General features: G+C 48.1%; 1 protein-coding gene, 1 long non-coding RNA gene, 7 other non-coding genes and 1 pseudogene across 9 annotated transcripts; 8 read left to right on the forward strand and 2 right to left on the reverse strand.

Annotated features, from left to right (window-relative positions):
• Window positions 1–14: 14 nt before the first annotated feature.
• LOC148778262 (uncharacterized) lies at window positions 15–5,758 on the forward strand. Its single transcript, XM_088832969.1, has 3 exons — window positions 15–1,410; window positions 1,938–2,136; window positions 2,367–5,758. The coding sequence occupies exons 1-3, from the start codon at window positions 1,378–1,380 to the stop codon at window positions 2,828–2,830; spliced, it is 696 nt and encodes a 231-aa protein (XP_088689095.1). The 5' UTR covers window positions 15–1,377; the 3' UTR covers window positions 2,831–5,758.
• On the reverse strand, window positions 3,344–3,415 carry TRNAQ-CUG (transfer RNA glutamine (anticodon CUG)). The gene has a single exon. It is a non-coding gene; the product is annotated as a tRNA-Gln (tRNA).
• On the forward strand, window positions 4,596–6,725 carry LOC148778263 (uncharacterized; annotated as a pseudogene).
• A 101-nt stretch (window positions 6,726–6,826) lies between these two features.
• Window positions 6,827–6,900, forward strand: TRNAN-GUU (transfer RNA asparagine (anticodon GUU)). Its single transcript has one exon. It is a non-coding gene; the product is annotated as a tRNA-Asn (tRNA).
• A 609-nt stretch (window positions 6,901–7,509) lies between these two features.
• On the forward strand, window positions 7,510–7,582 carry TRNAV-CAC (transfer RNA valine (anticodon CAC)). Its single transcript has one exon. It is a non-coding gene; the product is annotated as a tRNA-Val (tRNA).
• A 939-nt stretch (window positions 7,583–8,521) lies between these two features.
• TRNAE-UUC (transfer RNA glutamic acid (anticodon UUC)) lies at window positions 8,522–8,593 on the forward strand. The gene has a single exon. It is a non-coding gene; the product is annotated as a tRNA-Glu (tRNA).
• Window positions 8,594–9,590: 997 nt separating this feature from the next.
• On the forward strand, window positions 9,591–9,664 carry TRNAN-GUU (transfer RNA asparagine (anticodon GUU)). Its single transcript has one exon. It is a non-coding gene; the product is annotated as a tRNA-Asn (tRNA).
• A 9,961-nt stretch (window positions 9,665–19,625) lies between these two features.
• On the forward strand, window positions 19,626–19,789 carry LOC129537461 (U1 spliceosomal RNA). The gene has a single exon (XR_008682027.1). It is a non-coding gene; the product is annotated as a U1 spliceosomal RNA (small nuclear RNA).
• Window positions 19,634–26,327, forward strand: LOC148778265 (uncharacterized). Its single transcript, XR_016036589.1, has 3 exons — window positions 19,634–20,096; window positions 20,205–21,500; window positions 25,389–26,327. It is a non-coding gene; the product is annotated as an uncharacterized LOC148778265 (long non-coding RNA).
• A 3,880-nt stretch (window positions 26,328–30,207) lies between these two features.
• LOC129537463 (U1 spliceosomal RNA) lies at window positions 30,208–30,371 on the reverse strand. Its single transcript, XR_008682029.2, has one exon. It is a non-coding gene; the product is annotated as a U1 spliceosomal RNA (small nuclear RNA).
• Window positions 30,372–69,908: the final 39,537 nt, after the last annotated feature.

Raw genomic sequence — 69,908 nt, forward strand, 5'->3', positions numbered from 1 at the left:
AACAGTAGATAAAAGGGCCTAGGGATAGAGATTCGCTGGCCGTGACCAGCTCGACTCCTAAGAGGAGAATGTCAAGTGTTGCGAGAAAACGGTGAGCTCGAGTTCTATCAAGCTAACCGGAGTTAGTGATTGGAGTTGTTGGTGCTCCCCCGTGACAGTCATCTTAAGTTTCGGGCACGACTGCGGGACTGAATTTGAGAGCTCTGCTCCCGAGTGCAGTCGGCGCTTGAGCAAGAGTACTGACGGTCGCCCTTTCACGCGCTGAGAAGCGCGCGCCTGTTTGCGGCTTGTAGCAACGGGAGCTCGCCAGGAGTAGCGTGGGTGCGGATTTCTGACGTACCTTCACTGCCGAGTTCGTGGCAGGCTCGCTCTCTCCAGCTCTTGGTAAGAAGTTTGTGTGCGAGGGCAAGGAAGTCGAATGAGAAGTCAGGAGGCGTCACGTGACGAGCTTCTCGTCTGCCTGTCTTGTGAGAGGCTGCAACTAGCCATTTCCCCACCAGTGTCCTGCTTTCAGAGGCTTCATTTCCTGCTGGAGACACTGCTGAGATACCATCCCACTCACCCTTTCCCACCCCGAGCGGCCTCTTCGTATTTCCGGATCCAGTTCTCTCTTCACCCCCGCCTTCTCTTGTTACCTCCCCAGTCAGAAAACAGTACCTCTGCTTCAGCCTCCAAGGTGCCCCTGACATGCTTCGGTAGTCTGGCAAACTAGGAAACCTCCTTAACATCCCTTCTCCTTAAATGGCAGTAGAAATCGTACCTAACCTGTTTTTTTTGTTTGTTTGTTTGTTTTCCTTTCGGTCAAAGGTAGTTTTCCTTTCCTTACTATCTGAAAACATTGAACTACAAGTTTAGAAGAAAACCCCGGGCCGAGTGGTCGGCAGTTTCGTGGGCTATTTGCCAACCCCTTTCTCAGGATGTGTTGTGCTCGCTTCTGATTCACAGAGTCCTGCTGGAAAATAGACACCAGTGGGCCAAACAGAAAAGGCAGGACCGTGGCGGGAAGGACTGTCCTCCTCCTCGTGGCTGCCTCGGGAACGGCACTCGTAGGTCCTCCCAGCCCCAAGAAGCCTCTGAGATCGGAGGAGGTGCTGGGAGTGGGCGTGGGACTAGGGTGATGCTTAACGGTAGGTCCAAAGAAAACTAACCAAAAAGCACACCCGATGCGGATCGAGGATCTAGATCATTGAAAGTGAAAGTAGGCCATCCTACTCTGTCTCCCCAACAGAGGGAGATTTCCTTGCTCAAATATGAAATATCTGCACCAAGACCAAGGTTAGTTTTTAGTGGCTTACTGGTGAGAAAACCGGGTTTGGGAGTTTTTAACAGATTTCCTCGCCCTCAAGGTTGTCCACGCTGTTAGGCTCTGGACCCCTGATGGAGGAGTTTCTGCCCCAAAAAAGCCGATCAGTAAGTAATACCGTGACCAGGACCGGCTTGGATATTGGTTTCCAGGCCTGTCAGACACACCGAGGTTATTAGGAAGACACTGGGGGTGGGTCTGGTGTTGGAGAAGACTCTTGAGAGTCCCTTATACTGCAAGGAGATCCAACCAGTCCACTCTAAAGGAGATCAATCCTGGGTGTTCATTGGAGGGACTGATGCTAAAGCTGAAACTACAATACTTTGGCCACCTCATGCGGCGAGTTGACTCACTGGAAAAGACTCTGATGCTGGGAAAGGTTGGGGGCGGGAGGAGAAGGGGACGACGGAGAATGAGATGGCTGGATGGCATCACCGACTCTGTGGACATGAGTTTGAGTGAACTCCGGGAGTTGGTGATGGACAGGGAGGCCTGGCGTGCTGTGATTCGTGGGGTCGCGGAGAGTCGGACACGACTGAGCGACTGACCTGACCTGACCTGAACTGAACTGAACCAACTGTTTGGCTAGTTATCTCCTTATCTCTAAATCAATATTGACGCTCCGATTTTCCAGTTTCGCACCCCAGGCCTTGCAGACAGGCCTGCAAAGGGGAAAAGTGGAGTGTTTGCATTTCCCTGCCCGCCAGTCATCCCCAAGGCAGCCGCCAGGACTTCCACTCGCCTGCAGACTCTCGCAGCCCACCTCACCCCTTGGCTCGGAACCCGCGAAGGAAACTTGGCCAGGACAAATGCCAGGGCAGCAGCTTTGCGATGTAGGGTGAACCGGGTTCCAGGACACGTCAGTAAAGGGTGGGAACTGCTCCAGAGTGCAGTTGGTCTGGTTGGTCGCCCCAACTCAGCGACCGTCCCCGCCGCGGTACCCGCCCCGCTCCTCTGCCTTCCAGTCCCTTGCTCCCTCCTGGCTCATCCTGTTCTCTCCTGCCCTTGCCCTTCCTCGGCTCTTTTCGCCGGCCTCACACCTTTCTTTTCCCGTCCTCCACAGACAGCTGCGTCATCCAGTCCTTTGTAACCGCTGAAAGTTCCAAAACACAAGCGTCAGAGAGACGCTCCTTAGCACCGCGAAGGGAGCACTTTAGCTTTTCAAGGCCATCACGGCCCTCATCCATATGTTTCTCCCGAGCAGTAGAGGACACAAGTGGGGTGTCCACCCCACGCTCACGTCGTGGGTGTCTTCTCGGTGGAGCAGAGTCTCGGCAGGACGAAGGGGGCCCGGCCGGGGCTGCGGACTCCGAGCGGCGCGTCTCCCCTTCGGCCCCGGAGCAGCCCGGCCGGGCGGCCGGGGGTCAGGGCCCCGGGGTCTCCTCCGACGCCGGGATCCGCGCGCAGCGCTCCTCTTTCGGGCTGAGCTTGGGACCAAAGGACGCGATTTCCAGGAGTGAAGGTTCCAATCTTGGCCGAACAGCGGCTTTGCGTGCCCAGCGGAGACTTAGGAGCGCGAAACTCTGAATCAAATCATAATAAACTGGGACAAGATCAATTAATATTCGGAATAAGAGGGAAGCTGAATAAAACACAGTTCATCCCAGTCAGGTCTGGAAGCTTCCACACGAAAGCTGCCATCCTGGCTGATCAGCGACATCGCAGCCCCTCCCCGCCACCATTTACGCACCGGGACAACCGTGCAGTTACAAGGCGTGCGGTGCGAAGCCCCCTCGCGGGGCAGGACTCGGTGGGCGCAGCCTCTGCCTTTTACCCCGGAGCCCCAGGGGACCCGACGAGGGGGCGGCACAGGCTGGGCCGCTGCGCCCCTGGCCGGGGGGTGAAGGGCACGGGAGGTGCCGGCCCTCCGACGGCCAGGGATGGGCAGAGCCTCCCGGGCCCAGCGAGGACGCCCCCGCTCCCGGTGGGTCCCACACCTGCCCGCAGGATCCGAGTGAGCCACTCCGCTGGGGGTCGCAGGAGCCGGAAAGCAGGTCCCATGCGGGGAGTAAAACGTGTCCTCCTTGTCATTAAACAGAAAGGTCCCACCGAGATTTGAACTCGGATCGCTGGATTCAGAGTCCAGAGTGCTCACCATTACACCATGGAACCCCTTTGAAAGCCAGCTTCTTTCCATCGCCAGAGAAGGGCACCTGCTTCTTTAGGCTCCACACGTCCCACCCATAATCTCAGGGCAGTTCTTCTGAGGACCCGACAAGATCTGAATACGGATGACCCGCTTTGGTGTGCATCCCTCTTTGGTTTCTCTCTGCTCCTCTCCTTTGACTGACATCTCTCAGTTCACTGGCACCTCAGAAAATGAAGTGAACTTTCCACTCTGGGTTTCCGGGCAGGGAAGGGCCCCTTAAGTCACCATCATCGACCGCATAGTCTGCCTCGGTTTGCCAGACTGTCCCATGTTGAGAGGTAAAATTTCTGCAAATAAGCACTCTTCACCCTTTCCCCAGAGCCCAGAGAGGGCAGATGATCATCAGGGCAGGAGGTGGGATCTCCTGGGTCCCTTGGCTTTCTTGTAGCACCGATTACACTCCAAAGCCACCACCTTTATGTGTCACACCTCTTATGTGTAACATATAAAGTGTGTGGAGTGGAAATGGAGGCAGGAGAACTCTCCTTTTCTTCTCCATACAGTTCTGATTCGGGGGGTAAGTTTTTCTCCCCAGATACGTCAGGTTTACAGTATAAGGAAAGATGAACATTTACACAAAACCCTCAGACAAACCAGGCCGAAAGCACCCGGGGTGGCTCAAAATCAGCCACATGTCGTGGAGCCCACCAGGCAGGGCTCTGACACCTGGGCAGTCACAGACTCTTGTCAGAGCTTGGTCATGTCAGTTTCATTCCAATTTCTTAACATAGCCAGAAATTGCACGGTTTAAAAAAGAAGAATGTACACATATTTAGAAAGTATGTATCCAAGTTGCCATACAGTATTTATGTACACAAAATACCACCACACTAAATATTTACATGTATAATAAGTATAAATCCACATGATGTCTCAAAGTAATCATCTTTACTTCTTCATTCTATCCCAAAGCCATTTCTTCCCTCATCCAGTACACAGAACAGAAAGCAAATAAATAAATAAATAACCCCAGCATCTGAAGAAGAGAGCTGCAGCCCAAAGAAAGGAGTCGGAAAGGTGGCCGGTGTAGCCTGGAGACACGTATTTTGTTCCCAGAGACTGGACAGAGGTTGACACAGGAGGAAGGAGACAAAGGGGAGGCTCCTCTTAGGAGGAGGAAGTTCACAGCTCCAGGATGAAAAGATGAAAATCAAGAAGCTTAGGGGCCACAAACAACAGAAAGTGCTCCTCCAGGAGCCCCTGAAGGTCGGTCAAAGTTTATTAGTGCAAGGACCGGTAATGGTCTCTGGCTGATATAGGAAGAGAAGAAACGCCCGGGAAGTATGTTGACAGATCACGGAAAGGCCGAGAAACTTAGAGAACCAGGCTCTCACAAGGGGCAGGGAGAAAAATCAGATGAGGCTAGAACTGCGATGGCTGGAGAGGCAGTCTTTGAGGGACGAAAGCCTGGGTGTTGGATCTGAGAGCTGAGGAGCTGCTGGGGATGTATGCGGTGGGAGTCGCCTGTGCTGGGGGCCCGCGAACAGCACTACCCTGGGGCCGCAACTCCTCCTCCTCCCGCTCCTCCACTGCCGCTTCCCTCTCGCCGGTCCTCCCACTCTCTCCGCCTCCCTCTGCACGGCTCCACCTCGCTCTCATCTCCGCTTCTTCCTCGCTCTCTTTCTCCTCATCCCCCCTTTGCAGCCCCTTCCCCTCCCAGTCCACCCTGTCTTTCCGGACCTCCTTCTTCTGTCGCTAGCGCTCCTCCACCACCTCCGGTTTCCACAGTTAGGAGGAAGATGCGGGAATATTTCCCACCACCCCAGGAAGCAGGAATACCTTGCTCTCTGAGGCTCTCTGGGAGACCGAGTAAGGAGGCCCTCAAGTTGTTCTCGGCGAGGGGACACAAGAGCGACCGCCACGAGTTCCCTGCCCTCCTGGAGCTCCCTTGAAACCAAAAGAAGGCAGCGGGAGGACCCCAGCGGTCCCAGAGGCCTCTCCAAAGGCTGCGCAAAGGCTCCTTTTCCCCACCGCTCTGTGCGCTTCCCATTTCCTCCAACCTGCCCATGGGTCCCCGTCTAGCAAGCAGAGAACTGGCGATGAAGGGGGTGGTCTGGCCTCAGCGGAGCAAACCGCAAGAGCAATCAGTTTACAGACATTTCCAGAGGCAGAAAGCTACTTTCAGGTGACGTAAATAAGGATAGTGGTTGTCAAAAGATTCAGAGGATTATGATAATAGTATTTATGAGTTTGCTGCCTATAGCATTATTGATCCAGCAGTTTCTAAACCGAGGCACATCTGACAACAGCAGAATGGAGAAGAATGCTCTTATTGCTCCCATTTTGCACAAGAAAGTAGGGAGATACCCAGAGCTCTCCGTATTTGTCCAAGGCCACACAGGGCAGAACCATTTTCACAACCCGGAGCTTGTGCTCCCGAGCACGGATTCGTTGGGTCTTTCTTCTCAGATGTGGCTGTGTCAACATTTCTCAGCTGGAGGGATGGGAAGAAGAGCAAGAAGAGAGAAGGCGCGAGAAGGCGCAGGGACCGCTGGAAGCACAGATTGCTTGATTCGCCCCTCCCTGGCCTTCCCCTCTCACCTTTCCCCTCCCCGCCTTGCCTCGCCGCCTGCTTTCCTGCCGGCGCCGGCTCTTTCCCTCCTTCCCCACTCTGTTACCGGACTGGGACAACGCTCCTCTCTCGGGATCCCTGCCCAGGACCCTGGCAGGTCTCAATGCCTTCCTCCCAAACCCACCTTGCCCGCTTGGCTTTCACTTCCCGCCCTTCCCCGCTCCCACGGGGACCCCACAAAACGCAGCCTACCCAGCTGGGCACAGCCGGAGCACCCGAGACCTTGCCGTGGCCCGCCTCACGGGATGCTGCGAAATCTAACCACCGGCATAAAGGCCTTTAAAAAGAACTTTTCGCTCTTCGAAAACTTTGGCGTACTTCCTTCCATTCTCGGGGGTCTTAATGGGAGGAAGGGCTAAAGACGACAATGTACTCATCCAAGTCCTAGAGCGTCCCGGTGAGTGCCAGACCCTGTCCTGGGCGTGCGGACACAGGGCGCCCATCCCCGCGACCTCTGTCCTGGTGGAAGTCGCCGGGGGGGGGCGGGGGGACACAGGAAACCTAAGCACAACCTCGGCCCCGGAGGCCTTGGCCAGGGTGGGCAAAGTCTCATTCATTGAGTGTAGGCGAGGATACGGGAAGAGCCATCATGGGAGCCCACTGGGTGTTCAGCTGTCCTTGGATCTCATTCGGTTCAGGCCCGGAGGGTCCGAGCCCTGGATCCCGGTATCTCTGAGGGCGCTGGCATCTGTGGCGGGTAGGGGGCAAGGACGTGGCACCGTATTCCCCGGGGGCAGGGGACTTACCCCGGGAATGAGTAAGTGTCTACTCCATACAGAGTCCAGAAAAGGCCCGCAGTGCTGTCTCTGTGGCGCAATCGGTTAGCGCGTTCGGCTGTTAACCGAAAGGTTGGTGGTTCGAGCCCACCCAGGGACGGTGGGGTGAGATTTTAGAGAACACCAAAGAAAGAGAGACTCCCTTTTGCCAAGAGGACACCGGAGAAGTGCTGCGGCGAGCCGGCTTGCGGAGAAAGGGCACAGGAGTCAGGGGCAAAGGAGCAGCGTGGAGGGCGGGTCCCGGGTGGACGGGAAGCGGCGGTCATTCCGGAGAGCCCAGAGCGCGGACCGCCGGCGCCGAGAAAAGGGCCCCCGAGGCGCGGGTCCGCGGCCCGGGAGGGGCGGCGTCCACACCGCTGGGCTGCGGGGTCTCCTGGGCCTCGGGCGCACCGCGCCCCCGCCCGCCGCGGCTTCCTGCGGGGGCTGGGGAGTCGGCGGGGGGGCGATCCCTGCGATCGGGTGCGGAGCTGAGGGTCTGATGACTCTGCGTTGGGTGCGGGACCCCGAAGGCAGCCTGTGGGGGCCCGAGGGTCCTCACCAGGGGAGAGGAGGAACCCTAAAGCAGGGCCCGCGGGAGCCGCCGTCTCCGTGCCCGAGAGAGCTTGAGGCTTCAAGGTTCCTGTTTGAATATTAGAAATTGGTGGCGTAGGTACTGATGGCGGGACCTCGGCTTTTCATGGATGCAGTGTTAGGCAGGCCCAGCCGTCCTGTTTCCGTAGTGTAGCGGTTATCACGTTCGCCTCACACGCGAAAGGTCCCCGGTTCGAAACCGGGCGGAAACAGAGCGCTTATTTTCTTCCCTGCACTCCAACCCCTCCCCCCGTCCCCCCGCCGTGATTGGCATTCTGATTAGCAAAACCAAAAGGTTCCAAAGACTCGGGGGTGAAGCAGAGGACGCAGGTGTAGGAGGAGTTGGTGACCACCTGCAAGTCTACTCAGCACTAGGAAGCAGCCCTCCTTTCTTTCTCTGCTCCGAGTCCCTGTGAGTCCAGGCCCGGTTCATCCCGGGGGCGGGGGACGTGGTGGGGGGGTAGGTCAAGACTGACTTCGAGTCACCTTTACGTCCGGAAACCCCCTCGGCTCCCTGTCGGGCGCCTGGGTCTCTTCCAGGTGCTCACAGATTGTCTCTGAAAACCATGGAGTTCATTCCCGAGACGCTCACTTGCTTTCCCCCACCTCGGAACACCTGAGGAGCAGTTTCATCTCCCTGGTAGAAGAAAAGAGACCGCAACCAGGTCTCACCGTGGGCTCCAGCCAAAGACACGGATGTGAAGAATTTAAGGCTCCACGAACTGAGCCGGTCGCGGAGGGAAAGGAACCGGTACCCGTGCGGCCGTCAGGAGAGGCCCCGAGGCCAGGTCAGAGATCTGGAGGCAGACGGATCCGCTCATCGCCCGCTGAAAGCCAAGTCGGCGCCTGACTGGAGGGAAAACCGAGGTTCACAAAGAGAGCGTGACCTGGCCTCGGCAGCACACAGCGCTGGAGCTGGACCATGAGGGACCCAACCCGATAGTTTGTGACCTGGTCTCCGAACGAGCAGCGTCGCCCAGGAACGGGGATTTGAAGGGCGATGAGCAGCGGGTCAAGGGCTGGGAGCCTTGCACAGCTGCAGACAGCCATGGGGGCGCTGGGACATTTCCTTTCCTGTTCTCTGCATCTCTGGTTTCATCTTTCCACTGTCAGTTTTCACCTGGACAGCCACCTCGGTGTTTCCCTACGGTTCCCTGGTGGTCTAGTGGCTAGGATTCGGCGCTTTCACCGCCGCGGCCCGGGTTCGATTCCCGGTCAGGGAAAGAAGACTCTTTTCTTCTCCATTCCTCGGAGTCTGCCTGCCCAGATCAGAATTGTCTTCTGTTTCAAGGTCCAATGCACGAGAGCGTCTGCACGGAGTCCCGAATGCCACTGAGTCCCGGCCTCAGGGTCTTTGACATCGGGCAGCCCGGAGGAGACTCCCCGGATGCAGTGAACAGCCTGGGCTGCCCAGCTCTCCTCTCCACTCTTTTCTCCCTGCTTGTTAGAAACCCAGAGTCTTCCTTATAGAGTTTTCATCCAAAGAGAATCAGGGACTCGAGTTCCAAAGAGTCATTCAAAAACCAAACCCCAACCCCCCCAAAAGGTACATCCAAGTTACAAGAATAGTAACATCGTGTATTCTGTACTCAACTGCACAGTTCACATTTTCCCACGCTTGCTTTCTCACTCTCTCCATGGAAACCTGAAATCCATTCTCTTTAGGATGCAGAGAAGCTTCAGGGGGAGTTCGGTTCGGTTCTCCAGGAAGTGCAGGCCAGGCACGCTCTGCGCTTGTAGGAATCCCCGACTCCCCACCCCCAGGACCGTCTGCTATCCGGACTCCTCCGGGTCGTCTTGGTGGACAGTGGGGTCTTGGGTCAGCCTGAGCGCTAGAACCGCCTACCTCGGGAAGACCCATGGGGAAGTGCAGCTGCCCCCTTGGCTCGTGCCCGGCTCTCTGTGCCCAGAACTCAGAGGGGAAGCCTTCTTTCCTGCCGTGGGAGGATGAGTGGACCAGGCGGGAAATGCACCAAAGGGAGGGGGAGTATTCTCAAGAGCTTTTCGGACCTGTCTGCTGGGGTGGCTGTCCTAGGCTAATGGTGTTTTGTGTCGTCTTCTCCTGGCCTTGACCCAGTCTCAGGTCCAGTGTGATTCCCCGTTCTCATCTTCCCGCTTTTCCGAGGCTTCGCAACTGGCACCGTTTCTCTGCGGAGCGGGAGACGCGTCCTGGGAATTCTTGTCTCCAGCACAAGGAGTCGAGGGGCCCGGTGCGTTGCTGTCTCTGTGGCGCAATCGGTTAGCGCGGTCGGCTGTTAACCGGAAGGTTGGTGGTTCGAGCCCACCCAGGGACGGGCGGTGGCGGTTTTATGAACCCACTCGAGCTTTTCCTTGAATGCTGACGACCATTCAAGCGGTTCCACGCCGATTATTACCTGGACATTCCACTCGTCCTAGTCACCTCCGGACTGCCACTCACCTTTCCAGCCCTATACTCTCTGCAAGTGCAAGTGTGTTCCTATTCACTCATACTTGCCTAACTCAGGACCTCCTGAGCGAGATCAAGGAATCCCCTTTCCGGTGGGGTCAAGTCTTTATTCTGCCAAGTACATAGACTTAGACAAGTAAGTGCTTCCTTATGTGCCCCAGGTTTTTCGCCTGTAGAAGGAGGCCAGCACTTAGCAATTGTTCTGTCAATAACGTTATCAGTGAACCCACCATCATCATTAGCCTCTGCGTTATTTTTCAGAAAGGCATGTCCTACACGGTTCATGTATTGTTTGGTTTCCTGCTTTTGTGATGACTGATATGCTGCAACCATCATTAGTGTACTCAGGCTTCTGACCACCTGTGCAACTTCCCTGGTAGCTGGGACGGTAAAGCGCCTGCCTACAATGCGGAAGAGCTGGGTTCGATCCCTGGGTCGGGAAGACCCCCTGGCGAAGGAAATGGCAACCCACTCCAGTATTCATGCCTAGAAAATCCCATGGACCGAGGAGCCCGGTGGGCTACAGTCCATGGACTCGCAAAGAGTCGGACACGACTGAGCGACTTCTCTTCTTTATTTCCACAGTGTAGAAACCTGGAAGTGCAATTCCTACCTCTAGTGTTTATATGCTTCTTAAGTTGGTAAATCCTGCAAATGTGCCTTCCACAGAAGTGGGACACTGAATCGTATTTCAAATTAGTTTCCAGTCGTTCAGTGTCCCTTTCTTCAATTACTTTGGCAACACAACGATCTTTCTATACATCTCTCTATGATTCTCTTAACTCACAAAGGGAGCAGTGGCCTCCTGACCCAACTAAGGGGAGAGACAATAGAGGGACGCCGTGGCATTACACAGAGATACGCTATTGCTCATGGTGGAGAGTTAGTCACTGAACACTTTTAAAGTCCTCCAGTAACTGTCCATTGTTTTGTCTGGTGACCTGGTCAACCGGCTCCAGAGAAGACGGCCGCGATGACCTCTTTCTGCCGAGCAACTTATCCAAAGAGAAAAATCTCACTGATCCCAGAGGCTTTTTCCTTCTCCCCTTTCTTCTTTTATTTACAAACTTTGGTTACACTTTTAACTTGAGGGGGAAAAAAAATTCTGATGCCTGTCCCTCCTCCTCTAAAGCGGGGTGTTCCCATGAAATACCCCGTTTACTTTATTCCTTGGCAGTCTTTTGGTTTGGTTATTTTTTGGAAGAGTCGGGCACGACTGTGCGACTGAACTGAACTGATAAAAATTAGCCCATCCAAGACATGTCGTGAGAGCCCGCGGAATCCTGCCCCTCACAGGCTCCTGCTTCAGACCTGGCAGAGCTATTGGCTCCTGTTTGCTCTGTTCTTCTGGTAAATCTTATGTGCAGAGACTGTGCGTTTTGACGTTTTTGTACTGTGTGGTTTGGGGACAAACGTGTTCTCTCTCTGATTTGTTCATCACTGATAAGGTGGCGCTAGTGGTAAAGAACCTGCCTTGCCATTGCGGAAGACGTAAGTTACATGGTGTTCTGATCCCTGGCTCAGGAAGATCCCCTGGAGTAGGGCACGGCAACCCACTCCAGTATTCTTGCCTGGAGAATCCCATCCGACAGAGGAGCCTGGCAGGATACCGTCCATAGGGTTGCACGGAGTCGGACAGGACTGAAGCGATTCAGCGCGCCTACCCGCAATTTCTCCTCTCAGTGTGGGAATCTGGTCTCACTTTCGGAAGTGACCTTCTGGGGATAATCCACATTGAGTGGTGGTTGACAGGGGCCCGTTCCCTGTGAGGTAGAAGATGACAGTTACTCTGGACCGTGAGGCTTTTTTCATTGCTGCTTGTCTTGATGATTCTGGGATTTCCTGGGATGCGACACAGCCGCAGTGAGAAGTTGTCCATTTCTCCTCTTTCCACCGTTTGGTAAAATCCACGTGGGCCCAGTCTACACCAGTCGAGCACTGCACAAGTGTCCTATCCACAGTAAGGATGATCTTACGATGCAATAGTTCCCTCATGAGAAACTCAAGATTAGTAAAAGAGATTAACCCAGGAAGGATACTGAATTTTCGGCACGGAACAGACAGTTTCTTTCACTGGTATATGAAAGTTTCTAAATAGCTGAAAACATTCAACAAGTGAGGTAAGGATTGTTGAAACCAGACTACAGAATGCAGAGGAAAAGACATTTATATCTTTGCAAAGAAGCAGTGAAGTCAGCAACGTGAGCACTTCTGACAACCCTGCAAATCAAGATTGAATACTCCCAGAACTGTCAGCAAGTTCAGCCCTCAAGAGAAAGGAATGACTAGGAATGACTTCACGGAGAAAGCAATGGCACCCCACTCCAGTACTCTTGCCTGGAAAATCCCATGGACCGAGGAGCCTGGTGGGCTGCAGTCCGCGGGGTCGCTAGGAGTCGGACACGACTGAGTGACTTCACTTTCCCTTCTCACTTGCGTGCACTGAAGAAGGAAATGGTGACCCACTCCGGTGTTCTTGCCGGGAGAATCCCTGGGACCGGGGAGCCTGGTGGGCTGCCGTCTATGGGGTCGCATAGAGTCGGACACGACTGAAGTGACTTAGCAGCAGCAGCAGCAGCAGGAGGAATGACTTCAAGCACAATTTTATACACTGGGGCCTCATCAGTGTATTACAGAATTCCTATTTTCCTCAGTGAGATTCCTCCAATGTTGCTTAATTATATTTCATTTTGTTTCCCACACTGGCAAGCAAGTGTTGTTAATAAACATCACTGACTCTGCTTTCACCTTAAATAAGGCTCGCTAATTTGTTTTAAAATGTATTTATTTTATTTATTTTTGGCTGCCCCGTATTAGTTAGTTGCTTTGTGTGGGTTCTCTCGAGTTGGAGTGTGCAGGCTTCTTGTTGCCGTGGCTTCTCCTGTTTCAGAGCACAGAGTCCAGGCGCATGGGCTTCAGCAGCGGCGGCCCCAGGGCTCGGTTGCTGTGTGGCATGTGGAATCTTCCCAGACCAGGGATCGGACCTGTTTCCCCTCCATTGGCAGGCAGATTCCTACCCATTGCACCCCCAGGGAAGTCAAGCAAGGCCCACTGCTTCGATGTATCTTTTCCCCCCGTTTAAACATATTTTCTCAGAAACAAGTCAATACACTTTCTCTCACTCTGGGGAGAACAGACAAGTTAGGCCTCTCAAAATTTAAAGGTGTCACTTCTCTTAAGGAAAGTGATAATCAGTTCCATAAATGTAAAATTAAAAATGAAGAATTTCTGGGGAAAATACTCTACTGTGTATGCTTCCATGTAGTATTTCCATAAGGAAACTTTTGTTGCTAAATTTGTGTCAAGGGAAAAAAAAAAGATTTCGCTGTAGATTGAGTAAATGGTCTTGATTACTTGGAACAGCAACCATGAAGGAATGAAACTGATAACAGATGATTCTTAACACTTTTAAACAACTTAAATAATTTACATAAGGGCCTTCAAAATGTTTATTCATGTTTCCTTTTTTCGTGCAAGTGACTCAGAAAAATTACCTTGTTTTCCTCATTTTGATCTAACACCAACTCTTTATGTATTTTCAGATTATCTTACAAGGGTGTAGAAAATAATGGTGGTATAATATTTTAGTATTTACATCTTGGGCTTATTTAGGTTGAAAATCTGAATTACATTGGACTTCCTAAGTTTCCTATGCTGGTTGTGCTGCTCAGATAAGCCAACAGAGCCGATGAGTATTTCAGCGTCTAAACGTTTAAATGTATGTCTTGAAGTATATTGAATATGCTAATATCTTTACAGGGGAATGAATAGTTACAATTCTAGATACCAGCGGACTCAATCATTCCCCCTACAATATGTGGCATATATTTGTAGGTGTCCTGTAATATATGATTCCATATATACCAATATATGATTCCAACATTCTCGTGTTCCAACATGTGTCTGCTTAAATGACAGATTCATGATCTATAGTTAACTTTAATCCTTTGACTATATTAAATTGATTTAATGAATGAATCATCTTTCGTTGCCTGCAAGTTTGTCCTCTCTCTGTCCTTCCCGTTTGCCCTAATTTTCTGGTAGATTGGCTGATGGCAGAAATACCGCTTTGGTTGGGGAAGGCTGTTGTTGTTTACAAATATTTCTATCTCCTGTTCGTTTATGGCTGATGCTGGGCGTATTACCACGTGTTCCCTTGAGGAAAGTTCGGTACAGTGGCTTGTTGTTTTCAGTGCTCTGACATTTTGGAATCATAACCTTCATGTTGTGTGCTGCACAGCTTCTCAAGCTTTTTCGAAGCGTCGCTTTATTTCTTATTCAGCATCCATTTATTTTTTGCATGGCACTTGCTTTCTATCTTAGCAACTACCAAAATCCAGTTTTGCAGAGATACGATATCACAGTAAAGAGTGTAAAATAGTCTAATGTTGGCAAATTTTACTATGTAGATTACACCTCCATAAACTTAAGAAAGAAAAGTGAAAAGGCAAACAATACCAAAATTTCACAGGACGGTGAGCACTGGAAATTCTTTTTTGTTTCTAAAAGGAGTGTTAGTAAGGTCAACAAAGTTGGAGAGCGATTTGGCAGCATCAGCTAAGGGTCCTGCATACACTGTCGTGTGCTGTGGCCCAGAAATCGTACTTTCATCTCTGCTATGTATTTGACCTCTGCTGTCCAGTGTGACAGGCACAAGCCACGGGTAACGACTGAACACTTGGAGTGTTTCTAGTGTCACATGTGGTGATGATGAGATTCTTTTTTAATGCAGTAAATCTCACAAACTTTTTAAACAGATTATAATGGAAAACTAAATTCCAGGTGACTGGTGTAATGCTAATAAAGGGAAACCTCACTAAAATTGAGTCAGGAGACCAGAAGGGGGAGCTCTCATGGATTACCACTCAAGTTCAAATACAGGAAGAATCGTCAATCCTAGACCTAAACAGAAGAATCATCAATAGGAAAGAACTATCAGCGATAGGCCCGGACAGAAAAAGACGTACCTTGTATCAGCAACTCGGCCAATGAGCAACTGCCACCACCCTGATCTTTCCCTTTTCTCGGGTGTCCTATGGTTCAAAACAAGTCCTCTCGGCTTCTCTCTCTCAAAGAATGTTCCTTCTTCTCTTTGGGTGCAATCTGCCTATGCTTTGGCCATGGTTTACTTGTCCTGCTTTGTGATTCCCCCGCTATTTCTGAATCGACCCACATTGTTGGGGAGAAAATCCTTTTATTTTAAAGGTCATTATTTTATTGGAATGGGCTACCCTAGGGAAATGTGTATGTCCTTGAAAAGTCATAAAAGAATGTTCGTATGGTACCATTTCAGAATATCCTCAACTGGAAACAGCTCAGATGTTCCACAGTAGATGAGTATACTGAGATACATCCTTTCAAGGAACACACACGGAGACAAAGAACTACCCGAAAACTATGGTTAAATCTCATAGACGTTCCGCTGAGTGAAAGAAGTCAGGCCCATACCCCTCCTTCCCAAAAAAGCAAACCCAGTTCTTCGGAGGGGTGTGTGTGTATGTGATCGCTCTGAGCTCTGTCACGGAAGTCACGAGGAAGCCTTTCACGGTCTGGTGGTTTATCGTACCTTAGATCTTTGGTAAAGCTTCACTGGTTATTCAGGTTGGTGTACATCGGTAATCGTTTTGGAAGTGCATACTCTTTGAACTTGACACGTGTTATTTATTCCTCCTTTTGTCAAACGTTTAAAACCACTTGGGTATGGCTAATGTGATGTTGATACTTATTCTTTTCTTTTGGCCTGGGCTAGGAGGCAAAGTAAACTCGAAATATTTGTTGGGCTATTTTTGCTGTCCTCAGACTTTTGGCTTTCCTTCACTCTCAGATTACTTATTTATATGTTGCTCACAATCATTATCTTAAGTTGACCTTCAACTGTGAATACTGTGTCAAAGAGAAAATGAAGTGTTATTTTAAGAATAATTAATTATAATAATTATATTTAAGAATCTGCCGACCAATGCAGGGACACAGGTTTCATCTCTTGCAAGGAGGGAATGTTCCATGTGTTGCGTGCCACACCTTACTGAGCCCGCTAGCCTAGAGCCTATGTTCTGCAGCAAGAGAAGTTACCGCAAAGAAAAGCCAGGGCATTGCAACTACAGAGTAGCCCCTGCTTGCCACAAGTAGAGAAACGCCTAGGCGCAGCAGCGAGACCCAGCAGTCAAGAATAACATAAATAAATTACATAATTATGGAAGAAAAAAAATAATTATGAGGCAAGGAAAAGGGTGGTATATGAACCTGAGAAATCCTGATGAGGAATGTAGTTCAATTAGGTTTAGCTATCTCAGAGGTGTCAAAGGGAGGACTCTGGCAGGTACGACACACGGAAATGTGCCCCATGTATTTCACTACCAAACTTTCAAGAAGTTTTGGAGCAGCCACACATAGCCAAAAATATTTACCTGATTAATCATCTACACCAGATGGACCAGTCCAGACTAGCTGTTTGATGGCTTTCAGCTTATGTATTTATCAAGGGTTCTTAGGAGACCCGGGTTCGATTCCTGGGTGGGGAAGATCCCCCGGAGAAGGAAATGGCAAGCCACTCGAGGAGTCTTGCCTGGAGAATCCCATGGACGGAGGAGCCTGGCAGGCTCCAGTCCATGGGGTCACAAGAGTCCGACACAACTTAGTGACTAAACCACCACCTTCGGTTCAGTTCAGTTCAGTCGCTCAGTCGTGTCCGACTCTCCGCGACCCCATGAATCACAGCGCCAGGCCTCCCTGTCCATCGCCAACTCCCGGAGTTCACTCAAACTCATGTCCACAGAGTCGGTGATGCCATCCAGCCATCTCATTCTCTGTCATCCCCTTCTCCTCCCGCCCCCAACCTTTCCCAGCATCAGAGTCTTTTCCAGTGAGTCAACTCGTCGCCTGAGGTGGCCAAAGTATTGAAGTTTCGGCTTTAGCATCAGTCCTTCCAATGAACACCCAGGATTGATCTCCTTTAGAATGGACTGGTTGGATCTCTTTGCAGTATAAGGGCACCCTGGTGGCTCAGAGGTTAAAGCGTCTGCCTCCAATGTGGGAGACCCGGGTTTGATCCCTGGGTCGGGAAGATCCCCTGGAGAAGGAAATGGTAACCCACTCCAGTATTCTTGCCTGGAGAATCCCATGGACGGAGAAGCTAGTAGGCTACGGTCCACGGGGTCGCAAAGAGTCGGACACGACTGAGCGATGGAACGGAACGAACGGAACCGACCTGGGGAATTCCTCATTCAGTATCCTATCATTTTGCCCTTTGATACTGTTCATGGGGTTCTCAAGGCAAGTATACTGAAGTGGTTTGCCATTCCCTTCTCCAGTGGACCACATTCGGCTGTGGTCCATGTGATCAGATCGACTAGTTTCCTGTGATTATGATTTCAGTGTGTCTGCCCTCTGATGCCCCCTTGCAATACCTACCGTCTTATTTGGGTTTCAATCGATAGAAACTGATAAGAGGACAGACTAGAAACTCAGGTAAGGCTTTATTGGGATCCCTGCTGCAGCAAAACAAGTAACACGTTCCCCTGTTTGCCCTGGGGGGAGGGGTGGTGTGCTGGTTCCTTCCACGGGGTGAGGCTAGGGACGGGTGGAGGGGTCAGGCTATAGGACTGGCTCAGGCGGTTTGCCTGTGTGTTTCCTGGTGTTGTGTGTGTGCAGGGGGAATGCGCAGTACCCTGCTTTTGCTCCGGGCACCCTGTTTTTGGCACCAGCTCTTCAGAGATGACAGCTGGGATTTCGGTCTTTTTGTATCTTGTCGTCCACAATTTCCACCAACGGGCATACATGCAGTTATTTTTTTGTCCCCTATTGTTTCTTTGTATTTTGTTGCTGGAGAAGACGTTTGGATCTCAAGGACACAGCAGTGACTGGTGGCCTGAAGCAAGATCTTTGTTGCCTGTCCAAGAATTGGTTTCCTGTGTGAAAACCGGAGTCCTAGCCACCGGTCCGTCAAGAGCTAGGGCTAGAAGCAAAGTTGGCCTGACTAGTGCCTTCACTGAAAACGGAATTTCTTAAAGCGACAAAAGCTGTAAAGACAGGTACAAAGTTTATTATTAGAGCCACAGCACAAGTTGGAGAGCTCACAGATACACACACAGTTTATTTAAGACAGAAGCAGGGCGGAGATACACTCAGAGAGAAAGGGTGTGTGTGTCCTCGTTAAAGAGAAGGAGTGCATCAGAGAGGTGACTCAAATCACTCATATAGGACATTTCTTCCGGGTCTTTGTTTACCTTTGGATGAGTATCTCATTTCTTTTTCCACACGGGATCTGTCCTTGGGCTCTTCCTGACATGCATGTGCATCTTTTTGCCGAGAAGGATCGTAGCACAGAGGCCTGCTGCTGCTGCTAAGTCACTTCAGTCGAGTCCGACTCTGTGCGACCCCATAGACGGCAGTCCACCAGGCTCCCCCGTCCCTGGGGTTCTCCGGGCAAGAACACTGGAGTGGGTCGCCATTTCCTTCTCCAATGCACGAAAGTGAAAAGGGAAAGTGAAGTCGCCCAGTCGTGTCCGACTCTTCGCGGCCCCATGGACCGCAGCCTACCAGGCCCCTCCATCCATGGGATTTTCCAGGCAAGAGTACTGGAGTGGGGTGTCATTGCCTCTCCAGCGCAGAGGCCTAGGGGGAGGTTGACACCACCTATTAAGGGGTGGCTCCGTCTACCTCCTTTTTGACCCAGGAAAAACTTTGTAAGCATGGATAGTCTGCAACGATCTCCGTGACCTCAAAAATACGAAATATGTGGTCTCCTTATTTTCTATCCAAGCGGGACTCAGCTCTTCCTTGCTCCTCCTAATATCCTTATCTTAAAGAAGCGTAAAAAAAATTATTAGGTACATGGGATATATTTAGTTGCAGCATGAAAACACTTAGTTGTCCCAGATGGGATCTAGTTCCTTGACCAGGGATCCAACTCCGGCCCCAGGCATTGGGAAGTGTGGAATCTTAGCCAGTGGACCACTAGGGAAGCCCCTGTCCTTAGTCTGGAATATCTGTCCATAGGAGACAGATTCCAGCTGCTCAGCGTGGGGCGCATGGAATTCCTGCCTCACTGTGTCCAGGTGCAAACACCGCAGCAAAGGGTCCCAGGTCCCAGCCTGTCTCAATAAGACAGAGGATACAGACAGGTGTTAAAATCTGGTCAAAGTCAAAACCACACCTGAAGCTGGAAACAAAATGAGTGACATTTTTGATGAATGTCACAATTTCACGAATGGAACTGAGTTCACGGCCAGCCGTGACGCCTAATGTGTTTTACACACACAACACTACACCACAAAGACAACGGGATTTGAAAGGAAGCGGTTTCCCCCGGACTGCTAGATGTTCCGTTCTCCCCACTGAACGCCGTTAGTTGAATAAAAGGTAGGTGCACAGGCTTCAGCCGACCGCCAGACCGGTGCCGGGCAGGACAAACGTTAGGCAGGCAGCCGCAGAGGGTGGGCGGGAGAACGGGAGCGGGAGGCGGACGTCACTTTCCCCAGAGGGCGCCCGCCGGCCGCTTGGCCGGGCCGGACGGCGTGGCAGGAGGGAGGCGGGGACTAGGGCGGGGCGTGGGCTGGAGGGAAGCGCGCGCGGACTCCCGGTGACGTCACGGGCGGGGCGTGTCGTATGGAGATATGTGGGCGCGGGGGCTGCTGGTCCGTCGTCTGGTGCTGAAACACGATACGGTCTCCCGTGGCGTGGGAGAGAATGCAGGACTTTTTGCTTGAACGTGCGTGGATCCGCCGTGTGGAGGGTCCCAGAAGGCTCGGGGGTGCGGGGAGTAAAGTGAGCGTGTGTGTACAGTGCGGGGCGTATGAAGTTGAGGCGGGGCGGAAGTGGGGCAAGACATACTTACCTGGCAGGGGAGATACCATGATCACGAAGGTGGTTTTCCCAGGGCGAGGCTTATCCATTGCACTCCGGATGTGCTGACCCCTGCGATTTCCCCAAATGTGGGAAACTCGACTGCATAATTTGTGGTAGTGGGGGACTGCGTTCGCGCTTTCCCCTGGTTTTGCTTGTGAAAAATCAGGTCGAATCTTTTGTAGCTGTTTAAGCAAAGCTGTTCTCTGTCACTGTATCAGTAGGTTAGTATTTTAAGCTGTTTTTGCGCGTGTTGCGAGACTGTGTGTTTATGCTGCATAGCACTGGGCCTCCCCCCACCCCCATCCATGTTTCCGAGTTCCTGTCACTCAAAGAGCTTCTCTCCTATTTTTCTATTTTCTTGTCCAAATTCAACTCATCAGGAAGCCAATATGAGTGATCCGTTCACTGGCTCGAATCCTTCTTCCGTTTATTCCATCACAAACACTCGTGAGGTTTCTTCCAATTTGTATCATATCGTCTATGCCTTATTTGAATTATGTATAAATATCATATGTAGTGTTTACATACATATGAATATGTATTTTCCAAACACTCGTGAGGTTTCTTCCAATTTGTATCATATCGTCTATGCCTTATTTGAATTATGTATAAATATCATATGTAGTGTTTACATACATATGAATATGTATTTTCCAACTTAGACTTCCCCGTTTCTTTGTTGAGGTTTTCCTTCAGCTTTGACTTTGCCTCATCTCTTTCCTCCCAACAGTACAAACTGCATCCTGTAGGAGTTTCTTGCCTTTGTCTTTTCTACCTAGGAATTTTTTGTCATCCATTTTATTTTTCTAGCTCACTTATGGCATTTGGAAACATGTTTGCTCTGTGGCACACTTAACAATACTGGGAAGTATAAGGAAGATCAGCCAAAAAGAAAATAGAAAAATATCTCCATTGTCTTCACCTACCCATGGGCTTTCAGATGGCCTTTCTTGTTCCTGGACACTTTCTGTACCTGATGTCCTTCTTGGGTGAAGGAGTGAGTCTTTGTAAATCATGAATAACAATGGATCCTGTTGGCTGTGGTTTTATCTTCAGAGCTGGATGCTTCCATCAGAGTGAAGAACCCTCCCAAGCTGGAAGGTGAGGGCTCCAGAGCAAGCACACATGAGCGTCCAGTCTGTAACAAGATTAAAGACTTCAGTTCAGTTCAGTTCATTTCAGTCGCTCAGTCGTGTCTGACTCTTTGCGACCCCATGAATCGCAGCACGCCAGGCCTCCCTATCCATCACCAACTCCCGGAGTTCACTCAAACTCATGTCCACAGAGTCGGTGATGCCATCCAGCCATCTCATTCTCTGTCGTCCCCGTCTCCTCCCACCCACAATCCTTCCTAGCATCAGCCTCTTTTCCAGTGAGTCAACTCGACGCAGGAGGTGGCCAAAGTATCGGAGTTTCAGCTTTAGCATCAGTCCTTCCAATGAACACCCAGGACTGATCTCCTTTAGAGTGGACTGGTTGGATCTCCTTGCAGTCCAGGGGACTCTCAAGAGTCTTCTCCAGCACCGCAGTTCAAAAGCATCCATTCTTCGGCGATCAGCTTTCTTCACAGTCCAACTCTCACATCCATACATGACCACGGGAAAAACCATAGCCTTGACTAGACGGACCTTTGTTGGCAAAGTAATGTCTCTGCTTTTTAATGTGCTATCTAGGTTGGTCATAACTTTCCTTCCAAGGAGTAAGCGTCTTTTAATTTCCTGGCTGCAATCAGCATCTGAAGTGATTTTGGAGCCCGGCTTAAGAGTTTGAAACAGAAGATTATCAGAAGAAAACTGCTGTTTGGCAAGTGGCGACTAGCGTGCAGATTCCCTGGCCTTCAGGCTTAGGGTCCGGAGGTAACCCCGTGCGCTCCTTCCTTGTGCTCTTTGTCTGCTGTGGCTGAATCCCCCACTAACGTTTCTCTTCCTCATGTGCTCACTCAGCAGCTGACACTGCCTCTGCGTGCTCTTTCCTCTCTTTTCCATGGGGGCGGCCACCCTGCAGTGCCCTCCGTCTCAGTCTCCTGTTTAGACTCTGACCACTTTGTTTTCCCACTGCTACCGTCCTCATATGCCCTCTGACCTTTCCTATTAGCCACAGGAAGCCCAGATCCATGGTCCTCCTCATCAGAATAGCAGCATTTAACCCACTGAAAACATTGGCCTTAAATCACACACATTCTTGGCTTCTTCCCCTTACTTTCCCTGCCCCTGCCTCCAAGTCCACTGCCTCTTTCTTTCAGGATCACGTCTTAAGGAATCACTGGCACGTGAGTTGGCTTCTGGAGAAATGAACCTAGGACAGCCCTTACCCCTCAGCTTATCCACCCGAATAAGAAATCCCAGACTGAAGGAAAAAGCCTTGATTACTAAAATAAAATAAGAACCCGGGTCATAGGTGGGAGTCTGGACTGGCCTGAGTCATGATTCCCTTCAGCCTCTGATAGGCAGAACTTTGCTAATGTGCAGGGGGCTTCCAGGAACTCCCTGGAGCTGGCATTAGGTGGAGGACAGTAAATGGCTCCCTAAATTAGGGACATTGGGGAAAAGGAGATACAGAAGCCAGGATTTCAAAATACAGAGAGCATGAGATGGACAGGCATTCAGACCTCTCCAGTTTTACTCACATTATTCCTTCCCCATATTAGTAAAAGCCCAGAAAAATGAACTGAGTTGAAATCTGAGGCCAGGGCATGTAGGACAGCATTGGACTGGATTAACTTTGGGCCACATTTATGAAGACCCAGAGAGATACACAAGAATACAAGATAATCATTGCTTCAGACAATCCAATTGAGAAGGCCAATTATTCATAGGAGAGTAACAGAGAAAGACCAAAAGATCTTTAGGGCCAATGGAGAGAAGTCCATATTGGACTAGAAGGAGAAAATAAAAAGAGAGATGTGAAATAGTGCAGGCCTGGTGAGTAGTTCTTAATCGTGCTACTGTAAAATGAACACAGGTTGAGTGTTGAGGTGACATGCTTGCCTTATCCCAATCCAAGGAAATTCTGATTTTAAAGTTCTGGGGATGAGGTTTGGATATCAGTATCTTTCAAAGCTCTGCTAATATGCATCAAGGATTAGAAGGACTGTGGATCTGATAGGATATAAGTAACCAATATGGCGTGGCCTATGAGTGGCTGCTTCCTAAAAAAGCTGAATATCAACAAGTAAGGGAATTTACATTCTTCTCTCAACGGAAATATTTTGTACAGCCTGGAGAAGAGGAAAGAGAAAAAAAGAGAGACATAGATAGCTAAGTTAGATACATAATCCCTCTGGATTCAGTGTCTCACAATTTTCATAGTCCAAGATACAATAAAACAAACAAACAAAATTACATAGACCCCAACGTATAAAATCGAGCCTCCCCTTGCCACAAGAATAAAATTCAGTATTTCCTTTTCTACTGTTAACATGCAACTTGCAGTTAGCTATTCACTAAATATGTTCACAGCCTACTCTCTGGCTCAGAACAGCAGATGCAACAATTTTTTTTTCATCGAATATAGCCTTTATGCCAAAACCCCATAATGAATGTTAGGCCTTATCCTGCCATATTTTTCCTTTTACATACCCTTCTATCAGTTCAGTTAGGTTGCTCGGTTGGGTCCAAATCTTTGTGACCCCATGGACTGCAGCACGCCGGGCTTCTCTGTTCATCACCAACTCCCAGAGCTTGCTCTCATTCATGTCCATCGAGTCGGTGATGCCATCCAACCACCTCATCCTCTTTTGTCCCCTTCTCCTCCTGCCTTCAATCTTTCCCAGCATCAGAATCTTTTCTAAGTAGTCAGTTCTTCGCATCAGGTGGCCAAAGTATTGGAGTTTCAGCTTCAGCATCAGTCCTTCCAATGAAAATTCAAGACTGATTTCCTTTCGGATGGACTGGTTGGATCTCCTTGCATCCCAAGGGACTCAAGAGTCTTCTCCAATCCCACAGTCCAAAAGCATCAATTCTTTGGCACTCGGCTTTCTTTATGGTCCAACTCTCACATCCATACATGACTACTGGAAAAACCATAACTTTGACTAGATGGACCTTTGTTGGCAAGTCACGTCTCTGCTTTTTAATATGCTGTCTCAGTTTATCATAACTTTTCTTCCAAGGAGTAAGCGTCTTTTAATTTCATGGCTGCTGTCACCATCTGCAGTGATTCTGGAGCCCAGAAAAATAAAGTCAGCCACTGTTTCCCCATCTCTTTGCCATGAAGTGATGGGACCGGAGGCCATGATCTTCGTTCTTTTGAATGCCTAGTTTTAAACCACCCTTTTCCGTCTTCCTTCACTTTCATCAAGAGGCTCATTAGTTCCTCTTTGCTTTCTGCTGTAAGGGTGGTGTCATCTGCATATCTCAGGTTATTGATATTTCTCCTGGCAATCTTGATTCCAGCTGTGCTTCATCCAGCCCAGCATTTCGCATCATGTACTGTGGATAAAAGTTCAAGAGTCAAGGTGACGATATAAAGCCTTGACATACTCCTTTCTCAATTTGGAACCAGTCCGTGTTCCATGTCCGGTTCTAAGGCTGCTTCTTGATTTGCATACAGGTTTTTCATGAGGCAGGTAAGGTGGTCTGTTATTTCCATCTCTTTAGGAATTTTCCATAGTTTGTTGTGATCCACACAGTCAAAGTTTTGGCCTAGTCAAGAAAGCAGAAGTATTTGTTCTTCTGGATTTTTTTCTATACAGTAGCATAAATTACTAGTAGAGAATCTTTCTTTGAAAAGTTTGAGAAAAAGGTGATGAGAATTTAGTATGACTAAACTGAATCCTCCTTCACTTCAGAGTTTTATTTGTGTAGATGTCAAGGATATTCCTAGAAATGCTTTAAGGTAGATCCAGCATGAAACCACCTTCCTAACATTTTGGTGTCCATGGGATGCAAATGGCTTGACACAAAGTTACACTCCCTGCTCTCTTTTTGTGAATTTTATTTTGAGTTTCCCCTCTTTGCATTCATCCCTGTCTCTTTGGAGCAGGATTTCCCTGGAACGCCTTACTCCTGTCCAGGAGGATGACCAAACAGCCTCTGTTAACTGTTGACTCCTCCAGATTGGAGCTTTCCTCTCCTCCTCTCCCTTCCCGCAAATATATAGGAAGGGCCTATGGCCTGAGCTGTCAGTAACAAGTCATGTGGTTTTGGATAGTCCTTGGACCCTTGAAACCATAGCTCCTCTGTAAATTATGGAAGTAGACTTGGATACATTCTGAGGTCCCTATTGGTGCTCACATCCAGGACTTTCCAGGACCCTGCTTCTCCTGAGAAGGCAGGGATGAAGAGGTAGAAGAGGGTGTCTTTCTCAGTTGAGGATCCTCTGCTCCCATAGCTGTCTGTTTCTAAGTGTGTATGAGGGATGCTCAGCACGTCCATCCCTGAACGTGTGGGAAAGCATACAGATGGAGGGGATTCAAGAGTCCAATGACTGTTGAGGATTGAGTGGCGGGGATCCAGTTAAGACTCTGAAGCAGCTCTGAGCTGAGATATCACCAAGCACAGGTGGGGTGAGGACAGGGTTCCTTAGATGCTGCACCACAGGCTAGATGAAAGTTTAAGGAGGTATTCCTTCTCAATCATGGATCTCACTTCCCTCTCCAGCCAGCCTGTGGCTCTCCCTTCAGCTCGTCCTGTCAACAGGAGCTCTGTCTGCCCCTGGCCCCAGTCACCATGTGGCCATCCCTTCAGGCTCAGCAGGGCCTAACGAAGACTCACGTTTCTTCTCTCTCTCTCTGTCTTTCACAGATATCAATTACTTTAGGAACTAAGACAAGATATTGTTGATTTGAGAAACCACACTATAAAATTACCTTTTCCATTTGATGAAAAAGAATCTACAACAGCAACTCGATTTCAACCTCAGCAACACTGGAGGGATCCTTTCCTGAGAATGAACATCCCAACCAACAACCACTGTCCACACTCCAAGGGACAGAATTGATGCGAGTAATCCCGGTCATCAGCCTCCGAATGTAATCCTCAGTAAGGTGATCAATGCTTTGATGGACACACAGTTTGGAAAGACCTTAATGCTGCTCCTCTAAATAGTCGTCCTCCACACACCAGCATGGGAACAATTGGAAGAAGACAACATATCAACCCGGTCATTCTTTGCCACCAGATGGACTGTGCTCAAAGCAGACAGCATTTACTGCGCATTGTTCTTGCTGAAAGTGTTTATCCTGTGTTTAATACTGAGGTAGATATCAGATAACTGCCGAATTGAGACCTTTGAACTAGACAGCTGGCCTGTCTTTCTTCAAACGGTCGATGTTTGCACCAAAAAGACAACAAAAGGAGAAGAGAAGTTTTAGGTCCCAAAGGACTAAAAAGATCGTGTTGCTTTATCTCTTTAGTCCTTCAGAACCTCAAACATCTCCTCACCTTCTTGTAGTTGTCTTTGACGGTCGTGACATTGACTTCTTTGCAGAGGACAGGTCAGTTGTCTACTGAAAGGTCTCCATTTTGCAGCTGTCTGATCACTGCCTCATGATTAAATTCCGGTGAACCCTTTTTGCCAAGAACACCATCTAGTGCATGCTGTGTGCTTCCGAGTGCAGCCTGTTTGGAGGCTAAGAGTGTCCACTTCACCTGTCCCCACTATTATTATTTCAGCTTTGAACACTGTTATGCAGAGGCTTATAAGATCTGTTCTTGAAAAGACAGGCTTTTGTGTGTGTAATGAGCAATCTGATTAGTGGTATTTTGAGGGTGTATCAATACTGTATTCTATGGTGCTCTTTCTGTAAAAATTTTACCACCCTTTATTGATCCCTGATGTGTGTCAATTATCACATCTGTGGTATTGCCAGCTTTGTGCTGTGGAAAAGACAATCCATACCCCTAACATATGATTAAAAATATTTTTGTGTTTCACTGCGGACTCGTGCTTTTTTAAAATTCAGTGTTATAATCCATGATTTTCTTGCATTTATTTTTAATTGGAGGATAACTGTTTTCCAGTGTAGTGCTGGTTTCTGCCACACCACAATGGGAATCAAACCATAAGTGTAACTATGTCCCCTCCTTCTTGAACCTCCTTCCCACCCCTCCCCCATCCACAATCCATTATTAACATGATTTTTTATAACCTAAATACTCTTGTTTCTCATGTGCCGTGCTGTGCTTAGTTGCCAGTTGTGTCCGACTCTTTGCAACCCCATGGACTGCAGCCCAGCAGGCTCCTGTGTCCATGGGGATTCTCCAGGCAAGAATACTGGCGTGGGTTGCCATTCTCTACTTCAGGGGATCTTTCCAACCCAGGTGTCACCATTGCAGGGGGATTCCACCAGGGAAGCCCAAGAATACTGGAGTGGGTATCCGATCCCTTCTCCGGGGAATCCTACAAAACCAGGAATCGATCCGGTATCTCCTGAATCGCGGGCAGATTCTTTACCAGCGGAGCTACCAGGGAAGCCCCTTTGTTTCTCCTGTTCAGTTTGTATCTTAAACTCCTCTCACATCTTTTCATCTATGTTTCCCATTTGCAGTAGGTTGTATCTTCTGGGTTTCTTTCTCTGTTATTTTATTTTCTTTGTGTATGCGTATTTGTGTCTGTGTATCTTTTGCTTGGTATTTTGGAAGGCCTGGATAGCTAGTTAGTGCACTAGAATTTTTGACACGTTTAGTCCTTTAGTATTTTGTCACATTTCTAATATTTGAAGTGTATGTTTCAAATGTTATCTATCAACTTCAACTTTTTACTACTGTGATGCTGAAGGACATTATTCTGCTTTTTCTTCTGTCTTTACCTACCTTATAGTATTATTTCAATCCAATCAAATGTATACCCTTTATATACTATATTTTTCCTACCTTTTTTTGTTAATGTGCTAGTTGGAGGGTAGAGGTAAGAGCTGGAGGAGGGGCCCACTGGGTCCTTTCGACCCCCTGGTGGCACAGGATGGCTGTCCCACTCTGGGAGTACTAGCAGCCTCCCTGCAGAAGTTTGAGGGTGTTCCTAGGCCGCCCCCAGAGCAGGGCCTACGACACAGTGGTTTAAATCTACAATCCCATATATTCAGTGATGACCAGATGTATATAACTCATAGTTTCCTGTCAATTCTTGAGCAGAGTTCGTCTTTAAAGATCTCTCATGATGGACTGAGGACTCCTTAAGTTTGATATATTTAATCTTGTTTTCTGTTGCTTTGATACAGTACAGACACCTTGGCTAAATATAAAGAACTTGTCCACAATGAGTTCTATTGATTTTTTTTTTTTTTTAATAATGTCTTACTTTGTGTGTTCTGCTGAGATGTAGAATGTAAATTGATTTTTCTTCACTGAGGCAAAGGGTGGTCTGGAGCTTCAGGACATTTTTTCTTTTTTAAAATAAGGCTTTCGGCTCGACTTGAATAGGTCTTAGAGCTGACCATTCCACGTCTACTTCCCCTAGGTCTCTATGACTTTCTGATCTTTTCTCACTATCTTTTGTTCATTTCTATTCTGTTTGATGCTTTCATTTTTAATGCAGCGTCCCTTATAAGTTTGGATAAATATGTTCTCTATGTACCTTGTCATTTAGCATTTTCTTTTCCAGAGAATTTTCTTTACCCTCAATTTTTTTTTTTATCTCTGTCAATTCCAATTTCTCATTTCTTCTTTCCTGTCTACTTCTGTCTCGTGTTGTGTATTTCTTATGTAAAATATTGAAGTTTTTTCCATGTGTATGTATCTACAAATGCTTTGTTCAGAACAATTCAAAATATGGATGCCATTTTACATTCCCCAATGTTTTTTGATTAATTTTGAGGCAGTCTTTTCATTTGTTGAAATTGTTGACTCTCAATTTACACTTTTTTCTTCTGTCACCTTGGAAGAAATGTCTGCTATATAGTTTTCATTTTCACATGACTAGGTTTACCTGAATGAGAGTCAGTTGTTCCAGGTCAGAAGGGATTCGTGCTTTGAGTGGCTTAGTTGATTTCTTTATTCTAGGTCTGTCTTGTGCAATTACTCTAGCCGAGCTAAGACTTGGGAGAAAGGTATGGTGTGTCTCTTGAGTTGGGGATTCTCTTTCTTCCAGTAGGACCTTTAATTTCTGCCAGTTGCACCATTCTTTTTCATCACCACAAGTGTCCAAAGGATGCTCCCTTCAGCTCGGTCTCAGCTGATCCCAGTAAATGCCTCCTCAAGATTGTCCCCCTCGGTGCTCTGCACTGATCCCCTTCCTGTCAATTCCCCAGTCACCAGAGCTAGAGCCAACCATGTCTCAGACATCCTCTGAGTTTATCCACACGCTCTTTCCGTGAGTTATTCTACCTGAGTTCTGTCTGGAGTACTCCCTCCCTGCTGTGCGCTCCTCTATATGCAGGGCCTTTGTTGATCCCTCTGCTGCTGTGTGGCTCCCAGACCTAGCTGAATACAAACCAAGTCACGTCCACAGTGTTCTCGGGTCCCTGGTTGTTTGGGTTTTGAATGGTGTCCTTGACTCTCTCTGTTCTCCTAGCCCTCAGAATTGTATGAGAGGTTCAGCTGCTCTTATTCTAGGTGGACCTGTGTTCTCCTATCATTTTTTTTCAAATCCGAGATTTCAATAGTACACAAAAGTAGACATAACAGAACACTCCCATCTTGTCAGGCATGGTCTACAATTACCAGCTTATGGTTGAACTTGTCTTACTACAATCCATGCACTTACCTTTTCCTATTTTTTTTAAATGAAATCTCAGACATCATGTTTCATTTCTAATTATGTCAGCATGTTTCCCCTCAATGAGAACTCTTTTTGAAAGTACTATCATCACAGCATTATAATCATAAATTAATTCAAAATCTTTAATATCATAAAAGACTATTCAAATTTTCCATTTTTAAAAATGCAGCATTTTTTTCAGCTTATTTGATCACATAGGGTTTGTTTTTTTTAATTGATTGATTGATTGATGGCTGCCCTGGGCCTTCGCAGCTTCGCACGGGGCTTCTCCAGTTGTGGAGACCGGGAGCTCCTCTCCTGTGGTTTGCTGGTTTCTCGGCGTCAGTAGTTGCTGCCCATGCACTCAGTGGTTGCGGCTTGTGGGCTTAGTTGCCCCTCAGCACGTGGGACCTTCCTGGACCAGGGATCAAACCTGTGTCCTCTGCATTGCTAGGCAAATTCCTAACCAGGGAAGCCCCCTCCCCTCCGCCATTATCGTTTCTAAGTTAGTATTCTCTTTTGGATGCAAATAGAATCCACGAACTGTAATCACTAAGATACTACCTTTAAATCTCTTACATGCATGCTTGCCTTCAATTTCTTCCTTCCTTCCTTGCTTTCTCTCTCCCTCGCTCTCCATCTCTCTTGGTCTATTGCTGTCCTTCTTTTTCCCTTTAAATCATTTACTTGTTGGAGAAACTGAGTTGGTTTTTCGGTAGCATTCCCACAGTCTAAACTGTATACTAGGGGGTACTTTAATAGTGTTTCTGTCCTTCATACTTCCTTTTTGGTGGTAGAATATACAGCAGTGCTGTAGCGTAACGAGTACCGCAGTGGGCTGCTATTTCTTTCTCCAGGAAATCATATAGCCTGAGCCGTCAGAGAACCTCCACACTGTGGTAGTTCTATCATTGAGATTATAGTTACCAGGGGAAAGCACGCACGCAGCTCCCGACTACCACAAATTATGCAGTGGAGTTTCCCGCACTTGGGGACATCGCAGAGGTCAACACACCCGCAGCGCAACAGATGAGCCTCGCCTTGAGAGAACCCCCTTCGTGATCACGGTATCTCCCCTGCCAGGTAAGTATGTTTCCTAAGGCCCAATATCAAAGGTAAGTAACTACAGCACAAGCTACTCCATCTTTTCAGGATCCAAATCAGGACTAGAGTTCACTTACTTTCTCCCCCTAATCTACATATTTTGTTAATTTTTTGGTAGGAAGTTGGGTTTCTCATTATTCATTCCACTACCTTAACATTTCTAACATTTCGCCACTGTTCAAGATGACAAGGGAAAGTCCTACTCTTGTAGGATGACAGAAACAGATGTGGTAGCTTACCTAAACTACTGTAATCACTATGAGCCATTAGAAGCCAAATATCACCCATGGTTGAATCTTACCAGGAAACTTAGCACCACTAGTCTATTAGTAAAAATAAGAAAAAACATTTCCTAAATGCCTTGTAATCATATGACAGGCTAGTCTTTGTGGGGGTTGATATTTCTACAGCTTGATTATCTGTTTCTTTACTTCTAGAATGTTACAAAAAGCTTTGTGTAGGAAAGGGTCACTAAAAATTGGAAGACTAAGAAAAAATGGAAGATTTGGCTTATACTTCCTATCTCCTTTATGAAATGATGCCTTTTCCCCTCAAAGCAAGCCCATTAAAACTGGAAAGCATTTCCACTTAAGAGGAAGCTTATGGCTACCAACCTTTTGCAAATTACTTCATTAGAGAATTCCAGGGTGTTTCTCATATTTTCTTCCCTGTCCATGTTAGAGTGACTGATGCTCTGTTACAGGTGTTGCTGAGGTTACAGAAACTTGGCCAGAATTTAGAATGTAAACAAGCCATGTCAGCTGATGAATGTGAAAGAAGTAAAATGTCATGTAAACAAACGGGAGGGAAAAAAGACAAACCATTGTGCTCCGCCTAGCTTAGAAAAGGTACTCAGTTACATTTATGGTGCTAAGGAGCCCCAATCCCTACTTCCAAATTCCATGTTTAAAATCTGAAACCTCAGCTTCTAAGCTAGGAAAATTATACCCAGCAGAAATAACAAATCTCATGAGCTTGCAAAGTTCCAGAGTAACCTTGGTTACTGTTATTTTTTATTGATATTTAAGATATCAATTACATTGATATTTAAGATCCCAGAAGTATAATCTGAAGGGCCCCCTTTCTTACCTCCATCATGTTGTGATAACAAAACATTGAGACAATGACCAAAACCTAGAAAGATGTGTGACATTTCTTTCTAAACTATTCAAACACATCAAAGCCAGAAGCCTATGAGTTGTTTTAATATGGAGAAATGCAAAAGCACTAAAAAGTGAAAACTATAGCACTCCAACTAGTGCCACTACCAAATGAAAAACATACAAGAAGTAGGCTATTCTGACCATAATGAGTTATTTGGTGAAATACTGAACTTGAAAGGGGACACTACATTTGAAATTATCCTTTTATGTGGAGAATTCTGACCCCGAAAGACCTGGGAGCTTTCTTAAAGTTATGTTCTGACTAAATAGTATATGCTTGGTTTAAACAAAAAAAAATTAATGTACTTTAATCTGCATCTAATCTCTTTTCCCTGTCATTCAATAATCAACTCTGAAACAATATTAGAGGTAAAGGTTTACTCTAAATGGTAACAGTCTTTGCTCTAAACAGTCTTTGCCTCTGCTCTTTAACTTGGCCTTCCCAATACTTTCAGTCTACCACTGCAAGTCTTAGCTTTGACTACCTTCTAAGGATTATGCCATTTCTGCAGTCATTCTTACAGACTCTCATTTTCTCTCTCTCTCATCTTGAACCTTTGATTAAAAAATCGTTCTCACTCAAAGAGCAGAAGTTGATCGAATGGCAAAAAAAAAATACACACACATGCATTTATGACATGATATGGAATATATGAAATGGATTGTGAAAGTGGGGGAGGAATAAACTTTATTGGCCCATAGAAGGGATGAGGGAAAAGAAGGAAGGGGGGGTGAGGAAACTAAAGTGGCATGATTTATAGTGTGCAAATATACCTTGTAACCTCCACCATTCAACTTAGAGAGTTACGAACCGTGAAATAGAGGTAGACTAAAAGGGTCATATATGGATGTGAGAGTTGGACTGTGAAGAAAGCTGATTGCCGAAGAATTGATGCTTTTGAACTGTGGTGCTGGAGAAGACTCTTGAGAGTCCCTTGGACTGCAAGGAGATCCAACCAGTCCATTCTAGAGGAGATCAATCCTGGGTGTTCATTGGAAAGAGTGATGCTAAAGCTGAAACTCCAATACTCTGGCCACCTCATGCGACGAGTTGACTCCCTGGAAAAGACTCTGATGCTGGGAAAGATTGGGGGCGGGAGGAGAAGGGGACGACAGAGAATGAGATGGCTGGATGGCATCACCGACTCTGTGGACATGAGTTTGAGTGAACTCCGGGAGTTGGTGATGGACAGGGAGGCCTGGCGTGCTGTGATTCATGGGGTCGCAAAGAGTCGGACACGACTGAGCGACTGAACTGAACTGAACTGAAAGTGAGTTTCACTTTGCAGGCGATGCTACTTGTACCACTTCTATCATTAGTAAGTCACCGTTTAGTTCAGACAGGGCTCTCTGGTTAGCGCACACAAGGGTCTCCATCCTGGGCTGCAGTCTGACCCGCCAGTGCTCAGAAGCCATGCTCGTGATGAGCTCGCACACTTTCCAGTTCCCCACCTCCAATGGCGGCCAGGGTCTCCAGCCTGCTTAAGCGCTCCAGGCTTCTTCCAAGAACTTCTTCTAGCCGATTGCGTATCACCTGGGCCCCTTCTAGTTCCACCTGCAGAGGTCGGCCTCTCTCAGAGCTGATTCAACATGCCACACGTGGAAGGAAAATGAATTAGCCATCAATGTAATGAGTCCACCGTTGTTGTTGTTTGGCTGCTAAGTCGTGTCCGACTCTTTTGCGACCGCATAGACTCTAGCCCCCCAGGCTCGTCTGTCCGTGGGGTTTTCCAGGGAAGGATACTGGAGTGGGTTGCCATTTCCTCCTCCAGGGGATCTTCCGGACCCAGGGATCGAACCTGTGTCCCCTGCATTGTAGGCAGATTCTTTGCCACTGAGCTACCAAGGAAGCCCATAATGAGTCCACAGACGCTTCCAAAGAGCCAACGGTGCCACTCTGAGCCATGAGACTCTAGGAGACACATTTTCTCGTGTCTCTAGAACACAGTCAATGAATGTGGTCTTTGTTGTGGCCCCTGTGTTCACTGCTGGTAGACTAGCAAGGTCTGCTTTCTGTAAAGTTTGTCCCTTTATCCGAGATACTGGGCCAATCTGACATAAAATTATAGTTCCTAATATTTAGCTAACACCACTCTAAGGTTACTAGGAGACATTTTATTTTCTAACTAAACGCGTTAGTTTCTGAAAAACCAAAACCCAGGAAAAACTAACTGTAAATTGAATTGATAGTGAGCCAAGTAGGGTTGGTTGCTACTGAAGGTATATGTTTTGTCATTTGTTAACCAAACTTTACAGTACTCTGAGAAGGAATCCAGCAAAGAGCCAGAGATTCTTTAACAAGTAACACAAGTGGTCCTATCATTCCCATCCTCTGCCTTCATTTTCTTGAAAGAGAAAGAAAACAAATTTAACTCAGCAAAAAATTAGAGAAAGCTGAATAGCAACAAAAATAAAAATTAGGAAAGAAAGAAAGGGGCTAGGAGGGAAGGCAAAACAAGAAAAAAAATCAAGGGAACAGAAAATGTACCAGAAAGATAATAATATATATGACCAAAAATTAAGAGGTACAGGAAAACATATTCATCATGATGGCTATTGGTAATCCTGCAGTTCAGTTCAGTTCAATTCAGTCGCTCAGTCGTGTCCGACTCTCCGCAGCCCCATGAATCACAGCACGCCAGGCCTCCCTGTCCATCACCAACTCCCGGAGTTCACCCAAACTCATGTCCATTGAGTCGGTGATGCCATCCAGCCATCTCATTCTCGGTCGTCCCCTTCTCCTCGCGCCCCCAACCTTTCCCAGCATCAGAGTCTTTTCCAGGGAGTCAACTCGTCGCATGAGGTGGCCAAAGTATAATCCTGCAGTAATAGTAGCCATAACAACAAATATATTTTCTTCAGTGACAGTCAGTGAATATAAGGGCCTTTATAGTCTTACTCTTATTATTATAACATAATGAAGCTGCCTTTAATAGGACAAGGAGCAGACAAATGAAAGAAATATACAAGTTCTTACTACTTGCAAGGTACTAATTGAGACACCTGACATGTATTCTCATTTGATCTTTGCAATAACTACATGAAACAGGCAGTATTCCTGACTTAATTTAGACACTGAGGCTCAGAGGACTCCATAAAACAAATGACAAATTGGACCCCAGTAATGGTCCACTTTCTTTTTCTTCCCACTTTGTAAGCTGTAGGCATCTTCACGTAATGAGGAAGAAAAGGAAAGACAGTGCGGTCACCCTCTCACCTCTCTGGATGGGCATGGAACTTCACCAGGCTGCTACAGAGCTGTCTCTCTGCCTGTAAGGCCTCCTTGAGCCGACTCCGCTCATCTACCAGTCCTTCGAGCATCAGCAGCAACTGAGGGGAAAAAGAAGTGAAGCAACACTCAAACAGAAACATGAAGACACGTTAATTCTGAGAAAGAGATCAAAAGAACGTATCAGCATGGACTGTGACTCAAACAGCTCACTATCTCATTACTGACTTAACCTTTCTATATAGTACGCTACAGCTTTCAAGTCAATGTCATGTTTGTCATAAAGTTTTTTATCTTTAAAACTCTATAAGGCAGAATTCAAGTATGGCAGGAAGAAGAGAGAAATAAACAAAGCCAGAAACACAGGAGACAAGCTAAGAGGGAGGAGTGGGAGACAAAGCAAGGATAGAGCAAGAGGGACGCAGACAGCAGGACTCACAAGTGCTCTTCATTCACTGAGGAAATATTGACTGGGCCCTTCTCTGTGCCAGGTTCTGAGGATAAACTTACTATCGAGTTGGGGAAGACATCCATCAGTCACAGACAGGTGTCACTGCGAGCTATATAGTAAAGCGCTCTAAAGAAGATGACCTATGATAATGCATGACTGGAAATCTGTTTAAGGGAACTGGTAGAGTTAAAGCCAGTTTCGAGTGAGATGAGTAGTTAGTTTCTAGAGACATGGTAACAGAGACACGGAGGAGTACAGGTAAACCGGTCTTCTGATTAATAACAAGTTTGGCATTCAAGAAAGGTCAGATCTGGGGCAGCAGTTACAACGGAACCACACAGGCTAGAAAACAGCACCTGTGGCTGCTACTGGCCACGGTGGGGAACTTGGGAGCACAGATTCTCGATGAAATTCCAGTAACAGCCACCATCATAAGTAACTGACATCTTGTTGACTGTTTATTTTGCAGTAAAAATAAGGCCTGTATTTCAGTAGCTTACTTGTTGTCTTCGGTTTCCAGACGTTTCCTGTCCTTGTGATTCTACCGAAGCAACTTTTTCCCAAAGAAGTAAGACTTCCTGGGTCAGGCATTCCATAGCTGGGATGTCTTCAGGATCAACCAGCTGCATCTGCAGGTCCTAAAAGTCAAAAAACTAGTAATAAAAATAGCAATGAACAAAAAATGCTATTCAGCAGAGGAACAAATGCTCTTGAAATCATCTACTATGCATTACATGGGATATTAACAAGCCATGATAGTAACAATAGCTTCTTCATGAAATCTGAGCACCTCTGATATCAGAGAGATTATGGCGACACTAAGAGGCTCAAACGAGCAGAGCATCTGGAAGACAGGCATGGGCAGAGGGACTCCGTGAATCCAGGTGCTGTTTGGAGGTGAAGGTATTCTGAGCTGTAATCATTTCCAAGAGTGTTTCAGAAGCTTTGAACGACCTTTATGAGGTCTTCCTTAATCTGTGTGGTCCTGATCAGGGACTCCATGTCGGCAGCCTGACCCTGCAGCTCTTGCTCCCGCACAGCCACCATGGACTGGAGCGCAGAGAGTTCCATCTGCGGAGAAAGAAATCCTGAAGTCAGTGGGCAGAGGAAACAGTGGGTGTCATGGTTACATTCTGACACTGAAGCAGGTGCTTTTCCATATCATATTATTATCAACCAGTAGTGCAAATAAAAACTAGAACATGAACAGTGAGCTACTGGATCAGATCCATAAACCACACCGTGTGATATCAAAGGCTGTTTCATAGGAAGTTGTAATGTGGTTTTAATGATGTCCTCTACTTTTTGTGAGCAATACAAAACATACCAAATTGGTTTGTTTTTTTGATTTCTTTTTGGCTGTACTGCATGGCATGTGGGATCTCAGGGAAGTCCAGTAACATTAGTCTTAATTGAGTATATGTGAGAGAAACAGGAACAACATAATGGCTAGGGTAGAACCGAAATTTTAGCAAAGGAGGGAAACGAGGGGATTTTTTTTAAACTTGTATTTTTAAAATGCCACACAATTTCACATCCTCAAAACTTGAGTCATATAACATGATTCTGTTTGTAAGGAGAGATATGGTAATGAAAAGAAATCCAATAAGAGAATTTCCTCACAGATATAAACACAGGTTTTACATTATAGATCTAACTATGGGAAAGAGGTGGAACAAAAACTGAGGAGCGCTATATGGACTGGCCAACGAAACTCAGTTTAGGAACCCATGACCCTGATCTTCCAAAGTAGAGGCGATGGTGACATAAAGGTTTTTCGTTTTAGCCTGTAACCCTATACTGTGGTCCGAAAGCTTCCTCTCTCTGCATCTAAGTTGGACAAACAACTAGTTGTATAGGGAGGCAGAAGGGGAAGGGATTCTGTAAGGCTGAGAGGCCTCATCTAAGAAAATGATGAAAACTGTCACTAGAAATAGAGCATACGGATGGGAAACATTATCTGCTCCAGGAAAGGACTTCTGAGGAAGCATGCTGAGTCACAGAAGACCTGAGCTTAAATCGTAGCTTTCGTATTTTATAGTCACATAACAATTCCCCTCCTTCACCTTTTAAAACAGTGTTTCAGCTTTTCCTTCTATAAAGTAGGGCCAACATTAACCTGCTCTGCAGAGCTGTAAGTATGAGTGCTAATTTAAATGCCCAGTGCAGTGCATAACATCTAGCAAGTTCTCAGTAAACATTATGGATCTTTCTTGAATATCTCTTGTTCTATGTTTCTAAAACTAATTTCATAGATCTGTCATAATTATAAGCACCAATTATACAGCACTTCATTTTTTTCACAAGTCCTCTATAATTATTTTATTCTAGTTAGACATGGGTAAAGAAAACTATGTTTAACTATCTTTATCTTGGACAATCAGCCTCCAGAATGTGTGAAAACAGACTGATGGTTAAGCCTCCCAATCTATGGTGATTTTGTATGGCTTGCCTGAGCTGACTAATATAGGAGGTTACTTAGCCATTGGCCTAAGCATCTTCTCCTACCTGGGCCTTTGTGGGATCTGCCCCAGTTTTGTTCATTTCCTGTAATTAGTACTCACAGCCTGCTTTCTCTTGTTAAGGCTTATCTGTGACTTTAGAATGAGAATTGATCACCTGGTTTAGGATGTTATAGTGTAAATTATTCCGTGTAACAATAACCTGCACAAAGGAGTTGGATTTTTGGGGGGGGGTAAACAGTTTTTACATCTTCCCAAATATCAACCTGGCATGTCTTGAGCAGCCGGATTGAGATTTTTGCAGAGGGACCCCATGAGCCCATGTGGCCTGCATTTCCTCGTCTCTTGGGAGATTTCTGTGGTTTGGACTCTCCAGAGCCACAGACCAGGGTTTGGGTGCTGGTGAGGAATCTGTGGCTAGCTCTAGAGAGGCCTAGGCAAAAAAGAGCACCTCAAGAATCTCCTCACCCACAATGACCTGAGTCACAACCACCAGGGGCAGGACTTCCGAGAGAGCCTATCTGAGGGATACCGACTGGCAGAGCACCTTGCCTGCAAGTTCAGTCCAGGTGAGGGGGCCACAGGCCCTGATAGCACTGATCCTCTCCTAGGTCCCCAGTAGGTAAGATGAACACCTCCATTAGGAATGTTTATCAGCTTTCCTGTTTCATGTCCTATGTGGGGCTATGTAGGAGCAGGATTGTCTAAGAGGACAGAGGAGAAACGCACAGGGTGGAGGTCACTGTATCCCAATGGTCTGCTTCCTCCCTGATGGACCATGGCCACTGGGGCAGGAGGCAACATCCAGCCAGCATTAAAGCCCAGAAAGGAGGAGTTGACAGGAGGCAGTTTGTTAGAGTGAACAGAGCCCTAGACGAAGCTTGGACGTCCCAGGTTCCAGGCTGAGTGCTGTGTGTTTAACTATGTGAGAATGATTGATTTTTCTTATGTTAGTAACTGTTTTCTCATCTGTAAAATGGATGAATAATCTGTTGATGGTAGCTATAATGATTAAATTTGGGAATATTTACAAATATACTGCAGAAAAATGAAAACTGTTCACTTTGGTTAGGTACTTGATGGAGTTGGACTTGGTGCTGGGAAAATGATTTAAACTGGAGCACTCACTTTCCATGGAGAGACATTCCCAGAGAATACACAAAAGCCCCCTTGAAGAGCCAGGATGTTCCCAGATGGAGGGATGTGGGACGTGGTTGTTCTGCTTAGAGAAAGGAGGGCATCTTGTGAGACCTGAGAAGGTTTATAGAGGCTGTGTCTTTGGCGGAATTTGTGGCAGGATGGACGATACATTTGCGGGAGTGGAGATGGAAGGTGGACAATGTGAAGTGATATAAGGAAGAAAAGACAATTCAAATGTTTGCCCAGTTTCAAGCAGAAGGTGTCCTGAGGAAATGCCTATATTTTCTCATGTGAAATACAGAGATGGTAAATCCTGCACCAGCTCTGATGATTATTTACAGTGGTGTCGACCATCTGGTGGTGTCCCTCCAAATGAGGGAGAAGGAACACAGCAAATCAAAACTTCTCTGAATCCTGGGTTGGCCTGTTAACTCCCACAAACCTCAGCATATCAGTTAATTGTCTCAGTGCATTCAAATGGGTGTATCTTTCCTTTTCTCCTTTGCTTTTCTCTTCTCCCTACTTTTTCTTCTGTCTTTACCTACCTTATAGTATTATTATCTTATTGTATTATTTCAACCCAATCAAATGTATACCCTTTATATACTATATTTTTCCTACCTTTTTTTGTTAATGTACTAATTGGTAGGGTAGAGGTAGGAGCTGGAGGAGGGCCCACTGGGTCCTTTCGACCCCCTGGTGGCACAGGATGGCTGTCCTACTCTGGGAGTACTAGCAGCCTCCCTGCAGAAGTTTGAGGGTGTTCCTAGGCTGCCCCCAGAGCAGGGCCCAGGACACAGTGGTTTAAATCTACAATCACATATATTCAGTGATGACTAGATGTACATAATTCATAGCTTCCTGTCAATTCTTGATGATCAGAGTTCGTCTTTAAAGATTTCTCATGATGGACTGAGGACTCCTTAAGTTTGATATGTTTAATCTTGTTTTCTGTTGCTTTGATACAGTACAGACACCTTGGCTAAATATAAAGAACTTGTCCACAATGAGTTCTATTGATTTTTTTTTTTTAAATAATGTCTTACTTTGTGTGGTCTGCTGAGATGTAGAATGTAAATTGATTTTTCTTCACTGAGGCAAAGGGTGGTCTGGAGCTTCAGGACATTTTTCCTTTGCCTGCAAAGACAAAAGGATTTACCGTCTGACCCTTTCCAGGAAAAGCTGGCCAATATGAAAACAGAACTATCACATAATGTAGCAAGTGCCTGGAGAGGGAGGCGGGCCGCTGCTGGAGGACCGAGCTTTGGATTCTTACAGATGCTCCCCAGGGGCACAAGTGAAGATGCTGAGAAACAGCCTTTGTTGAAGCTGATGGAGCTTTGTAGGGGGACAGGTTGATAAGACACATCTCTGACCACTTACCAGGGCAGAATATCCACAAAATACTATCCCCGAGAAAAAGAAATGCAAAGAAAGCAAAATGGTCTGAGGAGGTATTATAAATTGCTGTGAAAAGAAGAGAAGCAATGGTTCAATACTTTGCTTTAACAGCCACCAAAAAGACGGTGTCATTTCCTCTCACTGACCCTGTCCACCAGTTATGTTAGCCTTCCACATGTCACTCTGGCAAGATACATAAATAGATATCATACATTTATACACACATACACACTTTCGAAAGCACTTTTGTGAAGACACAGACTAGGCTTCAGCACAAGCACAACTGGGGGCCTCTTGCACGTCACTTAAAAATGATCTGATAGAGTGCCTGATGGACTATGGATGGAGGTTCATGGCATTGTACAGGAGACAAGGATCAGTATGTATTAAAAAATTAGTTTTCTTTGCCTGCTTAGTTTCCAATTTCTATACCAGCCTGCAGGGTGAGTGTGTAAGAATAGGAAAGACAAACTGTCACTAAAAAGCTCAGCATCTGAAGCAGAATCAAGATGCTGTAGTAGCTGGTATGGAGATCCCCACCCCCACTAACACATCAAAAATAAATTCACATGTGGGACACTTCTTAATGGAAACGAACTGGAAACTAGCATAACTCCTGAAAACCAAAGCTGCAAGAAGGATCTACACATAACTCGGTAGGATGGGAAAGAAAAGAATCAGGTCGGGCCCTGGGCCCCTGGGAGGGATCCGCAAAGAGAAGGTCCACAAGGGTAGACCCCGGCCCTGGAGTGAGCAGGTCAAGTCACAACTTGGGCATCCCAGTCCCGGGGTCCTGCAAGGAGTGGCCCAGACCCCTTGCCTCCTGAGAAGTCTAGACTCTACTCATCAGAAGCACATCCTGGGTTGCTGACAATCATGGTGGAGAGTCGTGCACTGTGAGCAGCCTCCCTGCTGTATTTCCCAATCCAAAGGGGTCAATGCCCTGGCTCCACTCACTCCACACCACAGTCTGGCACAAGATCTTGGCAGAGACTCGATCTAGCTTTGCGGATCCGCTTACACAGACACATAATGCTTTGTGATCACTGATTTTTGCAGAGGAAGACAGCCTCGTCCATAATGGCTCTGTATTTTAACGACAGGCCAAACTCTGGGCAAGGGACAAGGCTTCAAAATATTAAACTGAAATTTTCTAAGTTGAGTCATCCATCAGGATGTTCAAGCCTCCCTGCCTTTAAAAGCCCTGCATGGGGCAGCGAAGGAGGTGCAGACAAAAAGAACAGACTCGCGGACTCAGTGGGAGAAGGAGAGGGTGGGATGATTTGAGAGAACAGCACTGAAACATACATCCCCATATGCAAATAGAGAGTCGGGGAATTTGGTGTATGAAGCAGGGCAACCAAAGCCAGTGCTCTGGGACAATCTGGAGGGATAGGGTGGGGAGGGGGTGCAGGATGGGGACACACGTAGGCCTGCGGCCGATGCACACTGATGTGCTAAACCACCACAGCGTCGTAAAGCAATTATCCTCCAATTATTTTTTTTTTTTTACAAATCCCTGTGCAAAGTGCCCAGCTATCTCAGCCAGTAGAACATGAGACTCTTAAAAGCCCTACACAGACATTCTTCCTTCTTCCCCCTGCATCTTTAACATCCCTACTAGACTCTTCCTTCCACGAGTCTTCAAAAACCCCCAACCAAAAACTCCCCTGGACCCCACACCCCTTCCAGGTGCCTCCCAATCATGCCCTTCACCTTAGAACCAAACTCCTCCCCGAGTCACCCTCCTGGACCGTCTCGACCTCCCAGCCTCCCGTGCCCTCTGCCTGGTCTCCCCCCACCTCTCTGAATGAAGGCTGACGACCGCCCACTGCCATGTCAGATGCTCTCTGCAGAGCCTCCGCCTCCGAGACCCCTTGGCTGCATCCAGCTACCAAGCTCCCTTCCCCTTCCTCTCCTTCCTCCTGTGACTCCACGCTTCCTGATTTTCTGCCTACCTCCCTGGCTTTTCACCCAACTCGGTCTCTCCTTTTTCTCTCTTAAATATCAAAGTCTCTCAAGACCCACTCCACCCTCACCTTGTTCTCTCTCCCTACACGACCTCGCCCCTGCCTTTGGCTTCAAGTTCCAGCTCTGTTATTAACATTGGCTAATGAAAACCCAGCTCGTGAGAGCAAGATTTTTTCCTTATTCATAAAGTGTCAGCCAGATCTGGCTTCCCCCAGCCCTCTGGGGAATTAGATTGTTGCCCTCCTCTGAAACCCTTCAAGAAATCCCTTCACAGATGTAAACATTCTTGTCTTCCATTGGTGGTCTCTCCATCCTTGTCTTTGCCCATTGGGGTTAGAGCATCTTCATTTTGGCAGCTAATGAAGGTTCCACAGTAGATGCTCAATAAATGTTTATGGACTCAAGAGAGGGTCTTGATGATAAAGTGCTTTTTGTATAATTAGAAAACATAAGGACTTATATACCCAAACCTAAACAGAACTTCCAAAGGAAGATTTCTGTGATCTCATTAAAGATCTGTGTCTCATTAAAATCTTAAGACATATTCGTGATGTAAACAGAGATTCTGACAACATTTAAGACCGCAGGAGCCAGGCACGGAGGATGCTTCTGTTTGCTGGAGTCCTGGCTCTGCAGTCTACTGGCCGTGCGACTCTGGGAAAGTGTCCGAGTGTGTCTGAGCTTCAGGTTCCTGGGCTACTGGGTGGGGACAAAAATAACTCCCCCTTGAGGTTTTTATGAAAGATAAATCACATAATTCACGTTGAGGGCTCAGGGCAGCGTGGGGCACATAATAAGCATGGAAAAACATGAGAGCACAAACTCATTCTCCAGGAAAACTAAAACAAAGAAGACAGTAGGAAAGCTCAAAGGGGGAAAACTCAACAAAGACACTGCCACACACCCAGACAAGGACAAAAGCAGCTTCATAAAGTATAGGAAACACCAAGAGGCTTTTCTAATTCCCACTAAGTAGCTGTGGCTCTCCCCACCTTCACGCTGACCCAACAATAAAACCAGGAGACAGATGAACACTGTGTTATAATCTAGTCATCCTATATCAGGCTTCCATTATATGTAGTGTTCCAGGGGACACACGGCTTAACCTGTGGTAAATTTAAATCTGTTTAATGACTTGGCAGAAAGTGAAGAGGAACTCAAAAGCCTCTTGATGAAAGTGAAAGAGGAGAGTGAGAAGGTTGGCTTGAAGCTCAACATTCAGAAAACAAAGATCATGGCATCTGGTCCCATCACTTCATGGGAAATAGATGGATAAACAGTGGAAACAGTGTCAGACTTTATTTTTTTGGGCTCCAAAATCACTGCAGATGCTGATTGCAGCCATGAAATTAAAAGACGCTTACTCCTTGGAAGGAAAGTTATGACCAACCTTGATAGTATATTAAAAAGCAGAGACATTACTTTGCCAACAAAGGTCCGTCTAGTCAAGGCTATGGTTTTTCCCGTGGTCATGTATGGATGTGAGAGTTGGACTGCGAAGAAAGCTGATCGCCAAAGAATGGATGCTTTTGAACTGTGGTGTTGGAGAAGACTTGAGAGTCCCTTGTACTGCAAGGAGATCCAACCAGTCCATTCTAAAGGAGATCAATCCTGGGTGTTCATTGGGAGGACTGATGCTAAAGCTGAAACTGCAATACTTTGGCCACCTCATGGGACGAGTTGACTCACTGGAAAAGACTCTGATGCTAGGAAAGGTTGGGGGCGGGAGGAGAAGGGGACGACAGAGAATGAGATGGCTGGATGGCATCACCGACTCTGTGGACATGAGTTTGGGTGAACATGAGTTTGGGTGAACTCCGGGAGTTGGTGATGGACAGGGAGGCCTGGCGTGCTGTGATTCATGGGGTCGCAGAGAGTCAGACACGACTGAGCGACTAAACTGAACTGAACTTAGTGACTAAACCACCACCACCTCCAAAGGAGGATGATTCTAGCCAGCTCCATATGGAAAGGACAGAATTGGGAAGTCAGAGGAAATTAAGGCCATTTTCAGTTCTTGTCACCGCTGTGGTTTTAAATGTGTGGCGTCAACAGAAAGGTAGTTTGCTGAGGGCTCTGACGTTGGTGTTTCATGCTGTCAAAGAGGAGACCAGACTGTGGAAGAGTGCATTTCTCCCAGCTGAATGTACAGCCACTGCAGGTGTATGTCCGGCCAGCCTGGACCTTCGTCTCTGATGTTTAACAGAGCTGAAGACTGCATTACCCGCCATGTTGCCATCTGTCCAGCCATGCAGAGAGCTCTGCACATGAGAGCTGAACCGCTGTCTGGGGGCGCGTGTGAGCCGCTCTCACGTGGCGCAGCGGGCCGGGCTGTCTCTGCTGGGCTTGTCTCCGGGCAGTGTACACACCTGGGAAGGTCAGCAAACGCGAGCGTGTCCCTGTGCTGTGCGCTTGGACCCAGTACGGCACTGTCTATCAGCTGCGCTCCCGCTTAACTGTGTTCAAGCGTGTGCGGACGTGGGGGTTTCGTCGGGGGTGTGCCCGCGCCCGCACGTGTGTCACACGAGCATACGGAGCGCGTGGCCGAGACTGTGCTGACGCTGCCCGGGGCGTCCCCCGCTGGCCAGTGCCTCCTGTCGCGTGTGAGTGCTCACAGCACCCCAGTGACGCCGCGTGTCTGCAGTTCCTGCGGAACTAAAGTCGAAGTGCGTTCACTCACGAAGTTTGCAGTTACGTATAAATTTTAGTCTGCACATACAGATATCCATAGTGTGCTGTTTTCCAGCGGGAGACTGATCTGTTTTTGTTTTCAGTCTCAGATGATTGAGTTTTGGAAGTTTCTCAGCATAATATTCAGCTTCTGGAAAAAGTATTCCTTGCTCTTTCCCATCACCAGGTACATATTTCCAGGGTTGTCAGTTTTCCATTTTGTGGAAATTTGACTTCAGGGTTCTTTGGTAGATTAATTTGATCTTTCCTGTTCTTCTGATGCAGATGTTTTCTTTCCTTCTTTCTTTCCCTCCCTCTTTGGTCCTCCCCTTTTTTACTTTCTAAAATTTTGCGTTGTTTGAAGCCCACTGAGGAGTGTATGAGACGCACGTGTAAGCCATGGAGGGAAAGTCACGAACAGGACCCCTGTCACCTCTGCACCAAGTGGTGTTTGTCTGGGCCCTCCTCTCCTTCCCCAGCCCCGAGCAATGCGCGCACTCAGTTGCTCAGGATTTTGTTTCATCAGTTTAAACATTTCATTTCATTTTCTTCTGGTTTCTGAGGCTTCTGTGGAGACGTCAGCTGTCAGCCTTGTTGTTGCCCCTTTGACGGTAGTGGGAACTTTTTACTTTGGTTGCTTTTAAGATTTTTCTCTCTGTTTCTTTGTGGTTTGAAACTAGTTAACTGTGTGGTTAGTTGTGAGTTGTCTTCATACTGAACCCTGTTTGGAGTTTGCTGAGCTTCTTGAATCGCGGGGTTGGTATCTGTTACTCTCAACGCACTGATTCAGGTGTGTCTCTTCTTCATCTGCCTGCTTTCCTTCTGGGGTTGAATCACAGGAGTTGGAGGGTGGAGTTGGGGAGTAATTGTCTGCATCTGGTCAGTGGGTTCTAGCAGGGACCCTCGCTTTGGGCGGGGATATTACTATAGGCCTCCCCAAAAGTCACCGTTGATTCACCTTCCAGCTGTGGGGATGTGCTTCCTGGCTGTTTGCTGGAGCCATCTCTTGAGGATTTCGGCGGCGCCTGTTATGGAGTCTTTATCTAACTGTACTCACCGCGCTGTATGAATCAGTGCAAACAGGGATTGGGTTATTGAACCAGGGGACAGATTATAGTGAGTCCCCTGAGGAGGCTAATTACATCGGCGACACAAAAAGCACGTGTTTATAACATAGAGGTTCTAGCCACACACAGGTGGGAAACTTTATTGACTAGAACGTCTTTCTCCTGGCTTGACTGCAGACAAACCTCTGATACTTTGCTACTCTGGGGCTCTTTGGGGGTGAGGACGATTCTGAATCACATCTTGCTGTCAGGAAGACAAGTGTGAGAGCTTTGCACTTCCCCACCAGCCCTGCTGGCCCAGCTCCGCGGTGGCTGCAGCCAGTGGCCTGTCCTGTCTCACTCTGCAGCAGGCATCTCTTGGGTTTGGCTGCTTTGCCAGATTGAAAAGTGTTTCTCTGCGATCTTCCCGCCTGTTCTCACGTGTTTCTTATTCTCTTAAGTCAGTTAAACTTTGCCCAGCTGTAGGGGTGGATAAAGAATGAGGTTATTTTCTGCCATGACATATTTAAGCTGAAGCTTCCCAAGACATCACAGTTCTTTCAAGACCTGACACTTCATTGTGAGCACCAGCCTGCCACCCTCTCTCCTGCTCTGTGACAGACTGTCACTGTAGAGCCCGGGACTGAGTTGGTGCCTCAAGTCGTGGAACGTCTTCAGGTTGTGAGGCGGGAGCTGTCGGCAGGGTGGGCTGAGGACCCATGGGAGGCCCCCAAACCCCCAGGGGTGACCCGGGCCAGAGCCCCCGCCGCCAGACCTCCACACGACTACTTTCCTCGCGGATGTTCACACAAGCAGTCCGAAGGGTAGTTAAAAGGTAGGGAAAAGGCGGCATTTTTTCATTTTTTTTCTTCAGAGTAGATTATAAGCAGCTCATTCCCTGTCTTTACTGATGTTCAGGATGCCACGACTGCCATGGGGACGCTGTGAGAGTTGGGGAGTCAGGGGCTCAGGTGTCGGCCTGTTGCTGGGATCCTGTGGATGATGTGGATCCCTGCTCACGGGGTCACATTCTGAGCACAGGGCACCATGACTCCGGGTCCTCGTGGGACTCGGGGTTCACATGAGTCTCTTGAGTCCTCACGGGGACTTGAGGTACCTGTGAGAGTTGGGGGTTTCCTCAGGACTCAGGCTTCCCGTGAGATTTCGGGTTACACAGGGGACCCGGGATTCCTTTGGGACTCAGGGTTCACGTGGGACTTAGAGTTCGCGCGAGATTCTGGGTCCCGGGGGACGCAGAGTTCACGCGAGATGTGGAGTTCCCACGGACTCAGGTTCCCGTGAGAATTGGGGTTCTCACGAGACTGGGGTTCCCGCGAGACTCAGGGTTCGCGGCGTTGTGGAGTCCGCTGCTCTCCCGGAGGTGAGTGGGTGGAAGCCCGAGGGGCGCCTTCTAGTTTCAAGGGGCGGGAGAGGCCAGTCAGTCTTGAGTGCAAGGAGCTGTGGAGGGGGTGTTGGGCGGCAGTGTCCGCTGTGCGCGCGCGCCTCCCCTGGGTCGGCTGCGGTCAGCAGCGCAGTGTGCCTGCAATGCTGCGCGGGGAGCCGGCTCCTGTGCAGCCCACAGCCCCGGGGGGCCTCCCCGCCATGGCCGTTGCTCCCACCTCAGGAGCCCCCAGGGGTGTCATGCCGCTTCCGGAGTGGCGAGGGGACCTGGAGCCGGGCGTGAGCGGCCGCTCAGGGTCACCCACAGCCTCCCTCCCCCTTCTTGGGGCCTGGGCCCTGGCCCGGGTGCCGAGCTGGCCAGACTCTTTTAGGACGCCTGGGACCCGGAGGACCAGGCGGCAGGCTCGGCAGGGCGGAGGAGACCTGCGGTGCGTGTGCTGCCCTGCTGGCGCGTTGTGTCCGCCCAGCCGAGCCCAGAGGCCCCGGGCCTGTTAGAGCAGAGGAGCTGGAAGGAGGGGTCATCCTGCAGAATTAAGACTTCCTGGCTGCTTTTCCAAATCCTGCTCCGGTGGCTGTGGATGCAGAGTTCTCATCTTGCCTCTGACTCTGGGCTCCTCGCGGGAGGTCTGGGCCTCCTTACTCTTTGTAACCTGCTTTCTCTGATCATTGGTGCATCTGGCCTTCTGACCCCTGGTACGTTGGTTATTAAAGAATAGCTCTTCCTTCACCAAATACTCAGACGTTCTGTGAATTTTCAGAAGAGGGGTAAGCAGCATAACCTGCTCAAACTAACGCCTTGGAATGGAGCTTCTCGCATCTTTCTCCCAAAGTGCCCTGAGAGGAGGGGGCCTGGGGGCAGTGGCTGGTGCTTCCCGGGTCTGGGAACCCAGCAAGTGGGAAACATCTTTGAAGTCTCCTTTTCCATGTTAATAAAAATGTGGTTTTCGTGTATCATTCTCATTTTGGTGTTAAGTTTTTCTTCCCTGAAATTAATCAGCTAGGCAGGTGTACAGTGTTTCACTTGTAGTTTCGTGTGCGTAGGCTCCCCTGTGTACCCTGAGCGTGTGTACACTCAGCTGTGAGCATGCTGTGACCCCAGCCTCTGACTTCACTGCAAGTCTGTGTCGATTTGAGTCTCGTCTGCAGTGCTTTGGTTAGTCAGAAAGCTTTGTAGGGAACATTTTTGATGTCGTCACTAATGCACTTCTAAAAAGACCTTTATTGGTCTCACTGTAGATTGTTCTGGTATCATGTACCAATTTTTGGCAAGAGGCAGAGGTATTTTAGCGAAACTGTTAGAATGGATATGTGTGCAGTAGTTTCACTTTGGTATTGTACCTGGAAATAGTTTTCAAGAATGCTTGAAGCTCCAAGAAATTTCTGGGGTAGTTTGTTAAGCTGCTCATGTGTTAGTTTTATGCACTTTCTCTGTGGTCTGTTTCTTTTACTCACACACACACGAGTTTGTATTCCAACTGCTTCCTAATTCCTGTGTTTTTGCACAAATTCACAGCAGCCTTTGAGCTACAGAACAGAAAAGCAGTTACCTTCCTGCATGACGTATACCTTAGTTTGCTAACGAGAACAAAAATGAAAACTTTAGAAAGGAAAACTGAGTTTTAAGTATAGTTTTAAAATGTAGATGGTGCCTCTTTTTTTTCTAGAAATGGTGGTTTTAAAGACCAGTAAACAAATTTCCTAAATGTTGCTCTAACACAGCAGCTCTGACAGGCAGGCATTTTCTCAGCTGTTTTTATAACATGCTGCTTGTAGCGGGTTGTTTAGATGACTGGTGAACGCTTATTTAACAAGACGCACGTGTATGTGATGCTGCAGAGCTGAGCTCCGCCCTGGTCCTGACTCCCCAACCCTTCTTGTGACAAGTATTCTTCAAGACCAAAGTGTGGTTAATCAGGACGGTGCTTTGCCGTGCAGGGCCGGCTCCAGTGGTGAGAATGAAAAAAAGCACGGATCGCATGTTCTGAAAGTCTGTATAAGCTGGGAGCAGGCAGAGCACAGTATTTATGGGACCCCCCCACACCAGCAGGTTTCATTTGAAAGCCTAGCCGTGTCTCTCTAATGCAGAACCTGACATGTCAGGGCCACAGCAGAAGGCTTTGTGGTGATTATTATTATTTTTAATTATGAAGATAAACTTTACTTTGTAGAGCAGTTTTAGGTTCACAGCAAGGTTGCGCAAAAGGTACAGGGAGCTCCCATGCACCCCCATCCCCTCCCCACCATCACTCTCCACAAACACACTCATACATTTGTTCGTTGTTTACGTCAGGGTTTACTCTTGGTCTTGTGCTCTCCACGGGTTTTGACAGCTGTGTTCAGTATGCTGTCCTGCTTCCACCACTACCACAGCCTCCAGAACGGCTTCCCCACCCCGAAGATCTTCTGTGTTCTACTGTTCCTCCCTCTCTTCCCCCTACCCTGCAACCACTGTTTTTTTTTTTTTTTTTTTTTTTAGTATCTCCACATAATTGGAATCACAGAGTACATAGTCTTTTCAGAAGCCTTTTCAGTCTTCTTTCACATAGTAATATTTATTTAAGTTTCTTCCGTGTGTCTTCACGGCTTGGTGCCACATTTCTTTTTAGCAGTGACTAATAGTCCATTGTCTTGTGCAGCACTTCAGCCGCTCACTAAGCGAAGAACGTGTTGATTGCTTCCTAGTTTTAGCATTGTGAATAAAGTGGCCATAAACATCCATTTGCAGGCTTTTGTATAGACGTGAAGTGATGTTTTTGCACAGCTTTTGGATCTGTTCTAAATTTGATGAACCAGGTAGCAGTGCCAGTATTTTGTTTGGTAAAATCATTTCAGCCAAATTGAAGCCTTCTTGGTTGTTAGGGCATAATTGACTGAGCCGTATTTTGACTCTTTTGGTGGAAAGTGACCTGGTGAAATTCCACGATGGAGACCCCGGCCTGGTGGCACTGTGAGCTGGGTCTTAGCCACTGACCTGGGTTTTTCCCTGGTGTTTTCCTTCTTGACTCACACACCTGGTGGGGACCAATCCTGTCCACTTTCTTTTCCACCCTCTTTGGCCAGGTTTATTAAGAGGTGATCGGTAGGAGTATTTTCTCTTCTAGGGGTTTGACACATGTGTTTTTCCTAGTTAAAATAACCCCTCACACCTGATTGTTAGGTGGGCTGATCTTGAGTAGCAAGGACAAAGGTGCCACTTGTTCAGAACTGAGATTTTGAGCTTGCCATTTTATTCCTGTTAGGAACGAACTGCCCTTTGTCGATCCTTGGCATGGTTTGTGGTTGGCCCCCACGCTCTGTGCAGGCCGGTGGAGCTGGTTCTGAGAGTGCTGAGGCAGCCGCCTGCGTGCTGTGAGCCGAGCCCCAGGTGGTGTCCGGGGCCAGTGCTGTGTTGCCAGGTGTGCGCTGCTTCTGATCACCAGGGAGCACAGTGGCTTCAGGCCGAGCTTCGGAGTCCTCGTGGTCCCTCAGCGGTGGAGGAGCTGGAGTGTGTGGCTGTTACTCGGTCCAGAGGCAGCCCTTCCAGCTCAGGAAGCTGGCTGGCTGCCCTTTCCCTGCATTCCAGGCCAGTGGCCTCTGACGTGCAGCCAGTCTGGGCTGTGCTCAAGAACCTGGCATGACTTGGTTACATGCAAGGCCCTTCTCCCAGAGGAGCGAGGGGCCTGAGCTTGCTCATCCTCGCAAGTGGGGGAATCCCTCGTGCCCCTGCGCCCAGAGTCACCTTCATTGTCCTGCCCTGGCTTGCCTTGCACACCTGGATGTATCTCTCCAACCTTTCCTTGGAGTAAGGGTGAGGGTTGGATGTGTACCGAGCAGGACCGTGGTCCTTTCCAAATGCAGGAGTACCTGGCCCACCCCATTCATGGCTTTTCCCATCTTCTCCAGCTGGGCCCACAGACTAGCCCAGGGAGGCTGGTGAAAACCGTGTTACTAGTCCTGTGTTATCGTTGAGCAGAGTGAGGCCTGGGAGAGGAGTGGACTCTGCCGCTCGCCCTTTCTCTTGGTGGGCTGTGTGCCAGTCTTGCTTTCTGTGGCAGTGGTGGTCCGTGTCCTTGAGGGGGGCAACACTGACAAAGCCCTCCTGGCAGCTGTCCTTCTTCCTGGACACTCAACACAGGTGCCCACGGGCCTGGGCCCCGTGCCAGCTCTGAGCTCCTGCTTGGGCCTTGAGTCCCGGGACACGTGCGGGGGAGCCCAGGCAGTAGGGCACCGACAGTGGCTGCAGCATCCTGTTCCCAGGGGGCGGCGGGGCCTGCCGCGTGCCTGCAGTCCCGGGCGCTCCCGCAGGTGTATCCTGAGGCTTGGACTGTCTGTGGTTGGACGGTGGCCAGTCTTGATTCCTACAGTTTTTTGAGCTTCTTCCCTGAACGTCCGTGAGTCTTTCAGTAAGTTGCTTTTGTGCTTAAATTAGCCAGTGCCGGTTTCTCATGCCTGTAAGCAGGAGTCCTGCCTGCAGAACAGCCTGACGGAGGCCAGTGCTTCTGAGCGAGACTGGGCAGGCGGCAGGGGGCAGTGAACAATTGGCGAGTCCTTACTTGGTAGAGAAACAAAGCTGCTTTCTTCTTATCCCGCTAACGCGCCCTTGAGCCTTGGGAGTGATGCTGGCGCCCTGTGGGGCTTGGGGAACGCCGCTTGACCTCTTCAAGGCATGGCTCGTTCTTGTGTCCTGGGCTCTTGGGAGGCAGAGGCGGCGATCAGCGTGGCCTTACATAGGGAAAGAACAGCTGGCCAGGTGGCAGTGGTCAGGCTCTCTCTCGCCCCGTGGCCGGTGGCTCCTGCCCCACGTTTTGTGAGCACGTGGTTATGTAACAGCTGAGGTCACTTTCAGCCCTGCGCACGCTCAGCACCTTGTGTAAGCACCACCCAAGATGCTCTCGCGGCTGCGTTATGGGTGCGGCTGCTGGGGCGGCCTCGAGAGGAGAGGCTCCAGCGTGTCTGCTCCCGCTGTGGCTGCTGGGCGGCCTTGGGAGGAAAGGCTCCAACGTTTCTGCTGCCGCTGCAGCTGTTGGGGCAGCCTCGAGGGGAGATGCTCCCGCATGTCTGCTTCCGCTTCGGCTGCTGGGGCAGCCTCGGGAGGAGAGGCTCCGGCATGTCTGCTGCCGCTGCGGCCGCTGTGCCAGTCTGCAGAGAGTAACCATGTCTGCAGCTCCTGCGGCTCTTCAAGTTTTCTTCCAGCTTCCTTGCTCTCGTCTGGCCTACCCCGCGTTCAGCAAACAGTGAGATACAGGAAGACACATTGGGAGCAGGTGGGAGCACAGAGAAGGGAGGAGACCTTGGGGCGAGAGTGGTGGAGGTGTGTTGAATTTCACGTAAAGCAGACAGCAGGCCGCGTGGTGCAGGCTGGACGGCCAGGGAGCGGGCAGTCTCTGGTGTCCACGCCCGGAGACTGGAGCCCTCGATGCGTGTGAGGAGTGCCTGTGGCTTAAGGCTGCAGGACAGCCAGTTGGCTCGGCCCCTGGAGCGTGAAGGCAGCCACGGCCAGCAGCCTGCACATGGCGAGCATGGGTGTATCCCAATAAAGCTTTATTTAGGTGCTGGGCTGGGTTTGGCCCATGAGCTGCAGTTTGCTGGCCCTGCTGTGGCCCCTTCACGTCATTAGTGTTTTAGCTGAAGGGTGGTTGGTGTGGGAAGAGCCAAGTGTAATGAGGGCTAGGAGCCCTTCCTCAGGGAGGTGAGAGTTGGTGGGGGAGTCCTGGAGGATGCGGTGGAAATGAAAGAGCTGACAGTGAGAGATGAGTGCCTGTGGAGGTGCAGAATGCATCGTCCGGGGTAAATCTGGGTTTGGGTGAGGGCAGGGTGCTGTGTACAGGAGAATTGGTGCAAGGTTACAGTTTTGGTCAAGTTCATGTGGAGTGTTTGCGGGACACAGAGGTTGAGAGAGCAGGTAAGCAGGCGAGCTCAGAGGGAGGCCTTGCCCCGGGGTTCCGTGTACCCTAGGCCGCTGTGGCTGAGGTTGGAGTTGTGGAGAGAGGCATGTTAGTGGAGGCAGGGCAGGAGTCCCTGCGGGGAGGAAGTGGCCCTGCACCCCTCCGGGCTAGGTGGGCTTCCCTCAGCCCTCGCCTCTGGAGTCGAGAGAGTTTTTTGGTTTTTTTTTTCTTTTTAAATACAGTTGGCCTGGACCTTGGTTCTGGCTTCTCGCTGCTCTTAGTACAGCTTTTCTTTCTTGTAAACCTTTGCTGAGTTGACCACAGTTAACATCCCTCAAAATTCACATGGATGATACATCCTAGGATAGCTTTGAACACTTTGTACGTAAATTTGTGTGCTTTCCAGAGTGAAGGAGTTGTGTTCCAGCTTGCATCTACCTGGCCGGTCATCTGTTAGCACAGGGGCCATTGTGTTAAGAGCGGAGTTGAATTGCACCGTTTCTATAAATTTACTCCATAATGCTCTGTTGTTAAATGTACTTTATTCAAAATATCAAATGGTTTGTTTTCAGTTGTCATTGAAAAAGTTGTTGGTAATTGCTGTTTTAAATAGTTTTAGGGACTATTTAAGAGCTTTAATTTCATCTTTGACTATGCATTGGTTAGAGATAAATGAGAAGAAAGGGAGATAGTAATTTAAGGAAATGAAAGGAGAATGTACTGCTGTTCTGTGTAATTACAGGAATTTTCTGTCTCCAAAGTAACTGTGTTATAAAAATGACACATTATGATTAAATTCAAACAATGGGGAAAAAAGCTTCAGAAGATGTTTTATGTCTTATGTGACTGGGGCTTCTGTTATGCTTTCGAAGTGACCGAACTCTTTCACATAGGCTTAACTGTAGTAATTGTTCTCTTTAGGTCCTTGGGAGAATGGACGAGACCTGTGAAATGAAATACAAAGTGATGGACAGCCCTCTGGGGAAGGTGGAGATCTCTGGTTGTGAGCAGGGTCTGCATGGGATAAAGCCACGTGGCGGGAAGACCCCAGACACTGGGTGAGTGAACGTCCTGTGTGACAGCCACTACCTGGTGTGTTTAGAGCAACAGTGAGAACATGGTTATTGCTTGTTCGCCGCTGACTACAGGGTAACACGAGCCACACGCTGCAAATCACAGAAACCAGCATCTCGCTGGAAAGGGTAGGGCCATGATTGTTCATTTTCAGCCCCTGTGTTTGTTGCCCAGGAACCTTCCACCTCTGAGTAACCATAGCAGCATAACTTGTAATCAGGAGCCCAAGACGTGTTAATGTATATGCTTACAGAGGTACCCTGGGCTGTGGGGATCCCTCTGGAAATTTGGTGACAGGGAGCTGCTTGCCGAGTCTTGATTTTTAAATCAGGACCAGCCTTCACTGTTCATCAGCTTGCCAGGTGAGTTTTACTCCAGAATCCTGGAATCACTTAATCGGGAGCCCCACTGGGCCTCCTGGAAACAGTGTCTGACGTTGGCCTGTGTGTGGCTGAGGGGAAGGGTGGAAATCCCCTATTCAGAGGAAGTTTGCCATGTTACTGTTTCTAATGGAACTCACTTCTCCCTTTTTTTGAAGGATCTCTGGTATTTTCTCTAATTGTAAAAACATAAAGCACTTTTTAATGTTTCCTTCTGAAATGTAACATTCCATTTCCTTCATTCACTGATTGTGAATAGCAGTTGTATTAAAATTGCAGTTCTTGTTATTTCTGACAGAAGAGGGGGGAAAAGCACCCACTCCCCTGCGCTGTGTTTGTCTTAACTGGCTAATAAACACAGTGCCAGGAACGTTAGATAAAGAAAATACATAAGAAACATAAAAATTGATTTTAATGGACCCCTGTCAGAGACGGCCATAATGAGCACAAGTGCAGTAATAAATACCAGTTTTTGCTGCCTCTGTCCAGATCTTTCCTGTAGAGTTGCATGTTACAATCAGTAGTCTTTTTTTAAGACCAAAAGTAAGCAAAGCTTTGAACTATATGAATACACTCTTCTCTATTTCTATGAGAACCACCTGGCTGTAGTGCTCAGAAAATCACAGGCACCAAATACTTTGTAGAGAAAATGTCATTTTGTCTTTTAGCGTGTTCAGTTGCATAGTAAATCACAGAAATTATGTGTTGAGTTCTTTTTTTTTTTTTTTTAAAGACACAGTGAATTTGGGGGAGATAGGTAGGAGGAAAAGCCCCTCTTCAAGTGCCCTAAGTGCCCATTCCGAAGTGTGAGAGCAGGGGGAGGACGCGGCCTAGCTCTGCTTCTGCCCTCTGTGCTTGCTGCATCGAGTCAGGATTAGGCTGGGCTGCAGAAAGCAAGCTCCTCCAGAAGGGCTTAGTGAGATGTGGCCCATTTCTCGGGGGAGAAGCATGGGAGGTGGGCAGTCAGCTGGGTCTGCTGGAGGCTGGTCCCTGGAGTCCGGCCCCTAGCTTTCCCCTGAGCATCTGCAGGCTGGGCTCTGGGTGCGAGGTGCCACAGCCCGCTCCCGAGCAGAGGCGGGAGAGGAGGGCAGGCCCTCCTGTTCCAGAGCAGCCCTGGCTCCTGCCTTACCTCACTGGCCACGCCAGGCTGGAGCATGGAGGTGCTTGGGTGCTGGCTGAAGTTAAGGCTTCTGCATGGAGGCGATTGGTGTGTGTGTGTGGGGGGGTGGGGCAAAGCAGGGGTCTGTTCCGTTCCGTTCCGTTGCTCAGTTGTGTCCGACTCTTTGCGACCCCGTGGACTGTAGCCTACCAGGCTTTTCCGTCCATGGGATTCTCCAGGCAAGAATACTGGAGTGGGTTACCGTTTCCTTCTCCAAGGGGTCTGTTACATGTGGTTAATTTCGAGGGAGGGAGAGTTCAGAACTAGAATAGCATAAAGATTATCTCTGAATCCTCAGAATTAACACTTTTATTTACAAAACCAAGGCAAAAATTGCATAATATTGTAAAATCCATAGATTTTTAAGTCATAAAATGCATTGCGTTTTTGCAGATATGTAAAGCCGTGCAGACCCCAACCCAAAGCAAGATATAAAACACTCTAGAAAGTTCCCTCCTGCCCGCTTTCAGTCAGCCCCTCCTGTTGGTATCCAGTGTTCTGATTTCTGTCATGTTAGGTTAGTTTTGCCAGGTCTTGAAATTTACATGCATGGGCCGTACAGTATATACTGTGTTTGCATTTGATTCAGTGACGTTGTCAGAGTTCACCCATGTTGCTCTGTGCGTCGGTAAGTAGTTCACTCTTTTTTAAGAAGAAGCAGTTGTTGTATGAATATTACACAGCTTGTTTATTCATTCTTGAGTTGCTGGACAGCTGAATTGTTCGGTTTGGGGCTACCGTGAATGAAACTGCTAAGAGTATTCTTGTTCAAGCCTCTTTACGGACAGATGTTTTCATTTCTCTTGAGTGGATTCCTATGTGTGAATTGCACGGTTGGATCGCATGGCAAATGGATGTGTGACCTTCTAAGAAGTTGCCAGCACTTTCCCCAGTCTCCCGTTTTTGCGTTTTTACCAGGAGTGCAGGCGAGTTTGTGCTGTTGTGCCCTCATGCTTGGTGATGACAGTTCTTAGAGTTCAGTCATCCTGGTGAGTATGAGGTATTCTCTTTGTGGTGACCTGCCCTGTCCTGTTGACTGATCTTTGAATACTTCCTGTTTCCAGCAAGTATTCATTGTGAGGCAGGTCTCTTGTGTGTTTTTTAATTGGTGTTTTCGATTTGTAGTTCTGTTTACAATTTGGTGATCAGGTATTTCTACTGAGCATTTTCTCACTTTTGAGGACTTACGTTTTTATTTTTCTAATAATGTCTTTAATGAATAGAAGTTTTTAATTTTGAGAAAGAGCGACTATTTTTCCCTTCTGTTCAGCATATTTTGTGTCTCTAAGAAATATTTGCCTACTCTGATTTCACATTCTCAATTCTTTGATAAACATAATTTTAGCTTTTCCTGTTTAGATAGGTATTCCATCATCTCAAATTAACTTGTGAGCATCTCAGTTTTTTCCAAGTTACTTAGTTGTGTCAGCATCATTTGCTGAGGGAGGGGAGTGGGGAACCATTTCCTTTCTCCAGGGAATTGCCTGGGTGCTTTTGTTGAAAATCAGTCGCGTGGCCGTGCGTGTGTGGGTCTGTGTGTCTGGACAGCGTTTTGTTCACCTGGTCTTTTCGTCTGTTCTGTGCCAGTGTTGCACTGACTTGATGCATCTTTGTGATAAGTCTTTGCGTCTTCCAGCCCCTTTTTTTTTTTTTGAAAGATTGTCTTGGTTTCTCGGTTTCAATTTCCCATATGACTTTTAGAATCAAGGTGTCAGTTTCTCCAAAAATACGTACTGGGATTTTGATTGGAGTTCTTTGAATCTATGTATCAATTTTGGGAGGGTTGACGTCTTAAATTGAATTTTCCAGTTCATGATTGTGGTTTGTCTCTGCATTTGTTTAGATTCTATTTAATTTTTCTCAGTACTGTTTGGTAGTTTCCAGCTTGAAGATCTTGTGTGTATTTTGTAAAACTTATTTCTAAATACTTTGTTTTTGATGATACTCTAAATCCACTTAATTTTTGATTTTTATTTTTTTTGCTTTTAAACTACTGCTGCTGGTGAAAGTGAAGTGAAGTCACTCAGTCGTGTCCGACTCTTTGCGACCCCATGGACGGTAGCCTACCAGGCTCCGTGGTCCATGGGATTTTCCAGGCAAGAGTACCGGAGTGGACTGCCATTTCCTTCTCCAGGGGATCTTCCCCACCCAGGGATCGAACGCGGGTCTCCTGCATTTCAGACAGACGCTTTACCGCTTTACCGTCTGAGCCAGTAGGGAAGCCCAGTTGCTGCTGGTGCCTGACCCTAAACTCACCTCTTAGCTCCAGGAGTTCTTTTGCCGCTTCCTGAGGCTTCTCTCTGGGGAGAAGAGAGAAGTTCTGGTGCCTGTGGGTGCAGACGCTGCGCTGCTTCCTTTCTGACCTTTCTGCCTTCTGTCACTGTCGTTGCGTTGACTGGACCCTCCAGTGTGACCGGGCGTGAACAGCATCCCAGTGCGCTCCTTACGCGTCCCAGCCGTGGGGGAACAGCAAGGTGGCTGCTGCCTCTGTTGGCCTTCATAGGTGACCCTGCTCACTCTGAAAATGCTTCCTCAGTTTTCTGAGTTTTGTTAAACAGTTTTTGTGGATTTGTCAACATATCATGTTTTTCTTGTTTATTCTTTAAATGTGCAATAAGTTAATTTTAGGAGCCTAAATCAACCTTGAAACTTTGTACCGCATCATTTAATTCATGGTATAATCTTTTTCTTCCCTTATGTATTACTTTGGGACTTCCCTGGTGGTCCAGTGGTTAAGAATCTGTGGGCCAACTCAGGGGAGACCGGTTCTGTGGTCCAGGAAGATCCCATATGCTGTGGAGCAACTAAGCCCGTGGGCCACAACTACTGAAGCACATGCGCCTGAGCCTCAACGAGACAGGCCCCTCAGTGAGAAGCCCACGTGCCCAACTAGAGAAGAGCCTGCATGTAGCAACAGAAAGCCAGTGCAGCCAAGAATAAATAATTGAAAGATAAATCTGCTGTTTAGGATTTGTTGTTTTACGTTCGTGAGGGGTGTTGTGTGTAACTTTTTTGGTGATGTCTTTGTGAGGTTTGGGCATTTGGGTTTTTCTGTCTACATGAAGTGAGTTTGGAAGTGGCCCCTCCTCTACTTTCCAGAAGCGTCCCGTCGTGGAGCCTTTTCCTCAAGGTTGGTGCCCTCTGGGTCTGGAAGGAAGACTTCTGGTGAGAACTGCTGAGAGAAGGGGGTGCTGCCCTCGCCCACCTCCAGGGGGCTCTCCCACCACGTGGCTTTTTGCAGGTGGAGCCATTTGCACCCTCCAGGGCTGTGTCCTCCAGCTACTGTGGTGGGGCTGGCCAAGGGTGTGTTGAGCAGGGTGTCCTCAGGATGGTGCGCCCCCGTTCTCACCCTCCATCCTGAGTGCTTGTGAGTCCAGCATCGGTTTCCTCTGAGGCCTCACTGCGTTCTTCGGTAGGTTAGTTAGAAGTTGGCCCCTGACATCTGTCTGTTGTGGAATTCCTTCCACCCTTCTGTACAAAGTAGGATTCCTGCTTCCTGTATTAGTCCATTTACTTGTACATATGGCTTCATGCAGCGGTCATTGATTTCACTGTTGCATAAGATCCATTACTCACCTTTCCTAAGGATGTGAATGAGGACTAGCAGTTTGGAAAGTGGTGTAATAGTCCCACTCCTGTAGCTTCCTGCCAGTGTCAAGTTCCCATTAACAACTGTCTCATTTAGGCTTTTTGCAAGAGCTTGACTGATTTTCCCCCACACCGTCTTCCTGTGGCAGCAAATCTTTGGCCTCATCATTATTCGCCGCAATGTCTAAAATCTAAAATAAGGGCGGGAGGATATATTTGTATTTCTCAGGTTATTTTGGGCTTGTTTTGTTTTCCATAAAGTTGATCATAGTATTTGATTACTTAAAAATGGACTGTACAACCCTGGGTTATACTTAACGTTATGGAAATAGTAGTAGGACTTTTGGATCTGGGAGGCTAGAGAGAATTAATTGCATGTACTTTCGCATCTGTCAAAGCCTTATCTTCATTTTTCATTTTTTCATTTGTTCTGTATAAAACAAATTTTGAGAAAAATACCAAATGCAAGTGAGAAAATTATAGTCCAGCCAAAGTAAACCATTGTAAAGCTTTCTGTGTTGAAAAATTTAAAAGCACGTGCAGGCTGTTTTCTGCTTGATAAGAATATATGGTTCGGGTTGGTGTTGTCATTCCTGCCTCCTGGCGTCTGGCCCCGCCACCTCTGGTGTTGAGGATTGGGAGGAGCATGGAAGTTAGGCATTGCCTCCTCTGAGGACTTAGGTGGCTGGCCAGCCAGCCGAGAGGGACACACCAGAACCCCCTGGGGTCTGAGAGAGTGTCATGGCAGGGCCTCTGTGTTCCTCCTGGGAGGAGGTTGACCCTGGGGTGAACTGCCAGGCTTTCACCTTGGAAGGTGCTAATGCCCTCACTCCCCTGAAGGAAGGAAGATGCCTTTGATGCCTTCATGAAGGGAAGTTGGACTCAAAGTCTGATTGAGTTCATTGGTTTGAACGGACAGTGACGGATGGTTTCCGTATTCATTTGCTGCTTTCCTGTTCATCTTTAAATATTTAAGGGGACCGTCAAGAGAAAGTGAGGCTGTCGGGGCTCTGTCTGGGGTTGTTGACCCGGCTTAACCTGGGCCTGCTGCGTGCTCTCCGCGTGGGACCTCGGTGCCCTTTGGTCTGCTGGTTCTAGGTCAGGATAGATCCTGAGAGTCTGCACAGCATGAAAACCTTCCCAGGATGCTGGTGAGCTAATTCTTCCCAACAGATTGGGTAATTTTAATACAGACATAGCACTTGCTTTATTGTAATTGGTCTTTCAGGAAGAGAAGAGTATTCTTAAGGATAAAGACCTGAAGAAGTGCTCCCAGGAAAGGGACACTGGAACATGCGCTGCAGGAATTCTACCTGCAGCCAGTTTTGATGTCTCAGGGCTTTTCTTCAGGAGCTTGAAATAATGATGTGTGTTGTGTGTGCTTAAAAATATAATTATTTTATTTTACAGAATGTTTCTTAAGGAAGTCTCTGGAGTCAAATAAGCTTGTCTCTGAGAGCAGAACTTGCCAGGCTCAGTGGCTTCACACAAATAGTCTGTTTTTAGAGCAAGCGCTTGGATGCCCTGGTGAGCCTGCGGCCTGGAGGTGTCGAGGGGCCTCCCTCTGCGCGGTCTCTGGCTCAGGGCTGAGTTATCGGGAGCGTGTGGGGAGGCCCTCTCCTGACTTAGGTCGTCGGCAGCCCAGGTCAGATCATGCATGCGCTTCAGTCGCAGGGTCCTGGACAAGCGGGACACTGGCGTCTTCAGGAGGATGGCTGACGCGGTGAGGGGGAGCGGTGGGGGAGCGTCTCTAGAGGAGCCCCTGTCCCCAGACGGGCCGTCCGGGGCGGCTGTGTGGCAGCATCTTGGGGCCGCTTCGTGAGGCACAGGCGCGCGTGTGCACAGTGTGCCTTCAGGTGACTGCAGGGCCGCATGATGGGTGGCCGGCCCTCCACTTGGGGCCTCTGGGACCTCCTCCTGGGTCGGCTCTGCAGCTTGTACCGCAGAGAAGGTGGTTACAGGCCCCCGCACCACAGGCCAGTCTGCATGACCACAGAAAGGTGTGATGCCGCGTGTTACTCTGCGGTTTCTGACCCAGAAGAGAACAAACAGGCTGCGCGCGGCTTTGCTGGCTTTCCCCCTCTTCCCTTTCTTTTCCCCTCCCCCCAAGTGTTTTAGCCTGTTGCACAGGCTCACTGTTTACTGGGCAGGGCGAAAGGTGGGAGCAGGGTGACTGGGCATTTTTAAGCAAGTGTCACTGAGATTTAGAACTTTCCAGATCCATGTGAGAGAAAAGAGCAGTGTAAGAGTTTTATTCTGTCGGTCTTACTGCTGTGTTTCAGGGTGACAGAAATGACAAGACTCCCATGCCTGTGTCTGTGGGTTTGTTCATTTAATTTTCAGTGCCAGGGTCCTCTTAGAAGGAAGAAATGAACACTTGAATAACAGCTACAAATATATGAGTTCTAAATATGAACTTCAAACTGTCAGAATGAGTTTGTTTGTTTTTAACAAGTTTCCAACATTTGAAGTGTGGGAGCACTTTAGAGGACAGGAGGTGTGTTGGCTGACGTCACGCAGAGGGAGTGGGTGCTTTCCTCTGTGGCTTGTGGGAAGTCCTGAAATCCTCTCGGTGTTGAACCGCCCCTCTGTCCACGCCTGCTTTAGAAGGCTGGCGCTGCAGTTTTCCCAAAGAAGCAGGTCTCCTGTGGCCTCGATACAGCTGCGAGAAACCTCAACTCTGCTGCAAGGCCTGCCCTTGTCCCTTGAGGAGGAGACGCGGGCTGAGCGGTGTGTGCTCCCTGGAGGACATTCCTGGCAGTACCCTCACTGTGCAGGACTCAGTCATGACCGTGTCTGGCTCCCCTCACCGTGAGGGGAGTCGTGGCCTGGTAGCAGCTGTGGCTTCCCCGCATGCGGCGCGTCACACGGTATTCCTCCTCCTCTCTGACTGACTCCACTCAGTATGACGGTCTCAGTCCACCTATGTTGCTGCAGATGGCATTATGGCGAAACCAAGAAGAAAAGACACAAATGAACTGACAAGATGGAAGGAAACTTAGAGGCTTAGAGAAGGAACTTAGAGTTGCCTGTTGTTTAGTTTCTAAGTTGTGTCCAGCTCTTTGCAACCCCATGGACTGTAGCCCGCCAGGCTCCTCTGTCCATGGGACTTTCCAGAGAAGACTACTGAACAGGTAGCCATTCCCTTCTCCAGGGGGCTCTTCCCAACCCAGGGATCAAACCCGCATCGCCTGCATTGGCAGGCAGATTCTTTACCACTGAGCCACCAGGGAAACCCATATTTAAAATGAATAACCTACAGGGACCTACTGTGTAGCACATGGAACTGCTCAGTGTTATGAGGCAGCCTGGATGGGAGGAATTTAGTGGGGAATGGACACGTGTGTATGTACGACTGAGTCCTTTTGCTGTTCTCCTGAAACTTATCAGAACGTTGTTATTCATGTATACCCCAATACAAGATAAAAAGTTTCTAAAAATGTCAGGGGGCTCTTCCACATTTTCTCCAAGCAGCAACTTTCACCCTAAGGAAAGGGTGTGTGATGGGTTGGCCTCACCCTGAGGCTCACAGGGCCTAGACCGTGTGTTCTCGTGGGGTCCCCCTTGGGACCTGTGGTCTCTCAGGGCCTGTTTTGGTAGAATTGGCCAAGTCAGCAGTGCCGCCGTGGCCCCTGGGAGGCATCCCTGCAATGCGGTGGATGGACCTAGACATAGCAGGGCCCTCCCGCTGCCTCCCGGCTCATCTGCCTTTGTGCTACCGCCCACCCCCACCCCACCCCTGTGTCACTGTGCCTGCTGGCCAGTCCCCCCTGGCCAGCCTCTTGGCAGTCTGTGCCCTGACATGTTCTAATTAGCTGTGATCGGGAAAGTTGGTTAAAAGGCTTGTTCAGATTGTGAGAGAATGGAGGTTAAACTCCAAGAGAAGCAGTGGAGTTTATGACCATGTTGTCACACCTTGGAGGCCATTTCCATTTTCTTCTAGAGCCCTTTTCCAGAGGGGTCGGCTTGCCAGGGGTCAGGTGTCAGGGCTCTGCTCGGAATGGCCGGGCCTCATGCGAGGAGCTGAGTGCCATCTGCTGCGTGTAGCCCCCGGGCAGCTCAGCGGCCCCACACAAGGGCCCCTTTGTCAGCAGAGGAGTGAGGGGGGCAAGGGGTCTGCTCCTGGAGTCCTGGGGGAAGGCTGTGGGGAGAAGAGGTGGTCTCTCTACTTACTCTGGTTTTCGGCACTGACTCCATGACAGAGCTGACCTTTCCTTTCTTGGTGCTGCTGCTTAACGTGAGCGGTGGAGCAGGGCCTGGAGACAGGCCTGGTCAACGTTTAGCAGTGAGAATTGGGGTCACGTTTGTGCTGGGTGCCTGAATGTGGGGGCTTCCCTGGGGGCTCAGCTGGTAAAGAATCTTCCTACAGTGCAGGAGACCCCGCTTCGATTCCTGGGTCGGGAAGATACCCTGGAGAAGGGATTGGCTACTCACTCCCGTATTCTTGGGCTTCCCTGCCTGGATGTGAATGTCTTTATTTTTTTTTCCTTTTTAAAAATTTTTATTGGAGTATAGTTGATTTACAGTGTTGTGTTAGTTTCAGGTATATAGCAAAGTGAATCAGTTATACATATATTCCCTCTCTTTTACACATTTTCCCATATAGGTCATTATGGAATATTGAGTAGAATTCCCTGTGTTAAGTCGTATCTGACTCTGTGTGACCCCATGGGCTATAGCCCGTCAGACTCCTCTGTCCATGAGCATTCTCCAGAAAAGAATACTGGAGTGGGTAGCCTTTCCCTCCTCCAGGGAACCTACCCAACCCAGGGATGGAACCCATGCCTCCCGCATTGCAGGCAGATTCCCTACCATCTGAGTCCCCAGGGAAGCCCTAGGGCTCTACAGTATATCCTTATTAGCCACCTATTCTGTATAGAGTAGCGTGTGCATGTCAGTCTCCAGCTCCCAATCCATCCCTCCGCTCTCTTACCACCCCTGGTAACGTAAGTTTGTTTCCTGCACCTGCGATGTCGTTTCTGTTTTGTAAGTTACTTCATTGGTGCCGTTCTGTAGACTCTGTGTGTGAATAGAAAAGAGTTTTCTGAGTGAATGTCTTTAAAATAGAATGTTCATCAGTTCATGTTTCATTTGAAAATTTCGGCTCAGAATTGTTGTCAGAACAAAACGCATACGGTGATGTGTCTCCATGTATCTGCCTTCCTAACCTGTGACGTGTGCGCCACGGACATGCAGGATGTTCATCAGCTTACGAGCTGGTGTTTAAAGCTTATCTGGTGACGCTGTGCCCGTTTCACAGGGGACAGAGCTGACGCCACACAAAGGGCTTGGTGGCTGAAGCTCAGAGCTGCTTCTGCAGACTCTCTGCTCTGTACCTCACGGCGCTCCCACTCCCCTTTGTGAAAATAGAACAGTGTAGGATCTGAGACCATTGATATGTATTTCTGATATTTTGCCTTTGGATTTTATTTCCAGAATGTTTTATTGTTCGTGTATATCTAATATTTTCTGGTATTTAAACCATCTGCGATTAGTGAATAATGTTCAGCTTTTGTTTTCAAAATGTTACAGCCATTTAAGCTGTAAACTCTCAAAATACACTTGGTTTGTTAAATTTATTCTCCTTAAATTGTGTCAGTAATTAGATCAGCTCCTGGATATTAACGTACAGGATAATTCTTGAATGCTAATCAGTTTAGAATTTAAACTGAGTTAAAGATTAAATGAGTTTTAAGTTTTGAGTCGAACTGAAGCATTATCTTGTGTCAGATTCATCCAGAATTGTTATTTTCAGTTGCTGTATCAAGCGACAGAAGTGTGTCTTGCTGTAATGAAAATATTGAATAAATTTAGGATTAAGTTAGAGTCACTTGTTTGTTCACTCACAGCACATGAGTGCCTGCTGTGTGACAGGCCCTGTGCCTTGGGGACACGTGTTGGGCATGGTGCAGTAATGAACGGGACGGCTCCACCTACACGGAGCCCTCGCCCAGCACAGGACAGGCCTGGGTGGGCAGTCAGGTGTGTTCCGTCCTTCCGTGGGGGGGGGGGGTGTGCGTGTACAGACGTGGAGGCGGCTGCAGGGGCCGGGGTGCGGGCCTGAGCCCAGTGCCTTGACTGTAGAGCCAGACTGTGACGTTGTCTGTGGTCGGCCAGCGGGGCCGGGGGCCACAGGGGCCTGGCTGGGGGAGGTGTGTGCAAGGTCCCAGGCCCTGGCTGTCACCGACTGGGCGATGGTGCCGGCTCTCAGGGGTCGGCTCTGGGGATGCCACAAGGAGGAGAGGACCATCTGGAGGGACAGTTGAGCAGGGAGCTGGTCAAGAAGCAGCGCCAAAGAAAGCCGAAGGAGAGGCGAGACACAGGAGAATGGAGGAGGGTGGAGCTGCGGAGGTTGGGGACGGGCCGGTTGGTGGTCGTGTTGAAATTGCTGTGGGCATCTGCTCCCTTGGTGTCAGACTCGCGGGGGTCTAGTACTGACTTCCACTTTCCTCGAGTCTCTGATCTGGGAAAGCAGCATTTCCCAGCCAGCTAGTTTCAGCTTTGCTGGTGGAAGTCGGGGCAGTGGTGGTGGTTCGCCAGGTGTCTGCAGGGGAAATGGCTCGATCCAGAGTTGAGATGGCCCTGTAGCATGGACGTGCTGTGCGAGGGCCCAGCAGGGAGCTAGACCCACAGTGCCGCCAGGGCCACACCCAGGGTCTGGCGCCCTCTCAGCTCTCGGAGCTTCGTGTCGGGCTGGAGGGCAGGAGCCAGAGAGCATCTCCGCGCTGCCTGGTGTCCGTGCTGCCCTTCTCCTCAGGGTCCCGTTGGGCTGAGCCGCCTCACAGCTGCAGCCCCAGGGAGTCTGCCCAGCGTCTGTGTCCTGGCTTTACCTCCTCTGTGCTGCTTGCTTCCGGAGCTGTTACCTGCTTGTTACAGGTCTTTCCTGGTTTCATTTAGTATGTCCCCTGAGAGCCCCAGTAGGTCTGTTGAGAAGCATTTCCCTGACACCCTCCATGCGATGTACACACATGCATATAGACCCAAACCTTTTGTAAATAAAAGGGCTTTCAGACTATATTCAGTATACCTGCAGATTCTGAGAGGTTCCATGGAAGAACATTGGTCCTCCTGGACTGTCATTTACTTTAAGTTTTGGCATCCATTGGCAGAATGCTTACACGTATTGTGTGTTGGGGGAGTTAGTCTTCTTGCTGTGATGGTGCTTGTGAAGCTGCTGCTCTTGTGCCTTTTTCCAGAAGGCCCACCTCTCTGTCCTCACTGGCCGGCACAGGTGAAAGTGCCCTTGCTCTGCGGCTCCCTCACGGGACAGTGGGCGTGTCCATCACTCCTGAAGGAGCCGCCATGGAAACCTTCAGCTGGGGAAGCAAGCGTTCTGCTGTTTCTATACATGGTTTCACACAGGTCAGGCTGGGCTGAGGGTTCCTGGGCTGAGCACACAGCTTGGGAAGACATTTCCTCTCATCCTGAAGAAGCCATGTCGCTGGGAGCTGTCCCCCTGCAGCTGAATGTCGGGGCAGGGTCATTAGGCAGAGTTTCCATGTGCAAATTCTTCACGTCCCAACCGCAGGTTTCTGCCAGGCTGTTTAGACCAGCTAAAATTGGAATATAAACAGTTGTAGAAGCATGCAATGAAGAGGAGAAGCATTTTTAAGACCTAACCCATTGCCTTGGGCAAATATAAGCCTTAACTGGTTATAGTAAGGATATGATGATACTTTGTTGTTATTGTTCATTTCTCAAATAGATGTTCTTGTGTATAGTATTTGTATGTGAGTGTTATGTGTGCACACAGGCATATATATAAATATATACATTCTAGGCATTTCTTCTTTAATATTGCTTCCACTAAAAATACGTACTTTTAAATGTAGGGATAAAAAAAATTGTTCTCAGTTATTAAAACTCCTTCAGAAGTAATTATTAAGGTTCCCCCCATAGTGGTTTTTCCTTTCTAAAACTTCTGGAGAAACACTTAGCTTTCTGATCTTTTTTTTTATCCAGTTTAAGACTGTTAGGAAGAGTTATTGTATAACTGAGCAGTGCTTTTGTTAAAAAGAACTGGGCCGCTTATTTGCTTCAGAGTTTCTGGTGTGTTTACATCTTTTCTAGGTAAACAAAACTTGTATTGATAATAGTTTTGAGACTAACACCTTTGTCACCACCAGTGATGCTGAAAGCCTTCTGCTGTCTGCTGGTCCTATGTGCAGTCTGAGCTCATGTGCAACTCCCGGGTGTCTGTGGGACCATCTGGAGTGCTGGGGGCTGGTCAGTGGGGCTAGACAGAGGGGAGAGAGGTGCTTGCCCCTCTTGGGGCTCTCAGGAGCTGGTGGTGGGGAGATGGGGCCTGACATGGACACAAGTGCAGTGACTGTCAGGAGGCCAGGTCTGTTTTTTAATTGGCTTGTTTGGCTTTTGAATGTTGAATTGTATGTTTATATATGTTGGCTATTAGCCTCTTATCAATCATATCATTTGCAAATATTTTCTCCTGTTCGGTACATTGTCTTTTTGTTTTGTTGTTGGTTTCCTTAAAAGTGGATAGGAAGAATTGAACAGACATTTTTCCAAGGAAATGCATATGACCATTAGGCACATGAAAAAGATGCTGGCCATCATGAATCATTCAGTTCAGTTCAGTCGCTCAGTCGTGTCCGACTCTTTGCCACCCCATGAATCACAGCACGCCAGGCCTCCCTGTCCATCACGAACTCCCAGAGTTCACTCAGACTCAACGTCCATGGAGTCGGTGATGCCATCCAGCCATCTCGTTCTCTGTCGTCCCCTTCTCCTCCTGCCCTCAGTCTTTCCCAGCATCAGGGTCTTTTCAGATGAGTCAGCTCTTTGCATCAGGTGGCCAAAGTTTTGGAGTTTCAGCTTCAACAACAGTCCTTCCAATAAACTCCCAGGACTGATCTCCTTTAGGACGGACTGGTTGGATATCCTTGTAGTCCAGGGGACTCTCAAGAGTCTTCTCCAACACCACAGTTCAAAAGCATCAATTCTTCAGCGCTCAGCTTTCTTTATAGTCCAACTCTCATGTCCATACATGACCACAGGAAAAACCATAGCCTTGACTAGACAGACCTTTGTTGGCAAAGTAATGTCTCTGCTTTTTAATATGCTGTCTAGGTTGGTCATAACTTTCCTCCCAAGGAGTAAGTGTCTTTTAATTTCATGGCTGCAATCACCATCTTCAATGATTTTGGAGCCCAGAAAAATAGTCAGCCACTGTTTCCCCATCTATTTCCCATGAAGTGATGGGACCAGATGCCGTGATCTTAGTTTTCTGAATGTTGAGCTTCAAACCAACTTTTTCACTCTCCTCTTTCACTTTCATCAAAAGGCTCTTTAGTTCTTCACTTTCTGCCATAAGGGTGGTTTCATCTACATATCTGAGGTTATTGATATTTCTCCCTCCAGTCTTGATCCAGCTTGTGTTTCCTCCAGCCCAGCATTTCTCATGATGTGCTCTGCATAGAAGTTAAATAAGCAGGGTGACCATATACAGCCTTGCCGTACTCCTGTCCCGGTTTGGAACCAGTCTGTTGTTCCATGTCCAGTTCTAACTGTTGCTTCCTGTCCTGCATGCAGGTTTCTCAGGTGGTCTGGTATTCCCATCTCTTTCAGAATTTTCCACAGTTTATTGTGATCCACACAGTCAAAGGCTTTGGCGTAGTCAATAAAGCAGAAATAGATGTTTTTCTGGAACTCTCTTGCTTTTTCGATGATCCACTGGATGTTGGCAATTTATCTCTGGTTCCTCTGCCTTTTCTAAAACCAACTTGAACATCTGGAAGTTCATGGTTCACGTATTGCTGAAGCCTGGCTTGGAGAATTTTGAGCATGACTTTACTAGCGTGTGAGATGAGTGCAATTGTGAGGTAGTTTGAGCATTCTTTGGCATTGCCTTCCTTTGGGATTGGAATGAAAACGGACCTTTTCCAGTCCCGTGGCCACTACTGAGTTTTCCAAATTTGCTGGCATATTGAGTGCAGCACTTTCACAGCATCATCTTTCAGGATTTGAAATAGCTCAAATGGAATTCCATCACCTCCACTAGCTTTGTTCATAGTGATGCTTCCTAAGGCCCACTTGACTTTACATTCCAAGATGTCTGGCTCTGGGTGAGTGATCACACCATCGTGATTATCTTGGTCGTGAAGATCTTTTTTGTACAGTTCTTCTATGTATTCTTGCCACCTCTTCTTAATATCTTCTGCTTCTGTTAGGTCCATACCCATTTCTGTCCTTTATGGAGCCCATCTTTGCGTGAAGTGTTCCCTTGGTATCTCTGATTTTCTTGAGGCGATCTCTAGTCTTTCCCATTCTGTTGTTTTCCTCTATTTCTTTGCATTGAACGCTGAGGAAGGCTTTCTTATCTCTCCTTGGTATTCTTTGGAACTCTGCATTCAGATGCTTGTATCTTTCCTTTTCTCCTTTGTGTTTCACATCCCTTCTTTTCACAGCTATTTGTCAGGCCTCCTCAGATGGCCATTTTGCTTTTTTTGCATTTCTTTTTTTGCATTAACTTACAAAAGAAAGTAGTTTCAGAATTTATGACCGT

Source organism: Moschus berezovskii, chromosome 3 (assembly GCF_049115385.1).
Source record: "Moschus berezovskii isolate FMDL1 chromosome 3, NW_MosBer_1.0, whole genome shotgun sequence".
Lineage (NCBI taxonomy): Eukaryota > Metazoa > Chordata > Mammalia > Artiodactyla > Moschidae > Moschus > Moschus berezovskii.

Bases quoted from the DNA above. Each gene is read 5' to 3' on its own strand.
- LOC148778262 (XM_088832969.1), top strand. From the start codon at position 1,378: ATGGAGGAGTTTCTGCCCCAAAAAAGCCGATCA. The intron at 1,411-1,937 runs GTAAGTAATACC...CCGATTTTCCAG, and splicing joins TGCCCCAAAAAAGCCGATCA to TTTCGCACCCCAGGCCTTGC. The intron at 2,137-2,366 runs GTAGGGTGAACC...CGTCCTCCACAG, and splicing joins CAGGGCAGCAGCTTTGCGAT to ACAGCTGCGTCATCCAGTCC.